Raw genomic sequence first — 70,689 nt, 5'->3', positions numbered from 1 at the left:
ACTAGTCACAATGGAACAGGTGAATAAGCCGCGGTATATCCACGGAAGGACGGCCACCCAGCCACGCAGGCAGACCACAGCACAACACGGGCCAGTTCCATGAAAGGACGAAGCAAAAGGAGCCCGGTCCACCAAGGTACACCCTCCATGACTCCACTGAGAAAAGTTCAACCAACCAGGCGGCACTAATCTTTGGGGCCGACAGGAAGGACAGCGCTCCCCTTGGCAGGGCTAATTCCTGGCAGGGGCTGGACAGCTTCTGGAATGCCAGGGGTCTCTTTCTGCTGACCGGGGAGCTGACCATATGACCCACTGACTTTGTGAAATTCACTGAGCTCTACACTCACGGTTTGCATATTTCTCTGTCTATGCGTCATACTTTAATTAAATGCAGTAAAATAAAAGGGAAAAGTCAACTTAGATGTTTGCTTACTCAAATTTCTCCATTTTTCATAATTAACTACAAATTTGGAGACAGAAAAGCGGGGAGGTGGGTGTGTGAGTCCAACAGAAAAAAAAAAGACAAAGAGAAAAAAAATAGAAATCAGTGTTTTTACGGAGAGTGGTAAAGCCACCCAAGACAAACGCACAAAGGAGGCAACTCAACACCCCCAATTGTTACTATGATAAAATGAAGCTTTTGCACTAGAGTTGGGGATGTCTCGTTCTCATTATGCTTTGTGTATAGGACAGGGAGCCCCCCTTCCAGGACATCAGATAGGAAGTAAATTGGAATTATTTCTTGTTCTTAAAGAGGCTCTAACTTCAAACAGCACAAAATGTCAAATTTAATGATTCCTTCCAACCACCAAGCCAGAAATCAATTTTTTACCTAATTCATTGTGCTACCACTCAGTCACCAGCAGACACTGTATTTTCACAAGAAATTGCACCTACCTACAGGGAGAGCTCAGGTTTTCTGTGCCAACGGCCCCAGTCTTCTTCCAGAGAAAAATAACTGCCTCATTAGAAGGAAAAAACTCTGCCCCTAGGAATAAATCAAGAAATTAAAGTGTAAGTAAATGGATTAAAATGGACTCACCTGGGAAACAGTGACACTGGGTCCCTGCCTGCCCTCCGTGTGAAGGTGCACCTCGGCCATCGAAGGGTGGGGCTCAAGTTCAGGGTGGAGAACTCAGGAGACTACCCCTGTGACCTCAAAGGTCGGGAAGGACTTCTTAAAACGTCTGAATGGAAAACCACGAGGCACGCACACGCACACAGAGAACGTGTGCTCGAGGACATAGAAGATACGGGTTTCTCTTCAGCGTGCACCACGGACACAAGCACAGAGCACAGGAGGAGCGGAGGAAGCTCTGGAGGAAGGTGTCGTGCCGTCCTGGGCTGGCAATTCAGAAGGAGTCTTGCAGCAACCAGAAGGCGACAACCACAACAGAGGACGAAGCATCCAACGGTCAGTTGACAGAAAGATCCAAAGAGGCATCGAGTAAATAAAGCCACATTGGACCCACGAGTCATCCCGGAAACACAGATGAAAACATCGTGCTTTCCCTTTACATGCACTGGATGGCAAAAGCTAGAGGTTTGGAAATGGCAGGCGCTGGGAGGCCAGGAGCAGGGTAGCTGGGGGGGAGGGGGGCGGCGACATGGGAGCCCTGGCTGGCACCCCTGAGCCCCACGGCTTGTGCACGGACCACACGGCCTGGCGGTGCCACTCAGGAGCGTCCCAGCGTGCCCTCTCCTGCCACGAACTCTCACGTCCACACCGGCTGCACCCAAGCTTGGTGCGCCTCCCCACCCCATCCAGGGGGTCTTGTCTGGGACTCTCCCCGGCCCTGCGGCCTGAAGGATGGAAGAAAAGCAGATACCACAACCGTGCTCCTGTGGTTTTGTCTTCACCTCTTGCGTACCCACCGTCGGAAGAGCAGGCCCTGGGTAGACGGGGTCCGCGGGACCCGAAGGGTGCTGTGGAGCCGCGCGGAGCCCAGCCTGCAGCCCGCAGCAGCCCCCGCCCCGGGCAGCCGCACCCGCGGTCTACGCCGGCTCCCACCTCGGGGTCATGGTCTCACCTGCAGCTTCCGCGTGGCTGGCCCTCGCCTGGGAGGCCGGCTCACCCCGACTTTCAGTACGGTGTTCTGTACACGCTGTGTCAAGGAAGGGGTGTGTCTTTTTACAGCTCGCCATCCTGGGCCCGGAGCAGAGAACAGAGCTGGGAGCACGCTTGTGTTTTTGAAAGTTCAGGGAAGGGCGTGGGCGGGTGGGGTTGGGGCGTGACACTGAGCACGGGGGGCCAGGAGGGGCTGGAGCCCGGCTGTGTTACAGCCGCGAGGAGCGTTTGCCATCCACACGTGCAGTCTCATTTATCGTTGAGTCCAGACCTCTCCTTTGGGAAAATCACTTTAATGGGCTTTTTTTTTTCCCTTCAGAAACAAAGATCTATGGAGGAATTGGCAAATAGCTGTGGATAATTAGTCAAGTTTGTACCGTGGGCTATTCCCACCTTTCCGAGACTCCACGACTATTTCCTTTAGGAAAGATTCTCATTTCCTGCAGACAAATGTTTCTTTATTTTAAAAAAGGGTTTAGAGTGCATTGTCCCTGAAACTTACTGGTTCTTGGGAGATGTGTGTTCATTCAATCAAGGAGCCTGGGGGGGGGGGGCGGGGACTGGCAGGAAAGTGTAGCACTAAAAAAAAAAAAGTCAGTGTGGAGCTGGGGTGCAGAAGTGGATTGGGGATCAGAGATGCTGGGCCCTAAGGCCAGACTGACCTCCCCGGCGAAGGCAGGGCCTGACCACCAAACATCTGGCAAAGGGGCCCCTCTGAAGGTGGGATGAGTCGGTACCTGAGCCCAGGGCGGGAAGGCCTGCTCCAAGCAACCACCTGTTACGTAGACCAACCCCCACCCCCCACAACATGGCGAAGCAAAGCAGCCGAGGGCACGTGGGATCCAGGAGGGCTCCTTGGAGGAGGGGAGCTCACAGCCATGCTGTCTTCTGGTCCTGGGTCTCCATCCCGTGATACCCGCAGACGAGCCCTCACTTAAAGCACATCAGCGAGGGGTGGGCATCTGGGGGCTCTGGGGAGCGTAACAGCAGACACGTCGGGACCCCCGGCAAGGCCCCCTGAGGCGGGAAGTGGGTGGTCTGCGGCCGCATCTTGTCTAGTGGAACAGAAACAGCCTGAGTGGTTTTCTGAAGCAGCAGAGAGTGCCACGCTGACACGGAGCGTGACTCATCCTGGCTTTGTCCTGCGTGCAGAGGGCTTGTCGCTATTTTGGGATTTCCTCAACGCTGGAGGCTGACGATCACCAAGCCAGCCGGAAACAGCACAACCATTCATGTCATCCTACATTTAACACATTCGAATTAAGGGTTGCTATTAATTCAAAATTCTCGAATACGCTTGACAACGTGGGTCAAAGGAAAGTCTAACTCTGTGAAGAGAGGGCTCGCAGGAAGGTTTAGGAAGAGCAAGGCAAGCGGCGTTTAAGGACCAGTGATACACCAGCACGGGCGTCCCGCAGAGCTGGGCTGTGGGATGCGAGGGGCAAAGCCCTTCCGCTTCTCAGGCCTTCTCTGCGGGGCTGCACAGCTCTCCCAGCTCACCGGCCGTACCGGGCTGTCAGCTCGGGGCACGGCTGCGGGTGCAGATCTTACGCAAACACTGCGGTCACAGAGTTACACTCCCCAGGGCTGTGGGACGAGCACTGACTGGGGAGCAGCAAGGCCCTGGGTTTGTTCACACGGGTGCTGGGGATGAAACAATGAAGCAATAGATTTCTCTGGAATTTGGGATGAATATTCCTCCTCCCTCCGTGGCACTGGGCCCTGTGGTAGGGTGTGGGTACCCGGGTGAGGAAGGGCCCCCTGTGCTTTCAGGGGTCCGGGGGAGAGACGTGGGAGCTCAAGAGCAGCCATGGCAGCAGTTTCTATGGGGGCGTGGGGGGAGGGGCTCGGGGGAAGGAAAGAGTCACCAGGAGGCGGACTTGAACTCTCCAGGTGTCAGGACAAGGAAGCAGACGTGCAAATCACACCCCGGGCGCAAGATGAAAACAGAGGCGTGCCCAGCACTCCCGGATGACCCGAGCTTTGGGCGGAACGGGTGGGGCGCGGCACGGTGGCTGACCCTCCAGTTCTGGGTCAGGCCTTGTCTCCAGCCCTCCGAGCTTCACCTTGCCCATCTCTGCTGTGGGTGCGGTGGGGACCTGTGATCTCAGCCAGACGAAGGGACAAGGCGGTGTGAAGCTCCTCGCTCTGCTCCCGCCCACGGGAGCGCCTAACGCACGTTAGCTATCGTGAGGGGTTAGCCCGTGAGGGGCTCGGCGCTGACACGGGGAGGCGAGGACTTCCTGTCCTGGAGGAGGGGAGGTCACCGAAGAGCTCGGAGCACGGGATGAAACAGTGAGGCTTGCCGCAGAGTGGCTGAGAGGCCGTGGCCAGGAGCCCAGGCTAGCCCCAGGCCAACAAGTAGAACTCCTATCCGTAGAACATTCCAGGGCCCAGAGGCTACATTTTCTACAGGGACTGTTTTTACTTGCACAATTCTTGTTGAGATAGTTAACAGCTGGGCCTCGGGAGCCTCCTGTCCATGCCTGGGTGTGTGGCCCCTGTGCCCACCACGGCTCACGTGGGCACGTGGCCCACAGGCCCACCTGGAATGGGGAGATGCAACACCATTTCTTCTGCTGCTGATTACAGCGGCCCGAGCCCCCGCCCCCTTTACCAGTGGCAGGTGGGGTCCTCCTGAGGCAGGCCCTTCCCCCAGGCTCTGAGAAGCCCACAGACGCTCACGTTCCTCCACGGGCGCACCTCAGCAGCCCACCCTCAGCTGCCCGGAGGGAGCCTGCAGGTGCACCCGGCCCTCCCCGGCGTCCTGCCCACCGCCACCCTGGCATAGGCCCCTCGTCTGGCCATGGTGGTGCCTCAGGCAGGGGCAGCGCTCAGAAGGGAAGGGGTGGGTGTCCAGGATGGGAACAGAAAATGGGAGGCTGCAGAGACCGGCTCCTGCAAGCCGCATCCAAGGGGTCTGGGGCCTGGGCTAATCGGACCCAAAGAATTTGAGCCCCGTCGGGCCAACCCTGCCTAATGGGTCTGAGGGCTGGGGAGGGCCCGCTGGGCTGGCCCAGGCGCTGTAGACCCGAGGGAGCCTCAGATTCCCCAGCATCTCAGGGAGTCTGGGTGTGAACGTGGACTGTGTCCACCGGCCACACTGCGCCCCCTGCCTCTCTCTGTCTCGTCGGTCCACAATGCAGGGCTGATGTAGAGTGGGGCCTGGAAGAGGGGCCCCCAGCACCTTCGCAGACCAGCCTCCACACAGGGTGTGGCCTTCATTCAGCATCCAGAGAGTCTGGGGGACCCCAGTTCATACGTGCCCCCCACACTGGGTGTCTGGGGAGCCCCAGGATCTCACCTCTCTCTCTTGCCCATTGGACATGGGGTCCTTCTCTGCTAGGCGTCCTGGCCCCCGACTTCATTCTGGAGTGTTGGGAGGACTGGATTTATTAAAGGAGGGTCCGTGCTGGGTCCTGGCGTCCATCCAGAATGGGCATTCACAAAGCGGGGTGCCATAAATGACAGTGTCCATTGAGGTGTTCATTTACTTCATGGAAAATCAGTTACAGTATTTTCTAGAAAAAGAAATCTGACTTCATCTTAGAGTTTAAGTCTCTGAAAAGGATAAAATGGTCGCACATAGAATCAACCCTCGTCCTCAAGCCCCAGCCTTCCTCTCCTCTGGCTGCTCCCTGACCCTGAGCCCACACACCTGACGCCACTAGACACTCAGCTCCCATCGTTCTCAGTTGACTCCAATCGCCCTCAACCACTTCAGAATGATGGGCTGCACCTGCCTTAGGGCGGGCTGGCGTTTACAGGGGCTTGGAGTATTTCGTATTCCTGGGTTTGAGGAACGCATTCACTGGAGTCTGGTCTTGCCTATCTGTCTGGTGGGCTTGGCTCCCGTGTGTCTGAGAGACAGCACGTCGCCAGCGTCGACATAACCGCATTTCTGGGCATGAAAGGCCCCAGGTCTGACCTGAAAGGAACAGTTTCCCAAGGAGTCAAGGGCCCGCCAGGGGGCCGCATGTGGGCTCTGCTGTGCAGACCCTGCCGCGCTGTGGCCCGAGACAGGAGGCCACACGACTGCCCTGGGGAATTCCTCACCGGCTTGTCCACCCACCCACCCAGAGAGACTCTGGCTGGGGGAATGGTTTGATCTCCAGGGAGCAGTTTGTAAAGGTCAGAGGGTTGTTGGGGGTGGGGTCTAGAGGAGAGAGGCGGAGGAACCCCCCACCCCGGACAACTCAGCTCAGCCTGACCCGAGTCCTAGCTCTTGAGCAGGTCATAACCTCCGTCACTTAGCTGCAACATGGGGGGACTGCCACTGTTATGGACGGAACCGTATCTCCAAAACCTCATCTACTGAAGCCCTAACCCCCAGGGCAGCTGCATTTGGGGACTTTAAGGGAGGCGGTCAAGGTTAAATGGGGGCCCAGGGGGCAGGGGGCTCCTAATCCCATAATCCCATAGACCTACAGGAAGAGACACCAGTGCTGGCTTTCTGAATGCCCTGTGAGCACACGGCCAGAAAGGTCACCTGCAAGCCAGGAAGAGAGGTCCTAGGGGGTCCGGCCCTGACGGCACCCTGAGCTGGGACCGCCGGCCCCCAAACAAGGGCACTTCTATTGTGGAAGCCTCGGGTGTGCTCTCTCGCTGTGGCCGCCCAAGCAGACTGAGACGGTCACCAGCTCTGCTGTCCTGCTGTCAGGCTCGGGGACAGCTTGGAAAGGCCCCTCGCCTTCTCGGGGCTCTGCAGACCGGTTTCTACAGGCAGGTGGCTGAGGGTACAAGACGGCCTTGCAGAGACTTCACACCCCCACAGTGATCCTGAGATCCAGAGCTGAAGGGAGCACCCTTCTTCCCCACTCTCCTCTACGCATCCCTCCTCCCTCCCCCCAGGAATGTTTAAGGAATGTCAGGCCAGCATCACACCCTGGCTTCTGGGAGGCCCCAAATCCCGGCAGGACCCTGCACTACCAGGCGCGGCCGCTGGGTGGCACACCCACATGCGGTTCAGGGCTTGGGTTTGCGGGACCAGCGCGGGGACCCTGGCCAGCAAGTCTGCGCCGATCCTTCAGTTTAATCAAATCCAGCTTGAAAGAGGGAGGCTGTGTAAGTTATTTCTGCTTTGAACACAGCTTTGTTGTTCTGGTGCAACTGTATTTCCTTTAATGGTTGAAAATGTAGCATCCCAATTGAGATGTGCTGTTAACTGTGAATTAAGTACGCACCCAGTTTTGAAGACTTCTGCCCCAAAAACGTAAACCAGTCATTAACACATTCTTCTGTCAAGTAGACATTGAAACGATTTTTGGTGACATTGGATGAAATAAGACATTATAGTATAAATTTCCCCTGTTGCTGGTTACTTCTCTATTTCAGCTCTAGCACATTTAAATTATGTACAAGCTCGAACTGCATTTCTGTGGGACCCTGGGCTCCGCCTCCCTCCTTCCTGTGGACATGGGGAGGGCATGGCCAGGCTGTAGTGGGGGGGGCACCTGGAGTCGGGGCTGCACTGGGCGTTGCAGGAGGAAACAGGTCCGAGGGGGCTGGGTGGGCAGGCTCAGAGCACAGGTCAGGGTCAGAGACCTGCCGGCATATGAAAGCTGCTTCTTGGGCGTCTTGTTCCAGGTTGGGTCCTTCATCAGTTCAACACCATTAACTGAGCAGTGATGCGCTGGGCCCTGTGTGGGAGCTGGTGCCAGAGTGAAAGGCCCTGCTTGGGGCAGGGGACCCAGAGGGAGAGGGAGCGAGGGGAGCAGAGGGCTGATCCCCAGGAGAGATTCAAAAGTTGAGGTGGATGCAGGCCCACAGCATCGGAAGGCGTCTGGTCCTGTGGCTGCGAGAGGGAGCCTTGTCTGGGCTCTGTGTGTATATACACATGTACACACATGCACACGTATGCACGCATACACGTGCCTGACATGTATACAAACACATGCACATGCATATACACACATATGCACACACTTATCCAACACACATGTGCACGAACACACACGTGTGCACACACATACACATATATGCACACATGTATCTGACACACGTGTGCAAACATACACACATGCACGTACATGTGTGCACATGTGCACGCGTTTACATATACATGCATGTATATACATGTATGCATACATACACGTGCCCAACATACACTATACAAACATATAAATATATACGCGTATGCACATATGCACACATACACGTATCCGATACACATATACACATATGCACACATACACGTATCCGACACACATACACATATACACATATGCACACATACACGTATCTGACACACATGCACACGTACACATATGCACGCATACATGTATCCGACACACATGCACACATACACATATGCACACATACACGTATCCGACGCACATACACGCGTACACATATGCACACATACACGTATCCGACACACCCGTATATGAACACACGTATACCCATATACACACATACATGTATACATGCATGCATAGAGATAGACTGTTGAGCACACTGCACACAACGCTCCTCGACGGATCCACCCAACGTCCCTGACTCCTGACGCTGTTTGAAGAAGAGCCCTTCTCTCTCCTCTCCAGCAGACTCTTCTCACCCGCAAGGGGTTTATACTTCTTGAATTCGAGGACAAGCTTAGGTTCCTCTCTCAGATGCGTTGTGTGGTCCTGTGGACGTTACCCGCTTCTCCTTACGTCATCATCTTTCTGGATGAAAACGACCGGGCTTTCGTCCTCCCTCATCAGCATGATGCCGTGGGGCAGGTTACCCTCTCCCTGTGATACTGAGTCAGAATTCCCCGGAGGTTCACGTCAGGCTCGTCCCAGGGATCAGCTTTCTCGGTGGAGTCACTGAACCCCCCAAGCCCATCTGTAGGGCCACCTACAATCTTAAAAAGTTAAAAGGAAGACTCCTGTGCAAATATGGAGCAAGCACATCACACATTTGTTGATCGGATTAGCCGGGGAGCCAGCAAAACGGCAAGGCTGATTCCAGGAGCAGTGGAAGGCAGACTGCTCCGTCATGAGGCCAGGCTCACGTTCGAGCGTCTTCTGAGTGAGCCACAGGCGATCACTGCCCTACGGGGAAATAGATCCGCAGGCTTTGGGGTCACTGCCACCAGACAGGAATCATTTGCATCTCCCCCAACAAAAAACCCACACATTAACATACAACTTGGCAAAGCACAGGCCCTAATCAACAGTAAGTAGCAAGTCAGATCCTGGCGCATTCCCCCGGAAAATTAAGCAAGGCGGAGGGGCTGGGCTTGGCGGTAAGGCAAACGAGGACCACACCTCCTCCAGCATCCACTGGAGCCTTGTGTGTAGCAGCTTGTTCCAGAGGCCACAGGACATGAATGTGCTCACCCACGTGCCTGGGGCTTCAGCAGGTGGCCTGGACCCATGGGGCCGGCTGGACACCCCCCTGCCCTGTAGTGAGCTCAGGCTCCCTCCCAGCATGGCATTTGCAGGTGGTCAGACTTCACACAGGTGCTGGCCTCCAAGCGGGGCACCCGGCTCTGATCAATGATGGAGGAAGTTGCACAGTGTCCCTTCCACCCCAGAGCAGGTTACAGGGCCACCTGCATGCAAGGGGGGGACATCGCTCTGGCTGTCCATGGGAAGAGGGCAGAGAACGTCCCAGAAGTGGGCAATGACGCCACCCCGTCGGCCCACGGACCCCATTCTCAGCTCTAGACTGTGGGCTGTGTTCTAAGTGTCCAGGAGCCTTAAGCACATGGGTGCAAGGAACAAGCTGTAAGCCTAGAGGACAGATTAACAAAGACCTAAAATTACACGCTTTCAGGGAATCTTTTCTTTTAATATATAAATTTTATTAATTTCCAGAGAAGGAAATAGAAGAAGATGCTGTGATGATACTGTGCCCACAGGCAAGCTCCCAGCGAACAAAAGCAGACTAATAAAGGTGAGGTTTGGAGCCCCAACACCCCGCGGGGAGCCTGAGCGGCGGGGTGTGGGCTGCGGGAGCCCGTCGCCTCACCCCTGCTCACTCCCTGGGCCCCTGCCACCCACCCGCACAGCCCCAAGGTCCTGGCCATTCCACAGCGGGTTGAAGAGTTCACCATGGCCCCCGCGTCAACCTGCCATCCTCGGCTCATAAAGAATCTGGTCCTGGGAAACCCAGTCTGGGCACGCCCCACACAGTGAGGTGCGACTGGGGAGCCACCGGACAGCATTTTAACACTCCAACTCACTTGTCTAAGCAGGAAGTTCTCCCTGGAGCAATGCTGTTCGTGGTCAGGCCGCCTGCGGATCCTCTTGGCGCACTTGCCCCAGAGCCCCAGAGTTGAGAGCCCCCCCCCCCCGCCCCACCAGCTCATGTTTGCAAGTTCAGTGAGCAGCTGCGTGCCTGGTTTGCTCCCAGCGCCTGGCAGGAGGCTGGGCCGAAGCGGTGCATCTCCAAAACAGTTTGAGGGGCCGTTTCCACTTTTTCTGGAGAAACAAACATGGCCCAGAGGGAGAAGAGCAAGACCCAAGGGATTTTCTTTGCTTCCGAGTCCATCCTGCACATCCCAGGGCCAAGGACAGCACCAGTGCGTGGACAGTGCGTCTGCGTTGGGCCAGGTTCACACCCAGTGTCTCACCTGCAGCCCGCGGTCCTCATTTCTCCTCTGACGGGTCAGTGCTGGGGGGGCCGGGCAGCGTGCGGAGGCAGCCACTTGAACTTAGCAAGGTGTTTGACGAGTCACCAAGGCCTGGTGGGAAGTGTGGGAACACAGGCATCACAATAACATTAACGATCCATGGAGGGGGAGACGAGACCGCGCGGACGGGGAGATGAGACCACACGCCCATCACCACGCGGGGGTTTCACAACAGAAAGAGCAACGCGCACGCTGGCCAGTGTTGTTCGGGTCCGTGGTTCCAAACCAGAGCGATTGTGCCACTCTGGGACATGTGGCCCCATCAGGAGACATTTTGGGTCGTCACAGCAGGAGGGACCAGGGAGCCAGCGAATGTGCCAGTGCCCGTGCCGGCCCCAAGTGTCTGTGGCGCTGAGGCTGAGAAAGCGGATGGCAGCGCCTTACCTCTTACTGACGCGTTTCTTCACACACCCCGGTGAGAGTAGACACTGTCATCACACCTTAATAACCTCCGGGCCACACACTTAGTGAGAGTCACGGTTACGGGAGTGACCGGGCAAGGCAGGCGGGCAGGGGAGCGCGGAAGGAACTGGAATCAACGAGGCTGGCTCTCAATGGGTCGAATCGTTGCCACCCCAGTGAGAATCATCCCCTGAGGTAAGTGACGGCCGTCAACCCAGAGGGAAGCCTCTGCGGCTCAGAACTCCGCCCTGGGCCCTGGAGGGGCCAGAATTGGAGCAATAACCTGGGCAAGGACTTGGTAGCCAAGCTAAGGAAATCTTCAAGTTGAGCAAATCCTGAAGAGATCCTAAAGTCAGACTGAGACCAACAAGGTGGGAATTTACAGGGACAAATGTGAAGTTCTGATTTGGGGGCAGAGCACCTTAGCCTGCCTTGACAAAGCTCGCAGGGCAGACTTCCTGCCTCCTTCTCACTCATGAAACGCTCCAGTTAGTGGGAAGACAGGTGAGAATCGCAGACGTGGCCGAGCGCACGCAGCTTCGCCTACCGACTATGGCCTGGCCCTTTGTGGCACGTTTCCGCATCCGGTAGCTGCTCTGACCAGGCTCCAGTCTATGGGAGAGGGGTGCCAGGGATACTATTAAACCCATTTTCTAGATGCGGCTCTGAGAAGCCACATTCTAGGATTACAAAGAGGTGGATTTGGAAACTGGGTGTTTTATTCCAAATCCCACAATCTTCTAGCTCTGCCAGAGCCCCAGGGGGGCAGTGGAGGACAGTTGAGGGAGCTCTCGCAGGGCCCAGTCCCGCCGGTGTGGACTATGAGTCCCGTGGAGTTCAGATATGGGGGAAGATCCCTTAGGCATCCGGACAAGATAGAGAAAAGGAATCAGGCTTCGTCGCTTCACTAGCAGAGTATGGTGGGGCGACGGGTTTTATGTGTCCAGGAAACAGATCGTTTGAATGTGAAGAGCTTCAGGGAATATGTTTCACATGATTCTTGGGGAATCTGCTAGAGGATGAGCTATAATCGACCACGAGGTAACTGAGAAAATTTGGGCAGAGGGTCCCCCACAAGTACGTTTGCGCACATTGGCCAGAAGTAGGGGTGTTGGTGAAAGAATAGAATGTAATTACCTTCTGCTTCAACAATGCAGGAGCCGTAGGGCCACCAACCGTCAAAGAGAGGAAGGAACATCAACTAACGTGGACATAAAATAACTTTAATTCTTCATCAGAATCGCTGGAAGGCAAGAGAGAACATTTGAGCTGATGGATCAATTGAGGAAGCACAGACGCAGCTACGATAACTCACAAGGAGCAAGTACTACGAAAGGTAATTTTTTATTAATGCTGGGGTGAGGAGGAGCAGAAAGGAAAGAAAGAGCAGAAGGAGGAGAAGGAGGAGGAGGGGAGCCACTTTGTTGTCGCTCAGAGTAGGGAACCCACAGACCCTGCCTAAGGGCAGAGGGAAGCACAGCCTTATATGAAGGGTGGTTACAAAGGACACGACTGGAAAGCAAGTACAACCTCCCTAAATCTCAAATAATTAACATTCAAGAAGTTTATAGGAACAGACCACATAGTATAAGACGGTTTCAGTACATGTGTGTGTCTGAGGAAACTGCTTCATATACAGATATAGATACACACATATGTATACAGATGCATGCACACACACATATATAGTATATATGTATTAGGAATCTCCCCGAGAGAGAGAGGTACGTATAGACATACTCATATAATCTGTATCTATACATAGATAGATACATCTAGATATCACAGCACAAAACAACAGATTAGGATCAAATGCATTCATCATACCAACAAACGTAAAAGAAGTTACCTCATCGATCAAAATAAAAAATATTTTCAAATTGGATTATTGCATTAAATATGTACTGGTGTGTAACAAGTCACCTCCACATTTAGTGGCTGAAAACAACAGTAACTATGTATTGAGTCTCACAGTTTTGGTGGATCAGGTGTTCAGGGGAGGACTTGTCTGCTCAGTGTACCGGCAGGGGCTGTGGGCTTATCTGAAGGCTCAGCCGGGCCAGGAGAATCATGTCCAAGATGGCGCCTTCACATGGCTGGCCACGGGGGTTCTCTCCACATGAGCCTCTCCACAGCTTGACTCGAGTATCCTCACCGACGTGGCATCTCCCTTTTCCCAGAACAAGCAATCCAGAGCCCAGGGCAGAAGCTGGGAGTCACACACCGTCACCCCTGCCATCCTCTGTTGGTTACGCAGACCAGCTCTGGTTGATGTGACAGGAGCCCCCCCAGGGGGCAGAAGACCGAGAGATGAGATTCGCTGGGTGCCATCTTGGAGTCTGGCTGCTATCCCAGCTCCGTGGTTGTATTCAAGAGAGCCACCCAAAACAGTTATTTAAAAAGGTTAAAAAAATCAAAGTATAAGCAAAGGCATACCAAAAAAAAAAAAAAAAAGGCAGTCCTCAGTCTTAATATGAGACTGGTATTTTTCTCAACCAAAAAACATTAAATGAGATAAAACAAAGGCACTTTGAATCCTTTAGCATTATAGTTTATGACAAAGACGTCACAGTTATAAATATTAGTACACTAAATACTATAAAAGAAATTTTCAAAAAGCAGAAATTATAGAAAATACAGGAAAATAGGCAGACACACATGATTTATAGGAGATTTTGGTTGTTCGATCTGGTTGTGTTACCCTGATCCCCTGAGACTGCTTTCTTTTGGATTATTTGAATACATTTTTAGTATTCCATTTTAAATGATCTCTTGGCTTTTTGGCTATATCTTTTTGCGTTATTCTGTTAGCAGTTTTCTAGGGATTATGATAAACTCACCTAACATCTTGCAGTCTATTTAGAGTGAGCACTTGACCATTTCAAGAGTGCTGGAGAAGGCTTACCCACACCGGTCCCTTACCCTCCGCTGCTCATGTTATAGTGGTGACGTTACTAAATACACATAATCAATATACCAGAAAATGCTAGAATATTTGCTCTCAATAGTATTTCACAGAATCGCAGAGGAGCAAAGGGTGTATCACATTTCCCCAACTATCTCCCGTTTCTGCTGCTCTCACGTCATTCATGGAAATTGGCCAAGTTATAAATCACAAAATAACTTCAATTCATTTCGGAAAGGAGAAATAATATAGAAAAGATTTTCTAACCATAGGCTAGCAAAACTAGAGGTTGCTACAATCACGAAACCAAAAACGGGCCTAGAAATTTTACAATTCCCTATTGATCAATTTTCGAGGCAGAGGGAAATTAAAGCAAAATTACAGAATTTCTGGGAAATCATAATAACTAAAATACTAGATAGAATATGTGGAATACAAACAAAGCATATCATAAACGTGAATATTTATAACCATAAAAAAAGAAATTAAATTAATTCACCATCTTGCTCAAAAAGTTGGGGAAAGTATCCTGTAAGACACTCAAGTAAAGCAGAAAAAAGACTCAGTAAATAGAAAAAATGTCCTGAAATAGGTAACAGCTGAACTTATGAATAAACCAAAAGGCTGGTTAATTTCTAATCAAAGAAAAAGTGAGAAAAATGTAAAACACAAAACAAGGCATGACAGGTGACATGCTCCCCAAGCCCTGGGCTCAGTGTTCCCCACACGCACTAACACACTGGCTCTTACAGAACTCCCAGACCAGTAGCTGTCACTAGCGTTATTATTATTTTTGTCCCCAGTTTGCACGTGAGATAATGAGGCCCCAGGAGGTCCTGTGACTCCTGTGGGTCTCCCAGCTCCTGTGAAAGGTGGACCCGGAGCACAGCCTGAAGCCGAGAGGCAGTGGGGCTGCTCTGTCCCGTCCTGGGGAGCATGGGACCTCATCCGGAGAAGCCACCACACCCTTTCGGTCTGGGGTTGGCCCTGCCTTTTAGTGAGATCAGCTCGGCGCTTCCCACTCGCTGGGACCAGGACCGCCTGGGTCTGAACGTGTTTACAAGCATCTGGCAGAAGACGACTCCTCCCCCTTCGCCAGGCAAAGTACAGGGTCCCGCTTCTGTCTCAGGCAGCAACGGGCTTGCAACAGGGAGGCTGGAAAGGAGGACGTGATATACTCTAGTCTTAGGCTGTTTTCCACGTAGTTGATCAAGATGGAGAAGAGGAAACTGTTCTACAAAAAATGAAATACACGAATGCCCTTTGACTCCTGCTGCCGGCGGCCCGGCGAGATGACGATAGGCCGTTCGGTAGGCAGACTTGCAGACGCCGGCTCTCCATTCGGGAAATAAAATAGCCAGCTACCTCACACCACACCCCCAAATCCGTTCCAGACCGATTGAAGCTAAACACAAAATACGAACTGCAAAGGTTAAAATCCTATAGAGGAAAATACACTAGAATGTTGGAGTGAGGATAAATACGTAATCAGTGTCTGCAAATTAATAAATGACCCCAAAAGAAAAATGGACAAATCTGAAGAGGCAATTTCCAAAAGAAGGTAATGAAGTCTTTGTCCAATAAGCTCAGGAAAAGCTGCTCAACCCTGCTAAGAGCGCAAATTCTCTCAGTAAAGGTTTCCACGTGCTGCTGGCTGGCGCTGGCGGGAAGCCCGGGGGGTCACTGGGCTGGCTTTGGGAAGGACAGCCTATCAGCTTCGTAGGGCTGCTGTGACCCAGCGGCACAACGTCTCCCATTCTGGAGGCCAGAAGTCCAAGCTCAGCATGTTGCAACGTCAGGCTCCGACTGAAGGCTCTGGGAAGGGTTCCTCGCTCCCTGGCCCAGCTTCCGGTGGCTGGCAGTGGTGTTCTCCCTGCGTCTCTCCGCGTCTCTCCGTGTCTCTCTCCCCTTAGAAGAACACCAGTCATTGGATTTAGGGCCCACCCTAATCCAGTGTGACCTCATTTTAACTTCGTTACATCTGCAAAAACCCCATTTCTAAATAAGGTCGCGTTCAGAGGCCTCGGGTGGAGGTGAATTTTGAGGGGACACTGGGGAGCCCAGTATAGCCACATAGCGACAGCTTTCTATTTTAATGTGCCCTCTCTCGTCCTACAATCTTCCTATAAATCTGTCTGTGACCTACAACACACTAAGCCTAGCGGACCCCCGTCCGAGACTGTAGGAACAGGTATGCTGCAGCCGGCGTGTGAGAGCGTCACCCTTCGACCAGCGTCCAGGGCCAAACCCAGGAGCCGCTGCGGTCTTGCCTCTCTCTTCGGAGCTCCCGGTCCTAAGGCATTAGCACTCCTCTCACCCACTGACTTCCCTCCCTCCACTGTCACCTCCCAGGCCGCAGGCCAACACCTCTGGCACCATCTACACCTAAAGCTTCCTCGCTGGCCTCCTGCTTCCCGAAGGTTCCCACAAACAGGGGAGCGTAGTTCTTCCTGCAAATCAGATGACATCAGTCCCAGCCTGAAACCCTTCTTTGACTTCTGTTATGGACCGAATATACGTGTCCCCTTACAATTCCTCTGTTGAAGCCCTAATCCCCAGCGTGGCTGTATTTGGAGCAAGGAAGTAGCTAAGGTTCCAGGAGGCCGACAGGTGGGGCTGATCCCGTGGCAGTTCTTCCTCATTGGAGACACTGCAGAGAGCCCGCTCCATGCACGCACACTGACGTGCACGCACACCGACATGCACGGACACCGACAGGTTAGGGGAGTGCCGGTGGGAAGGTGGCCGCCTGGCCGGGAGGCGTCCCCACAGACCCTAACCAGCCAGCACTTTGACCTAGGACCTCCCACCTCCAGAACTAACCCAAGATGTGAGAATTTCTGTGGTTGGGACCCCCGTCCGTAGTATTTGGTCACGCAGTCTCAGCTGACTGAAACAGCTCTGTCTCCCGCGGAGTAAAACCCAGAGGCTTTGCCCTGGTCGCCTCTCTGCTACGTGGTCCCCACGCAGCCCCGGTCCCCACGCGGGCCAGGCTTGCTCCTGCCCCAGGCACCCACTCTGGGCTCTGCCCTCTGCCCCGGGCTCCTCCCCACTGACCTCACATCAGCAGGCAGGGCTTCCTTGAACACTGAGTTTAAAATAAGGGCACACAGCCCTCAATTTCTGCTTATCTGCTTGTATTTCTCCCCCACAGGATTTATCACCACCTAAAATTAGCTCTCTGTTCCCTTCGTTGGCCTGTTTCATGTGTGGCCCCCCTGAGGGAAGCTTGGGGGACAGGCCCTGGCCTCACCAGCAATGCCCCCTGTGCCGTGGTGCCTGGGACGTAGCTGGAGCTCAGAGATAGGAGTCAGGAATGTTCATCCAGAGAGGCAAATACCACACACAGAAGCTTTTCCTCAACACACGGGACATCCTTCTGTAGAAAGCAGCCATCACGGTAAGGTCCAGGGCCCTGGGGGCTTCGAGGCCCTCTCAGGGAGCTGTGAGCTCAAAGCTATTTTCATAACGGGAACACGGTATTTGCCCTTTTCTGCCTCGTTTCCAGCGGCTCCAGGATCTTGCTACAGAGAGAAGACAGAAGCAGACGTGAGAATCCAGCCGTCTGTGACCGTATAAAACAACGCCAGTCTTCCTAATAACAATTTTTGTTTTGGAATAGTCATTTCTCCTACAACATATTACATATATTAACATGTAATGGGTTTATTTTTCTTTTAAAATGAGTTAATTTTAATTTCTCAGTTCTAGTTTCTATTATGTGAAGCGTCAGCAGATGTAATCCACAACAACAAGTCTTCGGGGTCCCCAACGATTCTTTTTTTTTTTTTTTTAAAGATTTTATTTATTTATTTGACAGAGATAGAGACAGCCAGCGAGAGAGGGAACACAAGCAGGGGGAGTGGGAGAGGAAGAAGCAGGCTCACAACGGAGGAGCCTGACGTGGGGCTCGATCCCGCAACGCCGGAATCACGCCCTGAGCCGAAGGCAGACGCTCAACCGCTGTGCCACCCAGGCGCCACCCCCAACGATTCTTAAGAGTGTGTGCGGGGGTCCTGGGACCACAGAGCTTGAGAGCTGCAGCCACAGGCCCCGTCCAGCCGTCGACGAGATCCCAGCTGGTCTGTTTTACCCGTGTCCTCTCGTCACATTAAACAGACAAGCTGTAGACCAGTGTGTATAACACAACCCTTTCATGTAAAGTCGAAGAAACTATAATAATCATTTGTTTAGTGGTAATTCTGCATACGCAGAATTGGCCATGGTTTCTGGGGGTACTTCCAGGAGGGGAGCAGACAGAAGGTGGGGAAGGACTTATTTCTTCCTATGTGTACCCGTAGTGTGTGCATTTTTGTACAATGGGATTTATTCCTTTATTACACAGACTTTTTTAATTTTTATTTATTTATTTATTTATTTATTTATTTATTTATTTATTTATTTAAGTAGGCTCCATGCTCGGCATGAACTCAAGCTCCAGCGCGGGACTTGAACTCATGACCCTGAGATCAAGACCTGAGCTGAGATCAGGAGTCAGACGTTCAACTGACTGAGCCACGCAGGTGCCCCCAGACTCCTTTTCTAAAGAATGGAGGGGAAATGAAAGCCTGAGGAGGCTGGGCTAATTGGCAGGGGAGGCTCTCGGGAGGCGGAGGCCCGCACACCAGGCAGGAGTCCGAGGCCAGCGGGCGGGCAGCCCGGGCTTTGGAAGGCCTCGTGGACACGGGAGAATGGGGAGTGGTACCAAGGCCGGGCTGCGTGCTGGAGGATTGGTCTGCTGAGCTCAGAGCATGGCAGGGGACTCGGGGGGGGGGTTCAGTCGTGGAGGATTCAGAAATGAGCCCTCACGGTCCTGTGGGGAAAGCCCGCTGCCGCCGGGACGACGGAGCAGCCGCAGTGCATGGAGCGCCGACTCTGAGCAAGCCTGTACCAGGGGCCTCAAACACGTCACTCATGTACTCTGTCATGGCTCCTGGAGGCTTGCACCCAGGGGGCTGGCGCCCTCAGCATTTTTTGGCGGTGCCCAGGGGACTGATGCCCAGCTCTGGTGGTCGATGTGCTGCCCTTACAGCTGGAAACCGCCCGTGACCTTGAGAGCCGCTTCGCGCGCTCAGGCTCGCTAGCTGGCCCATGTGGTGGGAGTGGGGCGGGCTGGCAGATACACTCCCAGGGGCACTGCAGACAGGCGAGGGGCCCTGCAAACGTCCACCTTTTCCCCAGTCGCGGTGGGGGAGGTCCCAGATGGGGCTGCGAGTCTCACTTTTGCTCTGTTTTCCCCCAGCGTCCTTTCTTAACCTCCACCCCTTCTGCAGCTTGTCTTTCTGAGCAGACTTCAGCATCGCCGAGGTCCCACTGACGGCACTAGCCTTGGGGGTGGGGGGGAGTGACACGCGCAGAGTCTCGGTCCCCCACGCACCCCCCACCGTGAGAGCCACGTCTGCGGAGGTCGGGAGCAGCGCTTTGCGTGCCCCACAGTGCCCAGCACGGGCAACCCGCTGTGGCCGACAGGACCGGGCTGGCGGGCACGTCCTTGGCGCGTTTCTGCTACGGTTCGACCTTCTCTCAGGTGAACTCTCAGCCGAAAGCGTAAGCAATCAGTGTCCTGGCTTGCTGTGTGCTGGTCCCGCAGTTTCCAGCTGACTCTGCGGCTTCACGCTGGTGGTCTCCCTTGGCGATTTGCAGCCTGCTGCCAGCACTCCGTCCTGGCGCCTCTAGAAGTCCAGTCCCACCACATCTTCCCGTTTCACACACCACTTGTGATGAAGACATCCGGAATCTGCAGATAAAGAGCTTGAAGAGCACACATATCCCAACTTCAATTTCAGGCTGCATCGTCCCTTGAGTTAAATATTGATTTGGTATTTAAGTTCCATCAATATTTACCTCTTAAGTCAATAAAGCTTGATGTGTATCTCCACCGACTTGGGTATCTGCTTAGACTTTCCTCCACTCCAGCCTGTACTCCAGCAGTCTGGGGAGCAGAACGGGTCTCGTGGGCAGCAAGGACTTCCGGGTCCACTGGTTCCTCCTTGGGCCGCGGTGCCCTGCGTGGTTTCCAGGTCCCTTGCCCTGAGGTTGCCCCTACCTCCACCTTCACGGAGTTAGGAGGGGCCGCAGGTCTGTTGCTTCAGGTCGGCAAATGGCAGCATCTGCAAAACTAAACATGGTTTTTCCATTTGGACAGAAAAAAATATTCGCACTGATTTTGGCTAGTACTTCTGGGAAGCAAATTTCTGGAGAGAGTTACAAAAACAATCAGATGGCCTTAAAACTGGGACCAAGGAGATATGGGCTCTGGTTTCCACGGGTGGGGCCCTGCAGAGGGGACAGGAGGGCCCCTGCAATGCCTCTCAGCCTGAAGGAGTCTGTGGGTCCCTCAAACCACCCTGGGGGGCCAGCACCAATGCCACCAGCTGCAACCGGACCCTGGGAGGTGTTCTGGGGTCGCATTGTGGGAGGGGAGAGTTGGGAGGTCAGCTGAGCCAAGCCTCTCCACTTACGGAGGACAGAGGTGGGGCTGGGATGGGCTCTCCTGCCTCCCAGGGCAGCAGCCCTTCCTTAGTGCGGCGCCTAACCAGCCCGCAGCGGCTCTGCACGCTCTGCCCTGGGCGCGGGCAAGGGACAGACCTTCACCAGGTATGACGGTCAAGTTCACGTGTCAACGTGGCTGAGTCCCGGGTGCCCAGACGTTGGGTCTGACAGCACTCCGGGTGTCCTCAGCGAGGGTATTTCCAGATGAGATTAGCGTCTGAATGTGCACACTGGGAAAAGCAGATTGCCCTCCCCAGGGTGGGAGGTCTGGATAGGAGAGAGGGCCGGGGGAGTATTTGCCCTGGGCCTGTTTTCAAACTGTGACGTGGGTCTTCAGCTGCACTCGACGGGTGTGACCCCACTGCCCTCCCAGCTCTCCAGCTTGCACGTGGCAGCTCATGGGACTTGCCAGCCTCTGCAGTCACGTGAGCCCACTCCTCACGTGCACACGTGTCTGGATCTCCTCCGGGTTCTGATTCTCTGGAGCAGGCCGGCTGGTGCTCCAGGAGGCCCTGGGGTGAGTGTGCTGCACTCACGGATCTGAAGCCTGGGGCTTCCACGGCCTCTGACCCCACAGAGATGCGACACTGATATCCTGGCCACCAAAGGACGGATCGGGGCGAGCCCCGGGGCTCTCAGACGTTGGACGGCATCTAGGGGTGACGAAACAGTCAGCTCTCCACAGCACGTGGTTTTCAGCCACGAGCACCATATGTCTACGCAGGATTCAACACTGCAGGCAGCACGGCTCGGGTCGGTGCGCACCGGGGGTCGGGCACAGGAAGCTGTCACTGCTGCCGCCAGGGCGCCCAAGGGACCTGGTCAGGGGCGCAGGTTTGCAGGCAGGTGGGCGTGGGGGTGAAAGGGTCCCGAGCACCTCCCTGGAGCCCCGAGACCTCCCAGGGGCCCCACAAGCTCCTTCCTGCCCAGCCACATGTGCGTGACAACAAGAGCTTCTTCACCTCCTTCAAACAAAACAGCAGAAGGACGACAGACGCAGACAGGAAACCCAGCATCTTCGGCTCGGCCAGACAGCGAAGAGATGGACAGAACTATAAGTACAGCTGCTTGCCATGAAATACGTCCGTCAGAATATAAAGGATTTATCATTATTTTTAAATGAATTATTTTTATCATCATTATTTTTAAATGAATTAATATTGTTAAATGTTCTTGGTTTCCAATTTTCCGATACAGAAAATTTCTAATTGGTGATTTCTAACGTGGCAAATATCAACAGACGTAATTCACAGGAACAAATGCTCTTTGGGTCCTCCCAGCTCCTGAGAGTGTGAAGAGGTCCTGGCATGCTCCGGATTGCGGCTCTGCTCCCCTCCCCCACAACAAACCACCACCTCCTGTTCCTTGTCACCTGTCACACAGGCCTCCCAGGTGAGGGAGAGAAAAGCAAACACATCGGGCCTCTCAGGTGAAGGAGAGAACAGCAAACACATCGGGCTTTCCATTTCCCAGGCTCTGTTCTAAGCCCTTTGCAAATATTAACTCACTTGATCCTCATGTAATGTCATAAGGTGAGCGTTATTTACTAACTCCCATAGACAGGGGAAGCACAGAGAGGTTAAGGTACTGGCCCTTGGTCACACCTCTGGGAAGGAGCAGAGCCGGGATCCACAGGCAGCCAGGCTCCAGGCTCTGAGTCGCTGGGCTGTGCTGTCTCCCACGCCAAATTATGAGTCACTGATGCTCACTGGTCTGCTTCCTCGCAAGCTGCACCTGCGTTTTACTAGCAGTCTTTGATGTCCTGCTCTGTGGTTTGCAGTTGCAGGTGGTCCGGCCTCCTGTGGCCGACGCGCGTGCGGTGCGTGCCGCGTGTTCTACGTGGCTAGGGCTCGGCCCAACAAATCCGCAGCCAGGGGGTGAGCAGCAGAATCTTACTTCCTCCCAGTCTGGAGTCTGCAAGGCCGAGGTCAGGAGGGGGCAGGGCGGGCTCCTCCTGACACCTCCCTCCTCGCCGACGTCTGTGTCCAAACCTGCATGTCAGCGCGCCAGACCTGGGCCGCCCTAACCCACCGTGCCTCGTCTCGACTACTTGCCTGCAGAGATCCCGTGTCCAAAGAAGGTCCCCTGCAGGGCGCTGGGGGCTAGGACGTCCACGTGTGAACGTGGGGCGGGGGTGCATAATCCAGCCCCCGACTATCTACACCACAGCCGTGCTCCTGCTGTCGTTCTGTAACGCGAGCACCGCGGGGGTGTGGGGAAAGCGTCCCCCTCGGGCCGGCCTGCCGACCAGCCTTCGGCAGGGGAACAAGCCCGCGTGGGGGGCCGATCGAGAGGGCGCTCCGAGCTGAGTGAGCCCAGGGTTCGCTCTGCGTCTCCCTCTCTTCTCGCTCTTTCCCAGCCCGGCTGGCCACAGCGGGGACTTGAAGCTCAGTCCTGGAAGAGGCCCCCGGACTGAGGCTGCCGTGGCAGCAGGGAGGGGACGTGAAGGCTGTTCCTGCGGTGGGCGCTCGTCCTGCCCTCCTGGACACAGGCACAGTGACTTCCCTGGCACCAACACGGCTTCTCCAGGGCACCCCGCAGGCCAGGTGCTGCTGGGGGAGGTCTGGCTCTCACCGAGTGCTCCCTACAGCTGTTTGTGGCAGGGCAGTGCTCATATCCCAGTTACCGGGAGTAAACTGAGGCAACATGCGGTGACTCAGCAGAGGCCACATCATGGTTTCCTGGGAGGACAGCTTCTGTGTTCTTGGCCCACACACAGCAAGGTCGCCAGCGGAGCCTGGCACCTTCCACAAAAGCTGTTTTGTAAGATTAAGATAAAATAACGTGCAGATTTACAGAAGTGAGAGGCTGGGGGCTGATTATCGGCTACTCAAAAGGCCTCCCCAGAGGATCATGTTCAGCTGGAGGCCGTGGGGCCGGCGCGTCCTTCCCCTGCTCCTGACACGCCTCCCGGCCATGTTTGTTCCTAAAACTTATCACAACCTGCAATTTGATTAAACAATACATCAACTGTGGCCCCTGGAGTTCTGTTTCTCCGAAAACTGAGTCAAACGACTTTAGAAAGATTCCATAACGAGTTTGCCTTTAAAAATTGCCATTGTATTAGCTGTGGACAGGACACTTGTAGAAAATAGAGAAAATCATAACTAAAATATTTTTTAAAAATCTTTTTTAAAAAGAGGCTCAGTCCGTGAAGCATCTGCCTTCGGCTCAGGTCATGACCCAGGGGTTAGGATCGAGTCCCTCGTCCGGCTCCCTGCTCAGCCGAGAGTCTGCTTCGCCCTCTGCCTCTCCCCCAGCTTGTGTGCACTCTCTCTCTCTCAAATAATTAATAAAATCTTTTTAAAAAATCTTCAAAAAAAGAAAAAGAAAATAGGGAAAGTCATAAAAATGTAGAACTCTACGCTAAGATTACATTATGTCTTTAGTTCTCAATCCATCTTATTTATAAAATTTTCTTGTCGAGGTAAAAAATCCATGAAGCTAATCTTATTTGTACAGCTTGTGTAACTACCATGTCATTAAGGATAAGAGAACATTCCGGAACCCCAGAAAGTTCCCCAGTGCTTTTATCAGTGAGTATGTCCCCTTTAGTTATTACCTCCTATGCATCCTGCTTTAGGGAGACCCAACCCAGAAATCCCAGACTGTAACCCCAGGTGTGGTTTGCACCAGAAAAGACCAACAGTTCCCGGCAGCGACTCCAAGGAAAGGCCATGACTCCACACTAAAAAGAGAAAAGTGAAAGTGTGCATTGGTATGTCCGAAATTCAAGATATTTCTATACCTTTTTTAAAAAGCATTCCTTGCTTTCAGGACTCTTTCAATTAATCAACCAGCTGAAAAATCACTGCGAAGAGGATTTCTACTGTAGTTGAAGTAGTAAAATGCACTTACTTTGCAAAATTTTGATTTATCAGAACCTTGTCTAGCTATTCCATTCCAGAATTATCTTCAGTCTACTTGTTCAGTGCACAACACACTCTACAGGTCTCGCCCCCACTGAGCACAGCATAAGGCAGCTTGTGACGCTCTTCTGTGTGAATTCTGTTCCTTGACTGAACATAGTCACTGAGGCCGGTGAAACCCTTAACTCCCCGCGCACATAGTAGGTTCTCAATGACAAGTGTTAGCCTGAAGCCAACTTGCCATTTGTTTCTAATTTCGAGGAGTCGGCACAGATGCAGGCACCTGGACGTGCTCCTTCCTCTCTCCGTGCACACTGGACATGCCCTCCCCTGACACTCGGGGTCACGAGGACATGGGGTAGAAAGACCACAAGCCCCTTGAGCGCAGGACTGTGTCTTTTCATCCCTGAACCGAAGAGTGGATTCAGCGCCCTCTGTCTACCAAAGCACTGGGTGTTTAAGACTGTGGGCCCAGGGCCCAGGGTGGTGGATGGAATCCTGCCCCCCCAAAAGCTATGCCCAAGTCCCCAATACCTGTGAATGTGACCTTATTTGAAACTAGGTTCTTTGCAGATGTGATCAAGTGATGGCTGTGGATGAAGGGTGGGCCCCAACCCAACAGCTAGGCCAGAGAGGAGCTGGCCCCCGTGAAGAAGACAGAGGGGGCCATGCAGCCCCACGCCACGGAGCGCCACGGAGTGCCACGGAGCGCCACGGCTGGAAGCATAGCTGGGAGCCAGCAGTGAGTCCTGGAACCTCTCCGGTCTCCTGCAAAGCCTCCAGGAGGAGATTTCTAATGCTTTGAGCCCCCCAGTGGGTGTCTTACAGGTAACTTGAGGAGGACTGAAGACCCGGGCCCTGAGGACCGCTGTGGAACCGAGTCAGAGTGCCCACGTGCCCTGGGTCCGCCGTGGCTTCTTCTATCTGTTGTGCTCATCCCATGTGACGGGCCAGTTCTGCCCGCGTGGCTGAAGCTCTCAGAGCCCCGGCTCAGGGGAAAAATGCCCGAGGTCCCTGATGATGCCCACCACCCTCGCCCCTCCCTCTCTGCTCCTTGGTGACCCAGCTTTGCCAGCTGCTGTTTGTCTGCTGGGGTAGTGGGGATACCGGGGCCACCCACCCGTGGCTGACCAAGGCCTGTCAGGAGACGCCTGGGCCCAGAGCCCGCTGTCCCACGTGAGGGCGTGGATGGCTGGGCTGAGTTACAGGATGGTCCTAGGGGGTGAACCAGGATAACTGAATTAAATCTGGTTTCTTTTCCCAACGTACCCTGTATTTCACTCGGAGCCACGAATCTGAAACCCAGAAGATACCCTAAGCGTCTATAAGGCTGTTTCTTTTGCCAAGCCCCTCCCCGCCATGACCTGCTCCGGGGTCAGCAAGCTGGTGTCTTTAACCCCTTCTGACAGCTGAGGAGCCTCGGCGGCCCAGGGTGGCCGGGTCAGGTGGCTTGCCCAGGGGCTCCCAGGCCGCCAGTGGCAGGGCTGGCTCGAGTCCCCCACACCTAGTCCTGGGAGATCACAGGCAGCTTTCAGAGCAGCTGCACCCCAACCCCATCCTCCACCCAAAAGTCAGACCCCATAGCCGCCCTCCTCTCTCTGAAACTGCTCAGCAGAGAAGCTTCCGTGCAGATCTCAGGGGTGTGAAATCTTGTTATGCTGCTGACCTGAAGTCTGTCTGTGGCATTAAATGTCAGCATGCCCAAGGGCTGGGATGCTTTCCAAGGCTTGTGGGTTCAAAGCCTGGGAGGCTAGGAGATGATGACACCATTTACCTGGATCCCGAGGTTACTGGAGAAAGTGCTTATGAGTCAGGTGACATGAGCTCAGCATGGGAAAATAGGACAGAAACAAGAGCCATCGTTTCAGACCTGATATAACACACAGTCTGCTTGCAAAGCTGAAATATACACAAACGAAGCCTCTGAAATGCATTCTAAAGGGATTTATCTATAAGCACAAAATGACATCCAGGCTAACGTATAAGCACTGGCAGAAACGATGAGCTCACCCAAAGGTGAAGGGAGTAATCCTGGAGGCCTTCCTGTAGGAGAGGAGGCGTCTCCAGTCAGGTTTTACAGGCCAGGGATTGGTGACCAGGACATTCCAAAACGAGGAGTAGCACTAGCCAATACTCAGCAACAGAGCCTTTTATTCAGAAGTTTTGAGAGAGCACAGAGAGGAGAGAGAGAGGGAAGGAGGAAGACAGAGACAGAGACAGCAGAGACAGAGAGAGGCTTCTCATTTTGCTTGGGAACCAAGCACTCAGGAAAACAATTTGGAATCTTTTCAGGAAGCGTGCCTTCCTGCTTTCTTTCCGCTTCTCCCAGAGTCAATGGTCTAAACCCTCCTGTCGTGATGTTTGCGTAATTCCAGCGGTTCAGGTTGGTTTATTTAATTAGAGCGACGATCTCGGCCTGCCAGCCAGAGTCCATGAGACCTCAGCCCTGCTGCCCTCCGACCCCGCACGGGGGACTCGCTCACCCTCCGACCCTGGAGGCTATTTTTATCCGCTTGATCTCAGCGTGATTAGTAAAGGCAATTAAGCAGCCAGATCAAAGCTCAGGGCCGGCGCCTCTCACACACTCTTTAACAACCCTTCCAGGGTTTACAGAAATGAGCCTAGAAGGAATCAAGCATGGCCATGAATAAACATCACCCGAAAAAACATTAGGACGACCTCAGTCCACCTCTGGAAGAATGTTCCAGAAACCAGGGACAGAAGCGCCTGTGGGGTGGGGACCGGCTGGCTGGGAGGGAAGGGGCTTCATTTCACTGCATTCTCGGCTCCTTTCCCGTGTTGTCCACATGCTTATCCCACCACGGAGAAATAAATCCCTCAATGTCTGATGAAACCCTCACGCTCCTGCCTCGATTCAGTGCGAGGTTTTCTGAGACATTAAACTGAAGCCCCGGACCCCCCTATATTTTGTCGTGGCCTTTTTTTTTTTTTAATAAAAAAGTGTTATGTGTTTCTTTTTTTCTTTTTTTAGTTTCTGAAACAGAAGGACCAGCCAATATTTAGAGGCTACAAAACAAATCAGACTAATGTAATCTGGGGCGGGGCGCCTAAAGGGTTTCAGGGTTGACCACTGCTTCCAGAAGCAGGGCCCTCCCAGGAGGAAAGAAAGGGCACATCCCGGCCTCAGGCATCACCGCAGGAAAGACGCTGGGCCGAGAGGCCAGTGGCCGGGCGGGGGGTGGGGGGGGGAGGAGGTCCAGGACTGAACCCCAGCCCCATGCTTTTTGGCACTCGGGCTGCTGAGTGCCCTGCCCACGGCTAAGGCAGAGGGAGAAGAGGAAGGTGCTGGGGGTCCAGAAGCAGAGGTGCTTTCTCGCTGAACGCGTCATGGGGAGCAGCTCAGACTGTCCTCGAGGATGACAAAGAGAGGCCACATGTGCCGAGTAGGTACTGGTGCGGCTCTGGACAGCCTGGCCGATCTGGCCCAGTGTAGACGCCTGCCACATGCCAGGCACTGCCTGGAACATCGTGGGCGGGGGCGGGGGGCTCTGGCTCTGACGACCCCATCCTGGGCAGCCACCCTGCAGCAGGTCGCAGCCAAGCAGGAGCGGGTCTGCTCGGAGGGAGTCAGACAAAGACACAGAAGAGAGCAGAGACAGAGAGACCCAGAAAGAGAACACAGAGAAAGACACAGACGGAGACGGCTTCATGGCCTAGGTTTCTAAGGAATTCCCTTCCTTACGCCCGACTGTCTGCTTACACCACCCAGGGAGAGCATCGGTTCTTTTTAAACAAAGGCACCTCGATTAAACCCTAAATTAGAACTGAGGAATCTGACCAGTGACGTGGAGTCAGGGTGGGGGTCACTGGGGCATCCCCGTGTGGTGGGAAGCCTGGGCACTCGGGGCGGCGGGGGGTGGGGGGGCGCTGGGGTTTGTTCCGAAGAGCGAGTATGAGGTTTCACACACCTCCAACTACAGGAGCCTAATCACGGGTCCCCGGGCCGCACTCTGGAGCCATCTCTCCCCCCACCCCCGCCAGGCCAGTCCAGGCGTCCCTCGCTGCTCCCAGCCAGTGACCAAGCACAGAGGGGACACTGAGGGAGGGGGATGGGTGCAGGGGCTCAAAAGGTTAGACGATAAAGCTCCCGGTTTGAAGATAAATGAAAGTCCTGGGGATGCCACGTACAGCACGGAACCGTAGTTAACAATACTGTATTGTACCCTTGAAAGTGGCTGGAAGAGATCTGTGACCATGTATGGTAAAGAATGTTAACTCACTGTGGTGACCATTTTCCAAAAGATACACGTACCACATATTATGCTGTTACACGTCAATTACATCTCCATTTAAAGAATTAGAAATAAAGCACTACTATTACTACTAGAGAACAGTGAGGTGCGACCCCCGGCGGTGGACCGCTGACCTCTCGCAGGAGGTGAAGCTGGGCTGAACCAGCAGGCCCCAGGCGGCCCTGAGGCTCTGATCCTGTCCTGGTAAGAAATCAAAAAAAGCCTTGAGCTCTGGCCCTTCGCAGAAGTGTGCCCCCCCACCCCCACCCCAAACCATCCGAACCGCGGCTCTCAGTCCACAGAGCCGCCTCCCCAGGAGTCAGGCTGGCCGGACGCCCCGTCCATTCCCCTCCTCCCCTCAGTAAGTCTTGCGGTGATTGGACATGGGAATGTCGTCCAACCACTAAGCCGTGTGTCTCGCCCACACACTGTCTTACCACCTACTCATGGAGGAATCCTTTGTCAAGACCAGCATCCCTGATCTTCATAAAAACAGTTAAATTCTGGTTATCTCAGCAATACTCCGGTGACCTACGTCATAAACAATGTGAGCCTAGAATGTTTTCCCACGGACGACACAGAAGGTACCACTCGTCAGATAACTCAGCACAGCCTGCTCTGGACCATCGTGTCCACGTGTGGCCACCGAACAGCCTTGCTCACGGAGAATACGTAATTCCACCCAAAGACCCCACGAGAGGGAGGAGCTCAGGTCAAGCATGGCACAGTCATACGACGGTGTACCGCACGGGCGTCATGATTATGTGGAGGACAGGTTTTTATTGACAGGGGAAATGCCCAGGTCACTCTCCCTTAAGTGGGAAGGTTAGGAAAAATCCCGTCTCTTAACAAAAGAACACATGCGGACTCTGTAAGGGTATTGGGGTGAGAGGAGGGACTCCTTGCATCTGGTCAACCCTCTAAGGGCTCCAAAAACAGCTAAGTCCACCCTAAACCCTCAGTATAAACACCGCGCGGAGGGCCCATTGCTTACCACCCAGCAGTGTTTCCCAGCCTGGCTCCTGATAAGCTTCAGCCCGAGGCTCAGGAACTGGGAGGCCCACCCTCATACCCCCTCATCCCGGGTCCATGCTGTGGCGGGAGGAGGAGACATGACTGTGTAACTGGAGTCGCCTTTCGAAGGAGTGGGACCAACACGGCTTCCGTGTTTCCCTGGCTGGGCTGGGAAGCTGGGATCTGCCCGTTGACCACGCACCCCCGGGGTTCCGATGCTACTGGCCTAGCACACACCCCACCAGCAGTGTGGGAGAACCCAGATGGCCCCCCGCCACGGCTCGCCGGCTTCAGGACAGGTGACCGAGCAGAGAAGTGTCCGTGAGGGGCGGGGGCGTCCATGGCGGGTTTCTTCTCCTGTAACGCCCCATGTTTGGGTGTTCCCTCTTTATTCCGATTCCTGGCCAACTATTTGTTTCTTGCCAGGTTTGTATCAACTCAGCACAATAAACACCAGTAATCTCACTGATGGCATAAATTAGGAATGTCCTTCCATGCCGCCTCCCCAGAGCAGACAGACAATTCTGGGGGGGAGTGGGCGCCGAGGCAGCATCTGTAAACATTTACGGGGCACCTCTGTGCAGTTCAGTCCTGAGAAGCGTGTGAGCTGACGCCCCCGCCCCTGCAGGTGCGTAAACAGCTCCAGGCAGCCGCGAGAGGCATCCCGGCATGGCAAACTCCGGCACTGCCCACGGCTCTCAGGCTTTGTCACCTTTAACAATTAACATCTCATTTCGGACACTTAACATTCGCCTTTCAAGGGCTGGAAAACGTGTTATCTGCCAGATGATTTAGGTAGTCGCCTGGCAAACTTGACGTCTTCAAAAGTGATAAAGTCCGCGTCAGATCAAGTGGTGTCTGAATTATCGCAAATTCTGAAACTAGCCCAGCATCAGGAGATTGGCCTGGCAAGAATCATCCCCGATGTGTAACCCAGAAGCCGTGTCTAGGAGATTCTGGTAGGAGGACTTGGCTGCTCCTGGACACATTATGCCCTTCTGGCAACCAAACGTTTTCCTGATGTTTCACCCAACGGAAAGCAAAAGGGCATTCTCCAAGTAGCTTTCAACTTTACACCAGACAGATCCAAGTTCCTTCGCTTCTACGGCCAAAACCGGCTCAGAGGGGCGCCTGGGGCTCAGTCCGTTAAGTGTCTGCCTTCGGCTCAGGTCATGACTCCGGGTCCTGGGATCGAGCCCCGCATCGGGCTCCCTGCTCAGAGGGGAGCCTGCTTCTCCCTCTCCCACTCCCTCTGCTTGAGTTCTCTCTCTGTCAAATAAATAAATAAAATATTTTTTAAAGAGAAAAAATAAAACAGGCTCAGGAATGCCGCCGCCGTTTACATGCAGAGACTGAACCGCCAATAGCATTTATGCTCGTTCCGTGACCAAGGAATTAGGAGAGGTTAGCAGGGACTTCACTGGGGCAGGCAAGCAGGCAGGTTTCAAGCCAAGGTCACAAAACAACAGGCTTGGGTGGGCCTCTGAGATGTGGGCCCGTGCGTCCAGATTGGCTCCTGCGAAGAGTCTGGGTGGTGTCAGGTCGGGATAATTAGAGGGAATGTCCAACCCAGTCTCGAGGCCAGGAAAGGCAGGTGTCGGCAGACTGGTTTCCCAGCCGCCTCGGCCTTTCGGCCTGTTATTTGGCCCGGAGTCATCGGCCCCCACCTGCACCACGTGCTCAACCTCTTACTCATCACAGAAACGCACAGGAAGCCAAACAGCAGCACCTGGACACACCCGCCGGGACGCCCATGAAAGAGCACTTCACATGGGCGAACACACACGGAAGCGGCAGGCACGGGGGTGAGCCCTCACCGGAGACGGCCCCTACCTGAGCGAGTCCTTTTGCAGTTCACACCCCATCTCATTCCACGGGGGCTCCGAGGAGGAGCGTCTTCAGCTCTGAGGGGCCTGGGCCGCAACGCTCCTGCACTCGAGCCTAGGTCTTTCCGGCAACGCCGCTGCACGGAGAAAACACCAGGATAAGTGGCAGGAAAACGGCCGTTCTCTCCCTGAACCCCTGGACTTCACTTCTCTTTGTAAAATACTTGTGTGATCTCTAGTTGTGTCTGTGCCCCCTCCCCAGACGTGGCCGTCTGGAACACTGCTATTTCGTTAAAATGTAACATCCCAGGGGCGCCTGGGTGTCTCAGTCTGTGAAGCAGCCGGCTCTTGGTCTCGGCTCAGGTCATGGTCTCGGGGTCGTGGGATCAAACCCCCGCCTTGGGTTCTGTGCTCAGCATGAGATGAGATGCAGCACAGAGATGCATGTTTTCAGAGACTCCCAGACACTTCCGAAGCAGGTCATCATCACGCCAGGACAATCTGGGGAGTGAAGGCATGGGATTAAGGGTTAAGCCGGGACACAGCTCACGGAGGGACCAACGTGCCCAAGCTGAGATGTCGGGTCACCCTGTGGCAGATCACACTGCTGGAGACACTCGGGAGAAGCGTCAGAGGACCGGCCTCGGCTGACCCCCAGCATGGTGACTCACACCCATCGTAAACATCGGGAGACAGTTTATGGCAGGCTGAGCATGAAGACGCGAAGACCAGACATCAGAGTACCGTCCTCGCTCCCATGCACGCAGTCATCACCCGGTGCACAAGCCGCCTCCTCCCACAGCCTTATTCTCTGAAGGGTCAGCATCTGTCACCATCCTTTTTGTCATAAAACTGTTTCTACAAAGAATCGGAAGCAGCCACAAATGTTAGTCATCTTTCATCCCTGTAAGCTGGCACTCTTCCGGGCCCTCTTGTCGGCCACGTGTCTACTCTCCATTCTGCCTGTCTTCCTCCGTAAGGGGGGGCCTGGTGTGGCCCACCTGGAATAAAGCCCCTCCCAGCCTCTACGTCCAGGTTCAGGTCAATGCGATGAAGGCAGAGCTCCTGTGCTCCTGCCAGGAGATGTTCTTCGAGGCCTAGTTTTCCTCGTGGCTGGAACGTGAACCTCAGAGCCAGCCCTCCAGGAGCCCTCACGGGCGTGAAGTGGCCTTGGGCATGGAAGCCACGCCTGGCCAACAGTGGGCTAAGAAGGAACCGAGTTCCCCGAACTGAGAGGCGCCATTTCTCCGTGGACGTGAGCTTTCCAGGCTTCTTGACTCTGAGGGAGAGAACCGTGCTGCTGAGTTGGAGCTCTTCTCCTGCGGGGAAGGTAGTTCTAACAGACTTGGAAGTTTGCCTTCCCCCCTCCTCTCTCAGCCGACGTTGGGGAGAAATACAGAAGATCAGGGGGTGGTCAGGGGAGGAGATCGGGGAGGGTGACGTGCCTTAGGAAGTCTTCCTGTATTTCCTTTTGGTTGGAGGCATCCGTCATTTATCATTTTTTGGGCATCTTTTATGCAAGAGTGACAACTAGAGACGGAAGCACTTGACAACCGTAAGGCTTTCCCAAATACGCCTCACTCGTTTTTCTTCACGGCTTAGCAAATTCCCTGTGCAGGGCAGTTACCATTAGCATGCAAATGGGGAAGGGAACACAGGCCAGAGACGCAACTCGTCCAACCTCACTGGGGTCGGCATGCGTGGCAACCCCCCCGCCATCCACCCTGGAGCACACGAGACGCCCCTGTTTGAAGGAGACAGTGTCCAGCGTCTCCTTCTCCCCCATCTCCAGCGATGCCCGCCCATGGCCATGTCCCCCAGGGGGTGGCTGGCGTGGTCACACCAAGCGTGTCATCCCCTTAGACGACCCCACCCCTGAAGCTGCAACTCTGACTGCACATTGTCGGAATGGCCTCTCTGGGCACAGGCTCCCAGCGGGCCCCTCCCCACGCTCACTCAACAGTGTGGCAGTTCCTCAAAATATTGCAGATGGAACCGCCGTTCGACCCGCCTCTGGGTGCATAGCCGAGAGCATGGAAAGCGAGGTCCCAAGGAGTGACGTGGCCACCTGTGCTCACATGGCATCACTGACAGCCGCCAAGGGGGGAGCAAGTGAGTGTCCGCTGCTGGACGAGGGGACCTGCACAACGTGGTCAGGCACAACTTCCAAAGAAGGCCGTCCTGCCGCCTCCGACATGAATGAATCTTGAGAGCATTGCACGATGCGAAAGAGTCCAGACACAAAGTGGCAAAGGGTCCAGGAGTCCACTTACAGGAATTTGTCCCATTTAGAGACAGAGGGTACAGGGTGGGCAACGGGGGCCGAGGGACGGAGAAGGGAAGTTAGTGTCTCCTGGGGAAACTTAGGGAGTTTCAGTTTGGGAAGTTGAGAAAGTTCTGGAGAGGGTGCTGGTGATGGCTGCACACGGTGTGAACGTCCTTGCTGTGCTGAATTGCACACTTAAAAGTGGCTAAGTTGGTAAATTTTATATTACATGTATTTTACCGCAATAAAAAACAACAACCCTAAACTCATGTCTTCCCCGTCCAGTCTTGCTCCGTGCTGACATTTCTGATGCTGCTGGAGGGCACCGCCGTGCTCCTGGTGGCTCAGGCCAGAGGTCAGCTATCCCAGACTCGCCCTCACTCTCCCGTATCAAGCGGGTCACCAGGCCCCCACGTGGCACCTTGCCACGCCGTGGCCACCATCACTATCCGTCTGTCCTGGGTCCGGCTTCCGTTGCTCCTCACCCAGACCACACGAGACCCTCCTCTGGTCTCCGGCCCCTGTGTGGCTCCAGCCCATCGGCCACACGCACGTCTGTGAGGAGCTCCCCAACGCTGACCGTATTCTCCCAGCTCACAGTCCCCCGCAGCTGGGGGGTGCCCTGGGGCTCCGGCCCCCGCAGCTCTCCCTCTCAATGCACCGCCCTCGGCCATCTCCACGCCCAGCACCTGCTCTGCCTTCTTCCAGAATGTCATTTCTCTCCCATCGTCTCCCTACCTCCTGAAAGCATCATTGATCCAGAGACCGTCCCGGGGGCTCCGTGTTACCCTCCCTAATGGGAGAGCCCGCTGAGCCATCCTGCCCGCCTCCCTCGGCGTGTGATCTCCACTGCCCTCTGCGGAGCGAGGCTTCCGGGGTGGGGGCTGAGTCTTGCCCCTCGGGTCCCCCCACCTGGAACATAAGCTGTTGAAGAAGCAGGGGGTGGAGACCGGAGGGCAGCCGACCCTCGTTGCTATTCTCTTGCTTGTAGGTTATAGACCAACTCTGCAAACCTAAGGGCCACAGCATGGGCCGGAGTTCCCTCACAAGGATGACTCTCTCTTGTGTGACTTTAAAGAAATTTACTAGCTTCAGAGACCTAACATCTTAAAACTTAAAAGCCAATCTTGATAATAGTGTTAAGAAAGCACATTAATTTATAAGCCACGGGTGGTGGTTGGACGACAAGAATCAAACTTAAAAGACCTCTGGGCCGTGCTCGTCTGGAAAAGTTAAAAGTGGATGATGTCGTCGGTATATTCGCGAGCATTTAAGAAGCCTCTGTTGAGCGGCTGGTGAGGGCAGCGGCCCAGGCTGCAGAGCACAGGCTCCTCACTCGTGCGCGGAAGGCCCCAGGGAAGGAAAACGGCCTTTGCTCTTCCTGCAAGTGTCTGCTGGGTCCCCAGCGTCCTTCTAGGAGTCTGGGCGTCACTTGCCGGCGGGGAAGGGGAGGTCCTTGCTCACCAGCAAGGTGTTCATGGAGGCAGTAGGACAGTTAGAATGAGGTTCCTTAAACCTCTGGGGATGAGCACAGGGGGTACTGGTGACGTGAAGGACAACCGAAGCCAGGGGAGCGCGTAGAGGGGCAGGGAGGAGGCCCCGCGGAGGGCAGACGGGGGCGCTGGAAGGAGCAGCGAGGGAGGCTGCGGCAGAACGGCGGGACGGTGTTGGGACACAACCCAGGGCAGGACAGCGTGGGGTCTGACCAGTGCTTCCAAAGCCCCCCCTGCCTGCTTTGTGCAAAATAGAGGGTCAAGGAGAGCTCAGGAGGGCTGACGGTGACCAGGGAGAATCTGGAAGAAAGAGCCGGCCTTGTTGACTGGTTTGACCGGCGTGGTGAGGGAAATGCGCCATGAAGGCTGGTCTCCAGGCAAGCCACTGCGCACAGGGGTGTGGAAACCTACGGAAGGTACGGATCTGGGGAGAACTGCAGCCTGGGAAGAGGTCTGGGCGCTTGAGGTGCAGACGGCCCGGCCTAGTGAGGGGAGGCTGGAGTCCAGGCCGGGTGCGGGCGACACGACCGGGCCACAGGGGAGAGCAGACCCTGCGCAGGAAGGGAGTGTGGCCGTGCTGGTGGTCCTGCTGGTGAGGCGCTCCTCCAGGGACTGGGGCAAAGGGGCGGGACGCCAGCTCGAGTCACAAAGGCCACAGGGAAGATGAGGCATTCCAGGGGACGGGAGCCGGCCCACACGGTGAGGCGGGAAGACCCTCCGTGGCACGAACAAGAGGAATTCTGGCAGGGCCAGCGGAGGGCAGGGTGGGGAGCAAGGTCGCAGAGACCCAGGCAGCCGGAGCCCCCGCTGCACCCAAGTCCTTGCTGCTTGTTTTTTATGTGACCATAGAAAATGGTGCATCTGTTTCCTTCTTATTTAAAGATCTCTCCTCCTCTGTTCGACTCCTAAAGGACTCAAGGCGACGGCACACAGACACGCAGACACGCACCCCCAGGAGCTCCGGTGCGTGTGAGGCTGGAGAGCTCCGTGAGGACGCCTGCCCGTGCTGGGGGGACGGCCGAGGCCCGGCTCTGCGCTTGGAGCTCCCACTTCTGGTCCCGGCTCCGCCACACGCCGTGGGCCCGTGCTTCAGAGTCCCCTCTGTGGATGGGGGAACGGTGGCCTACACCCCAGACTCCAGATGGAGTGAAAGGGTCCACAGAAGCATGCGACACTGCCGGGAGCACAGCGTGGAACTCATTTCAGCGATTTTCATGACCCTGAGGAATCACTTCTTTTCTAACCAATAATCTATGTTCTCTCTTTGTGCACTTTCCACCACCTGCACACGTCGGTGGGTGTGACATTAAGATTCTGAAAGGAACCAGAACCGGGTGTCTCCCCGGTTCCGGAAGACAGGCCGTGTCCCTGCGCGCCCCACACCGCCGGGCATGAGTCCAGGGACCCGACGCGGGCAGCCGGTGCGGGACGGTGAAGGCCTGGTCTCCCTCAGCTTCCAGCTGGGGCCTCCCATCCACACACCGCCCCCAAGACGGGCAAGCCCTTGCCTTCCTCCTCCCTAGAGTCTGATCCCCGAGAGCTGCTCCTTTCAGGCAGAGCAAGAACAATGGGATGAAGAGTGAAGGACCCTTCCAGCCACCGCAGCCGGCTTTCGCTCTGCAGAGGGCTCCCATCCCTCCGCCAGCCCGTCATGCTCTGTCGCTGCCGTCCACACAGCGCAGGAAGACTGTGTGGTTCTCGGTCTGGAAGGGTATGCGGTCCCTTGGCGATACTTTGCGGGAACGAGGCCACTGCCGCTGTGAAGGTTGTGAGCTGTTCTCACTCAGGACTCCTCACCATGTGCCAAGTCAACTTATACCAACGGTTTCATCAAGAAGCAGGCAGGAGAGTTCAGGGGCCTCGGGGGCTCTGCAAAGCCCAATGCGGACCCTTTTGCATGTCCAGGCGACCCCTCCACCAGGGACTCAATTACCCCAGAGACAGGTGAGGAAACAGAGGGGTCCTGGAAGCTCTGTCCCACCCTCTGGCTTCTGAGCCCTGGGCTCTCTCTGCCTCTCTCCCTCCTCAACTCAAGATGGAAAATGATGAATTTCCTCCTGAGATGCTGCGTCTGTCCCAGCCACCTGGGACCAGCCTCCCTGGGCAACTGTGCCCCCGTGGCTTGGATCACTTCCTCCCAACCGAGGCCAAGCACGCCCTGTGTCCTCGGGCCTCGTGCTTACCGACCTGAGGGACAAGCCCAGGTGGGTGGTGAGGAGGAAGGCCTGGCTTCCGTCCCTGTGCAGCAAAAGCCATTTCTGTCCTCTAGCCTGTCTCCCCATCTGCAGAGTGTCTCTTCCAAATGTTGTGTTCTGGGCTGTCATGATCTGAACGACAGTAACGCCAGGCCCCAGGAGAGGCTGATGGGGACAGTCCCTGTGGCCCAGCGATGACTCAGCTGGACACTGGTCGACGGCTCAATGCCCATCCTACTCTCACTGCTGTCTTTTCACATTTGGGGATGGACCCCACGTCTAGGGTTGAGTCCCTTCTTTGTCACTCATGATTGGTCAGGGATTCCAGATTAGACCCGTAGGCACGGGTATTGTCTAACAGCGATCCCGGCCGAGTCACTGAACGCATGAGAAGCTTGCGGAGGCCTCTAAGGACAGAAGGTGACGGAGAGACCCTGACAGGTATCCTCCAACGACAGGGATCCAGGCTGCGGGAGATGCCGCACTGGACGGCCAGTGGGGAGCAGACAGACTGGGTTCTGGGTGACAAGATGTGGCTTAGCTGCTTGAGAAGCCAACCCTGGACCCACTTGTGTCTGAACCCCGAGTTCTGCAGGCCCCCAAACTTCTGCCTGTTTAAGCCCGTCAAGCTCCTGTTCTGATGGGGCCTATAGTTTTATCTTCCTTCGAACTTCCCCCAGAGCTCGGCGCAGACGCCGCGGGATGCTCACACGCGAGGACGCTGAGCGTGCTCTTGCCACGTGAGTGGGCCCCCGTCAGCGCCCGTGGCGTGCCCGACGTGAGGCTGAGGCCTTCCGCCGCTGCTTCAGTTTGCCAGCGCGCCGTCCCCAAGCACCGCAGACCAAGGGGCCTTAAACCACAGAAATTCATCCTCTCACGTCTCACAGGAAGGGAGTCCGAGATCCAGGCGTGGGCAGGGCCGGCTCCTCCCGGGGCCGCTCTCCCCGGTGGGTGGACGCCATCTTCTCCCCGTGTCCTCACACGAGCGTCTCCCTGTGTGTCTGTGTCCCAATCTCTTCTTACAAGAACACCCGTCAGATTGGAACAGGCCCACCCTCCTGACCTCACTTTACCTGCATTACCTCTCTAAAGGCCCTGTCCCAACACGGTCAGTCTGAGGTCCTGGGTTAGGACTCAATATGTTCGGTTTGGAGGGACACATTCTGGCCCAGAGCAAGTGCTATGTCGTTTCAACCTGCCCAGAAACCCTGCAGAACCTTCAAGTTGGACTCCACAGGACTCCAAGGGGATGCCTCTTGCCCAAATTCCCACAGCCAGGAGTGGCCAAGCCAGGATTCCCAGACGCACCTCTTCCCTCCAAGTCCACAGCTGCCAAAGGCCACGTCCCAGAAGAACCCCAAAACCCGCCGAGTAAAGCGCTCTATGAGTTCTGTGTGCTCTGCCCCTTTTAAGGCGCAAAGGAAAACACGGCGAAACCTGGGAGTGGCCCTTCCCCCCGGACGGTCACAGTGCTGTTGGGGTGTTGATCTAATGCTCAGGGAATCACAGAAGCGTTCCTGGTCCTGTCCTGAAGCACATGCCTCTTCGTCGGGGAGATAATCCAACTGCTTCCCTCAAGAGAGCTTACGGACCCCACTCCACCTCTGGTGACAGCTGCTTGGCCAGGGCTGGACCTCTGTCCCAACTGCCACCTGCTGCCCCTCATGCTCTGGGAATAAGTCCCTGGCCTGACACCCGCTGGACACACCAGAGCCCTCCCCCAGCGTGAAACTTCATCATAGGGAGAGCCAGTTGTGACTACTCCCTCATGGCAAGGCAGGGACGTGGGAGGGGCAGGGGCAGCCAGTGGCCTCGTTTCCTGCCCCCACTTAAAGCAGGCAGTCTGAGTCAGGCCGAGCATAGGGAGAGGCGTAGTGAAGCCAGAGATGTGGGTGGAGAGAGAGCTCTTGCAATTCTGGACTTTACTCCTGTTGTCCCTGAAGGCACCTGTCCTCTACCTTTCTCGGAGTCGCACTTCCACAAACTCATCAAAAGTGCGGATCCTGACAGTGACGATGTTCTCCAGCAAGGGGACTGCCGTCTGCGGGATGCAGGACCTGGGTACCCAGCCCACGCTCAGAGGGGTTCATTCCAGGCTACCCGCTGGGCCGGGCCGTGGGCTGTCACGGTTAGAGACGGTGGGGCTCCCGGTACCAGGTCTTTCCCCGAGTATGGTCTTTGCTCCTGTTAAGGGGTTAGCTTGTGTCCCCCACAAAAAAAAAAAAAATTCATATGTCAAAGTCCAAACTCCCAAAACCTCAGAGTGTGACCTTATTTGGAAATGGGGCCATTGAAGACATGATTAGTCACCATGAGGTCATACCAGAGTGGGGGATTCCTAATGCAAAGTGACTGGTTGCTTACAAAAAGAATGCCGTATGAAGAGAAAGGGTCCACACAGAGGGAAGGCCATATGAAGACGTAGGGAGAACGCCATCTACGAGCCCAGGAGCGCCGGGAGCCGGGAGCGAAGCCTGCCACCACCTGCTCACGGACTTCCAGCTTCCAGAACTGGGAGGCCGTTTTAGGGTTTAGGGTTGATTTAGGGTGTTTCAGGCACTCTGCCTGTGGCAGTTTCTTAAGGTGGCCCTGGCAGACGTATGGCGCCCGTGCCCGGCCTCCCAGGTCTGGGGCCTGGGGTCTCGTTTAGGCTATGCCCTAAGAGGCCGGGGAGAATCTCTCCCACCGCTGCAGCGGGCGTCGGGGGGGAAGTAGCGCAGGACAGATAGATTTGAAGGAGCAGCAGGGGGGATGCTCCCAGGAAAGGAGGGAGCGTGAGTATCAACACAGGTGGGATGTCACAGACTGAGGCCCGAGGCTCTGGACACCTCAGGGGAAGGACAGCAGAAGTCACAAAAAGTATCAAAGAGGACAAAGTGAGGGAGTCCAGGCGGCTCAGCGAACTCTGCCCGTGTCATTCCCCTGCCTCCCGCGGCCTTGAGGCAGCGCCGGGGCAAAGCCTTCGAGTTCATAGCCAACAGTTGCAAGAAGGTCCCCCCGGCAGCCGACGCCCTCCCCCCACCCCCTGCACTCACTGTCGACTTGCAGGGCGGGGAGAGCAGAGCCGACTGTTTCTTTTCTCAGGGTCAGCCAAGTCTCATGACAAAAGGTGGTGTGACTTAGCAGGCTTTCCAGAGTGGCACAACCTTCCAGAGGGGGTGTTCCTGCTGTGCACCGGGTGACAGCCACGTTTCCAAAAACATTCTGTTTCCACACTTGGCTCACCAGAGGGGGGAGCATTGCACAACGGAAGCAGATAAGAACAAGCCGGTCTCTCTGAACACAGGGGCCACTGTGCCCACGAGGACTAACGACAGGGCAGTACCGGGAGATGTGGGCACGGGACACGCATTTTTTTTTTTTTAAGATTTTATTTATTTGACAGACAGAGAGACAGCCAGCAGGAGAGGGAACACAAGCAGGGGGAGTGGGACAGGAAGAAGCAGGCTCCCAGCAGAGCAGGGAGCCCAATGCGGGGCTCGATCCCAGGACTCTGGCATCACGCCCTGAGCCGAAGGCAGATGCTTAACGACTGAGCCACCCAGGCGCCCAGGGCACGCTTTTAAATTATCTGTACGTGTCCGGCGTCATGAAGACAGACGCCCACAGCCTGCAAGTCTTGCGGCACCCACCCTGTGCTTCGCAAGCAGTCACGAGAAGGGGCACTTGCTGAGGAAGAATGATTCACTGTTAGCTCTGCAAATAGCACTCAGAAAACAAGAAGCCTGGGACTCAGGAATCGCAGAGGGCCAGCACACCAGTGCGCTGGGCTGGCGTTTGTGGGCTTCGCGAGGAGACACTGGGAGACGGAGAAACTGCCACAGTGGGAAGAAAGGGGAATTTTGCAATATGGTCCAAAAAGGGTGCGCTCTCAAATAAATAACGTGCTTTCAACACCAACCCTGAGGAGGAAAGCTGCCTCCGTGCTTCGGTCCCCAACCTTTACCCCGCATGTAATGTGTCAATTTGCAGCAGCCGCGAGGAGTCACTGGCGCTATTAGCAAGGAATGGGCATTAACAAAGCTGTCACAGCAAACCCAGAAGCAGTAGCAGAATTAATTTTTCCTTTATTAATAATACCCTAATTTGCATGATTAATATGTCATGGTCGATAAACACAGGCAGCTACGAATAAAGTCACTGAACACAAATGCCACCTTCTGAGCAAAAAGAAAAAGACAAATAAATGAGTTGACACAGCTAGATGAGCAGGAGACTGTCGTTCCCCCCAAACAATGTTCGAAATGCTTGAAATGTCACCATTATGGGAGAACTGGTTGAGGAACACAGAGACAATCATTCCAGATGCTTCCGTGGAAGGATGAGCTCCAGGGTATTCTTGACTCTGGCAGGTTGCCACAGGACAAGGCTGATCCCTGCCAGCTCACTGGGCTCCTGCCTCACCTTGCCCTGCTTCCTGTGCCAGCCTCAGGCCATGGGGCAGAACATTCCAGGCCAAAGTGGTGCCACCATCAGCCCAGATCCACGTCTTCCTCCAGCTGCAAGCCTCAGCAATTTTTGGCCAGAACTGGGGAGCAGGGCTGTTGCCAAGGGCTGGAGTGGCTGCAGGGAGCAGAAGGGAAAGAGAAACCGAAATGACCCTAAAAGGGCCTCAGATGGGTTAGCCAGACCCTTTGTAGACACTGTCCCAGTGCCGGATGCACTGCGGGGAACTCGGGAGAAAGTCAGACGTGGGTGCAGACGATGCGCTGAAATCCTGGAGGGCAGAGCAGCCTCAGTGGGGAGCAGCCTGTGCAACAGAACTTTCTGCAACGATGGGAATGTTCTAGATCCGCAGTGTCCAGCCACTGACCACCCCACACGGACTGAGCACCCGAGCAGTGGCTAGGGCGATTCAGGGTCCATGGGGGCTGCACTGTCCATTTCACTCCATTTCAACGAACGTAAATCCAAAGTCACGTGTGGCCGATTGCCCCCATTCCCAACAGGGTCTGGACGGGCGCTCCTGAGCCAGGAATGAAGGCAGCCAGGGTCCCACAGCCCTTTCCCGGCCGCGACCTTGAGAGCGCGGTTCAGCTCTGGCCTTTGTCTGTGGCACGAGGGGAGGGGCTTAGCTGATCCCCGGCATCCACGTTCTGCACCCTCACTTCAACGGCTGAATGGACTGATCTGTTCGTATTCTGGCATTGCTCAAAATCTTCGAGGGGCCTCCACTACTCACCAGAAACTGCCCCCCGTGGGACTTGGGTCTTCGCAACCTGCCCCCCTTTTCCCCTGCGTCCCCTGCATCCACCACGAGATGCTGGCCACACCGGTGCCTCCTCTCACACCACATCCCCGTTGCCTCTCGTCACCCCCCCGTCCTGCTGGGAGACCCACCTGGAGTTGCAGCCGTGGCCTCCTCTAACCCACAGCGAGCCTGGCTCAGCCCCTGGCAGCGGCCTGTAACCCTGGCTTAGTTGTCCCTCGTTACTATTTATATGCCGTCCTGTTGCCACATCATGGCAGCGGTGAGATGGCGTGGCCGGGCTCCGGTGCGGGGGCGACCACAGGCAGCAACGGGAGACAGGGTTCGGGGGACCTGTCCTCCCCTCCGAGCAGACGTGGGGCCTCAGGAAGCTACCGGACCTCTTCGGCTCTGGGCTCCTCATCGGGACCTGAGGGTAGCCATGCCTTCCACTTGGGTTTGACGGGGGCCTCCTGCAAGCGGGGCCGGAGCTCCTTGCGCGGGCCAGTGCTCCGCAGATCCTCAGCCCGGGGGGCCTCCGCCTCACCCCCAAAGGATGGTCCCGCTCCTCTGCTCTCTGCCGGCTCACAGCAGAGGATGAAAAACTATTGCTGATTATGGGGGCGGGGACCCACAAGAAATAATACCACACACGGTTTTTATCTCAGCCGTATTTAGTGAACGGGAACGGGAACGAGCTCTGTGTGGAATGGCCTCTGCCTAACCAACTTCCTTTGCTCTTGTCAGCTTCCTCCTCAAAGAAAGAGGACAAGGAGGAGGAGGAAGAGAAGACGCACGGTGGAGTGAGACGTGCTGGAATCGTTCACATGTGCTCAAACCCACAGGACAGTGATGGGACAAGTGTGGTCCCCGATCCCTTCCCCAGCCCCCAGGCTCAAAACAGGGGTGTAATTTCTGCCACCTGTCGGAGCGAGCCGGCCACGGTCACAGCTCAGATACTGGCTGTCCGTAGCATCAGCACTGCACCCCACAAGGGTCCCGTCCCTCTTTGAGTTCTCTTGCTTCGTTTCTGTGAGCTGACCTGCAGGTGGCTTCCACTGACTCAGGGAGAGAAGTCCGCTCCTAGAGGGACTGAATCTACCATCACCGCGCGTCTCACTTCAACGGTGTCTGCTGCTGTCTCGCACAGCCCCGCGCGCCCCGCACCTGGGATCTGGGGCACACGATGCTGACTGAGGACCTTCACACGCGTCCTGCAGAAACCGGGGAGAGGCGGGTCCAGGTCGCTCGTTCTCTGCCTACATCGGAAGACATGAAGTCCAGAAACGAAACATAATGAGATGAAATTCTCCTATTTTCCTTATACCTCTCACAGGCTGGGTTTCTTTCTCATCGACGGCAGCTTTTCTTTGCCTTCACGATTCAGCCATGGGCTTGGTGTGCTGGCCATGGAGACGCCCACAGCCTCGCCCCAGCCCCATCTCCCGCTCCCCCGCCTCTCCCTTTTCCCAGCACCATCTTATAGAAACACATCACCAGCCACATATATGAGCTTATATTTGCTCATAGACATGTTTCATGAAGTTTTTTAAAAAAATAAGTGAAATCAATTTTATGTGTTATTTAACCCAGTATTTTCCAAAATAGTATCCTCTCAACATATAATAAGAAATCATATATTTGGATTACTTACAGGGTATTTTACATTATTTTTTTTCATGCTAAGTTTTTGAGATTCAGTGTGCACACTGGTTTGGGCTGGCCACATTTCAAGTGCCCAAAAGCCATGTATGGCTCCTGGCTACCATATTAGACACACAGCTCTAGTCCATTCGACTTGTTATGGACTGAATGTGTGTGTACCCCCAGCACCAAATTCATATGTTGAAGCCCTAACCCCAGTGTGATGCTACTAGAAGGTGGGGCCATTGGGAGGCAGCCACGTTTAGGTGAGGTCATGAGGGTGGGGCCTCATGATGGCATCAGTGTCCTTTTAACAAGAGCCACCAGAGAGCCCCCATGCTCTCCCTCTCTCCCTCCTCCCTCTCTTTTCCACATGAGGACACAGCAAGAAGGCAGCTGTCTGCAGGCCAGGAGAGAGCCCTCGCCAGAACCCCAGTGTGCTGGCACCGTAATCTCAGGCCTCCAGTCCCCAGAACTGGGAGGAACAAACACGTGTCCTGTAAGCAGCCCCATCGATGCTGTTCTGTGAGGGAGCCTGAGCTGACTGGGACACGGACACGGGGTCTGCAGGACCAATGCCCCCAGATGATGGGCAAAACAGAGATCTCCGTGGGGGGCCGGGGCAAGAGTGGCAAGAACGAGCACCGTGGGGAGCGTGCTACTCGTCATCGGGGCTCACGGCGCTCCTGAGTGAGTTCCCACATGTGTGTGGGGCATCGTGGGCAGAGAATAACATTCCCGGCTTCTATCATGCTCGAGGCTCACTGTTTAGGGGGGAAGACAGGACAATAACTCTACTTCACATCCTGCGTACTGTTTCACCCACTATGATTTGGGTGAAAAGTGACCAGAGGTCAACCAAGGACTACGTGAGTCACAGAGATGGCGATGGGCCCAGGGAAACCCAGTGGAAATGGAATGATCAAGGGACCCGGCAGAAGGAGCCCATTGCTTCTCTCCCCTACTATCGACAACCTAGGAGGCTGGATGTGGTGTTGCCCTTGGAAGGATTTACTGAGTCTGTGGTCACAGGTCATTCTGGGATCTGACGCTTCCTCCGACGGACGACCTCTACCACTGTCTCAGGCTGTCCCCGAGCCACATATTAATTCCTTCCCTGTATCTTCTGATGCCATGTGTTCCCCCTAATAAAACATAAAATAATTAAAGAAAAAATAAAGATGCAAGGCCCTGGAACCATCAAAAAATTAATTGCTCGGTTTTGACCTACGTGACAGAAAAGCCCCAAACTTCCTCAAGGTCAGCTTTAAGTGTGAAAAGGAAATCTAGAGAATTTAGAGAACATTTGCCTCAAATTATCATCAACAGCCGTCACAGCAGTGGCTCCTACAGACCAGGTTAAGTCACGTCAAGGGACTCCCATGCTTCCAGATTCATAAAAATATAAGAAAATTATTAACCAGAATAATTAGAAATGCCTGGCAGGGTCAAGGGCACCAGGAAACATCCTTGAGTAAAAAAATAGGACCCTGGGATTAATCTGAACATGATCTGAAATATCTGGTATCCAGTGTCTGTGTTTTTATTGGCTCGAGCACATGCACCCCCCCGGGAACAAGAGGAGTGAAATCGAGACACCCGGGCTAACCCTTACCTCCCTGGCAGGACTGGAAACCGTTCCTGACACTGCGGAGGAAGCAGGCCTAAGCCCGTTTGAGCACCAACACAAGAGTAAGTTGAGAGGAGGAAAAATATTGTCAATTGTGCAAAAGGTCTCCTGGAGACTCAGCCGACTACGACAGAGAAACGGCACTGAGGGTGTGAAACCAGCCAGGAGTGCCAGCCAAGAGGCTAAGCACAGAGGAATAATCTGGCACAGGACCGGGTGGGGCTGGAAGGACAAGCCAGGGTGTCCAGGGACGGCGCAGTCCCAGAAAACGCCAGCTGTGCTTGTCCGAGCAAAGCCCCCGCTGTCCCCAGCTGACAGCTGGACTGAGCTCCAGGGTCCAGCTCCAGCGCTTGGCCCGCGGCTGTGGGGCGGGCCATCTGCCTGCAGGTGGTGGGAAGCGTGTCCTGTGCCCTCATCGCCTGTTTCCGGATGTGAAGTGTCCTCTCCCTGCCCGAACCGCACGGTCTGTGGCTGTCTGTCTCCACAGCCCCTGGAGATTGACGCCCACCACGGGGCTCTGTGTGTGGTGCAGCTGCTCGCAGCTCGCAGCTCACGGAACCTCCCTTCAGCAGCACGGTGACGTGGGGAAGCCGGTGGGAAGGGCTTCGCTGGACCGTTGCTCTGCTCAGACCGCTCCCTGGCTGCATACTCCAGGGTCACTTCCAGGAACACGGGGAAAACCTCTCATTCCTGACTTGACCGAGCGCCTGCACACCAGTGAGTCCGCAGCGCCTCCCGGACGACGGGAGAGTGTCACTGCTATCACGCACATTTGTCCTTCTCTGTTTGGCCACCCGACACGTGAAACCCTCCTCAGCGTCTGGGAAATCCCCGGACTTGTGAGACCGTCTCTAAAGGCAGCCACAGGGGGTGGGGGTGTCCCACGCTCCCTTCCCAGCCCCCGTGCTGACAGGACGCACAACGCCAGCCAAGATGCATGCCCCCCTACTCGAAAGCCAGCGACTGCCAAGAGTGGGGACAGCTCAGACCCTTGGGGATGGACAGCAACACCCACTCCCTGTGGGCAGAGGGGGCGGCGGTGCTGTTGGTGGCCCCTGCTGTGGTTGGTGGTCCAGGCAGTGGGTGTGGGTCAGCTGCATGGGTGGTGGAGACCTCCTGGGGTCCATCCAAAGGTGCCCTGTCCCCTTGCATCATTCCCTCCAGGAAGCCCCGTGCCACCTGCGTTCTGTGAACTGGACATAGGTCTTTAAGAAGTTCCTTCTCTGCTTTGATGAACCAGAGTTGTTTTCTGTTGCTTACAGCGGGGAACCGTAATTGGTAAATCTGTCCTCCGTCGGCTCCAACACACGCTGTTTGCACATGACCATTGTTCTGTGCCGCCTAAAGGATGGGGGCCGTCCCTACACAAATGAGGGCACACGCTCACTTTACGTCTTCCCATTCGGGGGTGAGAGCAGAGCTGACCATCTGACATGTGATCAGTTACCATGAAGGCAGCATGTCACCGTCACCGTTGTGCTCTCATTCAAGATCCTCTTTTCTCCCAAAGGGGAAAGTGTTAGATACAAACGTCTCCTTGTAACCCCAGATACCCCAATGTTGCCGTCACGTCTGTGACCGTTGGACAGACACTGGGAGGCCCCCGAAGCCACCTGCCAGCACCATTTTGTCCATGGCTGTGTCCCTCCTTTCCCTTCCTGTTAACCTTAGCCCAGACCACCTCCAAAACCAGTGACGTCTCGGGGCACCTGGGTGGCTCAGTCGTTAAGCGTCTGCCTTTGGCTCAGGACGTGATCCCGGAGTTCTGGGATCGAGCCCCATGTCGGGCTCTTCCGCTGGGAGCCTGTTTCTTCCTCTCCCACTCCCCCTGCTTGTGTTCCCTCTCTCGCTGGCTGTCTCTCTCTGTCAAATAAATAAATAAAATCTTAAAAAAAAAGTGACTTCTCAAACTTAAACAAATGTCCTTATATTTAAAATATTTTACTCTTGGCCTCCCTTCTCTGCAGACTTCCAGATGAAGGAAATGATAAATCCCATGGTGCCCCGTGTAAGGCGTCCTGGCACCAACCCCGCGCTCTGCTGCCTTCCACCGGCTGTGGGCACAGGCGCGAGCAGCCACCCAGCCTCCTTACCCTTTGCAGGCTGCCTCGTCTTTCCCAAGCTCACCTGCCTGTGTGTGGGAGCACACTCTTCGGGGCTCAGGCACCCGTCACCCGCCAACGTCCTCCAGTTTGTCTTGTGCATTGAAGTGAGCTCAGGACAGAGACAGGGGAGGGGGTTGGATGGCCCCATCACCAACCGAGCCCATTCTTGGGATTGAAGCCAAACTGACAGAGGGAAGAAGATGAACCTTGCAAGGGGACCAAGACCCCATTCAAGTCCAGAAAGCTGACGATGTGGACTGGCTTGCCCGCCGGGAAGCAGAGCCGGTATCAGCGTCGGAGTGCTCCAGACACATGCACAGAAGTCTCTTTGGCCTCTCCTGGCAAAGGTGGGCTCTCCCACAACCCCTTGAACGTACTGATGTAGCCTTCCTCCCCACTGGACCATGAGCTGTTTGCTGTGAATCAGTCCTCTCGGCTGAAAGTCTGAGTAAGCATTGTAGCTGCTCCTTGTGGACCCTGGAACAGGGGTTTGCAGGTGGGGTGCACCTGGGGTCTTGGAAGAGTCACCGCGTTCCCCCTGCTCAGTGCTGTTCCATCGCAGTCCTCAACCACATGCCGACCAGCCCACATACCCTAAGTAAGACTAGATGCAGCCCCAGGGAGCTTCTCGGGGCGAGAGGAGCCCATGGAACAAGCATTGTGGAAACTTCCCAGATCTTGAAACAATGCCAAAGGTGGTTTAAAAACAGAAGGAAGGTGCTTTTTTCTAAAAATATGATGTTGAGGAAGACACAAAGCTTGTAAAATGATGAAATCTGTAAATAGGGCAGGCCCGGGGCTCCAGGAAACAGAGAACTGGACGATGGGAACCACAGGAGGTCCACCCGCACTCCCAGCCCGTGGACCCTAACGAGTCACCCTGCGTGCCTGTGGGTCACTCCCCAGCTTCTGGAATGGACATCGTGGAGGGCAAGCAAAGTCTCCTGGAGTCCTGCTCGGCATCGTGACCGGCAAAACCAGCAAAGTAATAGAACGAGCCCCAAAGCAGGGTGGGAAAATCTTGATTCAAGTCCTGCTGCGCAGCCTTGGGCAAATCCCTCCGCCTGTATCTTCAGCTCCATGTGCCTGTTTCCCAAGGTCAGTGTGTGGTTTAGCCAAGGAAGCTAAGGGGCCGAGCACCCTGCTGGGGGCGCTCGAGTAAAGCCGGGTGTGAGCCATCGCCCGTGCCTCACGCCAACGTGAGCGGCGCAGCTGATGCGGCCTGAGGACCGGCCGGGTGGAGCGGCCGGTCGGGTGAGAATGCGGTGTGTGCACGGGTGGGAGGACAGGAAGCGGCGGGCAGTGCGCTGGGGGTGCTGCTTGCTGAGCTCCCGGGACGGAGCGGGTTAGTGTCTGCGTCGTGGGAACATCAGAAGTCAGCCGCCTCAAGTCCCTCTGCACACAGGTGCGGTTCTTGCCCAGGCCAGAGAGTCTCGGTCCAGGAACGTGTGCACTCACATGCGTGTTGTGTGTGCGCACACATCCATGTGTGCCCTCGCACACAAACACTCGTGTGTGCGACGCATTCATACCTGTGCACACACGTTTGCATCTCCATGTGTGGACACATGTGTACCTGTGCACTTGTGTACGCATACACACTCGTGTGCATGTGTGACGTGCGTGTATTCCCACGTGCAATGATGCACCTGTGTGGACACACAATACACACGCACATGCATACACACATGTGCACAGACACGTGTCTTAGGACTCGCTGCAGATGGGAGACATCGCTGGTTTGGGGAGTAACACTGTGCATGCAAGTGGGGCAGAGAAAGAGAGTCACGGGCCCCCTGCCTGACCTGGAGTCAGTGGCCGGCCGGGAGAAGGTATTTCGAGATCGGTAACGGAGAGTCAGTACTGACTGAGGTGGCGTGATTCACCCAGCACTCGGGCCCGTCGCTCACAAGTCCTCGTCCAAGCGCAAGGCAGCCTGAGCCCGGCTGCCGTCCTGTTGTCCTGGCTACCTGCCCGCCCTGCGCCCTTTGCTCTCCGCTGACCCCGCAGGAGGCTGTAGGCACAGCTCCTCTTCCGGGGCCTGACCCCAGCTCCACCCCGCCGAGCAAGTGCTGGTTTCCTGCTGCTCCTCACACTCGGTCGTGGAGGCTAGCTCAGCCATTCGTGTGAACAGGTTGTGAGCTCCCTGCAGGCCAAGGCAACAGCTTGTCTCGTGAGCCTCTCCCCCAGGGCACGGGGCCGAAGGAGCATAGGGCAAACCCATGCTAACTCAATTAACGAAGAAAAGCAAAAGGTCGCACACAGGTTTCGCTCCAAGTCCTTCTGTATTAGAGTAAAACCTTTGTTTCGTGCCACTTCAAGTGTTGCTTTTTAAAAAATTGTCCTTTTGATAGATCTGAATGCAAATAGTGTCCCCCGCAGATGATACAGGATAAGGATAGGATCGACCCCGGACCACCTCCGTGTGGACCTCCTGTCCGGTGATCAGTAAATTTGCTGCACGGATTCCACCTCTGGAGTGTGGTTTGCTCGCACCTCTCACTGAACTCAGTCCCCTCGGAGCCACCCCCACCCACACATTAATAAAATGGAATTCGCGTCCTCAAAGGGACAGCCTATCGGGCGTGGAGATATTGACAAGAAATGCGCTACTAGAGAGTCAACGAGGGAGCTGAGGACAGAAATGCCGTAAAGAGATGCCAGCTCAGGGGCGGGTTCCGCGAGGGGCGTTCTGGGCAGGCCGGAGGGGGCGCAGGAAGACCCGGGTAGGCACACCTGAGCACCTGCAGGGAGAAGCGGTGGGCAGGCGGGATTCCCGTGAATCTCCAGTACAAATGTCCTTGGTCGCTGGTGTTGGGGGGCACCGGGGAGGGTGGGTGTCACAGCAGCAGAGGGTGTGGCTAGCACCAGAGCCTCTCTCAAGGACACATCCCGCCGGCAGGGGTCTCAGTGCAGGTGTGTCCTCTCGGCGGTGGGGCCCAAGGAAAGGCTGCACCTGCTGCCTTCTGGAGACATCTGGCATAGGTCATCTGACAGCTGAACACAGTGGTACCAGCTGGGAGACGCTGGATATTTGGTGACTCAGGTAACAGGCCTGGGTGTGGTATTTCACTGAAGAAAGGCTGCCTACATTTACTTTAAAAAGCGTAACTCCTCGGCTAAGGTATTTCTTAAGGGTAAATAATGGATCGGAACCTATGAAGGAGCACGAGGAAGTCTGAGGGATATTGTTGTCTTTCCCTCCCAAACAGACCGCTTCAAGTTCAAAGGTGTTTTCCACCGGTTTCCCCTCCTCTCCTCAAAGCGAGACCGGACTTTAAATCTGTGAATGTCAGTGAGGGCGGGGACGCCACCGTCGGTCCGGTGCCAAGACACAGGTCCCCAAGCAGAGCTTTCGGGAATCAATCAGTATTTTGTTTTCCTCAGTTAGGAAGAGAGTGTGCCTCTTTAAAACATGGGTGTTGCAACTCAGTCCCTGGCCTCTGGCGACACCCCAGCGGTCCCCACACATCGGCCCAAGTCTGCGCCCCCTCCAGCCAGGCGGCATTGAAGGTAAAGGCGTCTATTCGCTAATACATCCCTGGGCTTGAGCCCTGGGCCTGCAGACCATGGGGAAACAGAAGGAGGGAAACTCTCTCCCCGTTTTGTGGTCGAGCCGGTCCCACCTGACGCGTTGGGGGCGACACACCTCCAGGCTCCAGGGCCTAGTGGCCGTGTGCAGCCGGACGCATTGAGCACCTGCTTGTGCCAAGCACTGTGGGGAAGCCAGCGATGGTTACGACACACACTCCGCTTTCAAAGGGTTTCCAGTTTGCTGGTGCCCATTAATGAGCGCACGAGAATGAGGATGTGTGGCGGGACATCAGGAGAGGACCAGGCCATCTTCTTCCGAGCATCGCAGGAGGACCGCAGAGCTGAGGCTGGGCTCTCGCCTCGATTCTAGAAACATACCTCGCATCCACACAAACTAAATCTGAAATGTTTGCTGACAGCACTTGGTAACCTGGCCATACTTAATACCTCATGATGATTTTTTGATTCTTCACATGATTCCATGAAGGGCTCAGTAGGAGTGGGACCTGAGATGTTTCTGCACCCCTAAACACCTAACACAGTCTAGCCTGAAGAGGGCGCCCCAAACATTGGACGACCTCCATTACATAGGCATGGGCGCCCCTAAGGTCCAGGAAAAGGGAAGGCTGGGAGCAGGCAGCAAAATATATATTTTTGGATGAACATTTATATTTTCTTTAAAGATTTATTTGTTTGAGAGAGAGAGTGCAAGCACATGGTGGGGAGCAGAGACAGAATGTCAAGCAGACCCCCCACTCAGCGTGGATCCAGAGGCGGGGCTCGACCTGCCCACCCTGAGATCATGACCTGGGTGGAAACCAGGAGTCAGATGCCCAAGTGACTGAGCCCCCAGGCGCGCCAACGAACATTTTCACCCAAGGGTCTATGCTTCCCAAAACAGCGCTCAAGTTCACATGGCCCAAGACAACTGAAAAGGCAAAGGATGGGGAGTTCTTCCTAAAGGCCTACTACTCCGCATGTGCCCCCAGACCCGCAGCGCCAGCTCCGCCTGGGAATGGGCTGCAGGGCCGACTCTGGGCCTCCCAGGCCTGCGGGTTGGGCGTCTGCAGGTGGACGAGATCCCCGGGGGGCCAGAAGGGACGCTGAGGTTTGAACAGCCCCACTTTAAAGGACTTCAACTTACAGACCAGCCACCTTATCTTTAGGAAAAGAGGGGTGAGCACCTCCCCCGCATGTAGTGCCACCCCCCCCCCCAAAGTGCAATGGTGCAGAGCCCTCTCAGCAGTGCCCTGGAGTCACCGATAAGAGGGCTCTGGGCCCAGGTTCCTGGAAGCTGTCCTCTCTTTACCTTGATGTGTCAAAGGTCTCTCAGGTTGGACAAGGCCCCTGGGATCAATCAATAACACTGAGCCAAACACACGGGCTGACGCAGCAGCCGCAGGTCATGACCAGGGTGTGCAGGAAAGGTGACACCTGTGGGACACACACACACACACACACCCGGCCTCCAGCCGCGAGCTGAACCACGGAGAGCCTACGGAGCAGTCACCCCGGAGTAAAGCAGTTTCATGGTGCTCGCAGAGCCACGGTTTGCGCAGCAAACAGCTCTTCAGAGAGAGGGCAGCATGGTGGGGGGGGCTGCAGGGGCAGGCAGGGAGGCACTTGGGGTTTGGGGAGCAGTGAGCTTGCACCTGGGCTCCCCGCGCTGTCCGCACATTCTGCACCCCCCTCCCTGAGGCAGAGACGGGTTCTCACGAGGGCTCGGAAGCCTGCCAGACGGGCTCACCCGCCCAAAGGTGCACAGCGGTGGGAGCAGGGGCCCCGTCTGCCCCAAACAGTCCCACCAAGAGAGGGCAGAGGGGAAGTCAGCCCGCGAACCCCTGCCACGGACATCAGCCTCAGGACGTGCGGACTTACAGTGCGGTTCTTGCTCCAGCAGAAGCTCAACAAATATTTCTCACCTTCTTTACAATTTCTCAATATTTTGGTTTTATAGAGCGTCATACATATCTTTTTTCATTACATGTCTCTACCTTCTTTTTTCCAGGGGTTTATGCAAAAATGCTTGAAACAGCCCGAGCCAAGAACGGGAGGAGGAAGGGAATCCTGGAGCTGGGAGTGGTCTTCAACTGCACCCGAGGATGACTTGATCACCTCCTGCTGTTTGAGGAAACTCAAGTACAAAGAAGCAGTTGATGACTTACTCCCGCTCACATGAGTGGCTGAGTCAGAACTGGGTCTCAGAAGCTCTGACTCGGAGGCTGACCCGTCCCGACACCGCACCGCCTTCACATTTTACCGTGTGCACACACACGCACGCAGCTCCTTAGCTGTGCTTGCATAGAATGTTCTAGTAAGAAGAGTAACACGGTAGAGATGACTCTTGGACATATTCAAGGGAGCAGCTGAGTAGATCAGTCTTGCTCTTGGGTGTCTTGCTCCGTTAAAAGGGCAAAGTGAGGAGTGTTTTGAGTCAAACACATTATCCCATTTCCTCTGCAAGAACCTCACATCTGAAACCCACTAATAAAAATGCAGGCTCTGCCTCGCCCCCCGCACCCAGAGCAATGGCATGGAAATAGGAGTATTTTAAATAAAGTAGCAAGCTGTGTAAGCTGTCGTACACTTTTCACTCTCCAAAACAGCGCCCAGAGCGTACGAGCAGGGGGTTACAGGAGAGTTCCAGGCGGCCCCGTAACAACCCTGAGGAATGGTCTAAGACAGGGGCTCTCCGGGTGTGGTCCCGAGCAGGCCTGGCAGCGTCTTCGGGGACTTTTCCGGAGTGCAGATCCAGGGTCCCAGCACAAACCCCGGCTGGACAGGCTGGGTGCGGGGGGCGAGGCAGAGCCTGCATTGCCCCCCTTCTCTCCAGAGGGCTGCAGCACAGACCCGCCCACTAGAAATGAGGTTTCTGGCTTTCCGTCCGTGTCAGGTCTAGGATAAACATTGCTCCTGTCAAACCTCTTTTCATGCGCCCGTGGCTTATGCCCTGCATTTCACTGGCTTTTATGATCAACCGTGTTCACCCCCATTAAAACCACGGCTCCTCTGTTAGGGTCTTTGTGTGGATCGGTGACAGAACCGTTAGCGACAAGGTCAAGCTAAAATAGTGTTCTTTGAACATGATTATTATCATCAGTGCTATGTATTGTAAAACCAAGTAAGCGTATGACAAATACAATGACAACATGTGCTTCACTCCATACAAAGAGTTGAAAATTAAGGCTCGAATAATAAAAAGCACTTGGAAGATTCTCAGTGTTCTGCATGGGGGGAGGGGGTTCGTTGGATGTGCCAGTAACTGGACACCGGCTCCCAGGTCATGCAAGGTAGGCCCGGGGCTGTGGTCAACATCCCCCGGGAGCATGCAAGGAATGCAGAGTCCTGGGCCCCGCCCCAGACCCAGGCATCAGGATCGGCACTTGATCAGGATCCCGTGGGACTCTGGATTCACGTTAAAGTTTGAGAATAATGCATTGGATGGGATTTGATAAATATTTGGTGAAAATGCTCTCCTTCCTACTCTTTTCCCCTTTTCACACAACAAAAAACCAACTGCTGGCCAAAGAGGTCTATTATCCACAAGAGCACTATTAAGCAATTATTAAACGCCTTCTGTAAGTACGGCCTTGAAGCAGGCTTTTTTTTTTTAAGAGGACCTCGTTTTATCCTTTGTAAGTAGACATTTTTTTTTTAAAGATCTTATTTATTTATTTGACAGAGATAGAGACAGCCAGCGAGAGAGGGAACACAAGCAGGGGGAGTGGGAGAGGAAGAAGCAGGCTCATAGCAGAGGAGCCTGATGTGGGGCTCGATCCCATAGCGCCGGGATCACGCCCTGAGCCGAGGGCAGACGCTTAACCGCTGTGCCACCCAGGCGCCCCTGTAAGTAGACATTTAAATTAAGTAACAATGAGGGCCCTTGTTCACATGGGAAAGAAATGTTGAAGTTTCTTGAAGAAGCCTTCACCAAATTTCTTTATATTGAAGGGAATTTGAAATTTAGGAACAAGCAGAAGGGAAGATTTTGAAGGTACGAGGAAAGGGGGTCTTGGAGAAACAGAGCATCTCAGGAGAGGTGGGACGGTCACCACAGCCGCTCCCCCGACACCGACCCCCAGACTCTCGAGTGTGAAGAAAGGCTGAGTGGGGAAGTAGGAAAATGGAGATGGTATTGTGTGGCCGATGACAGCCAGGGGACAGCAGAACCCTTGCCTGCTTGGGACTGGGAAGCCAACCACTGTGGTTAATTCAGCAGACGCTGGGAGTTGGGGGGGGGGGCGGTGAGGCGGGGTGGAGGGCCAGCTGGCCCTGGGGGCTGAGCTGCCCCCGGAAGCAGGAGTCGGGAGAAAACCCTTGATGTGGCTGTGCTTCCCGAAGATGCAAATCCATGTTCAACCCAGTTGTGCTGCGCGGCCCTGCGTTCTCGGCTGGGAGGGGTCGTACCTACCCAGAGGAAGCACATCCATGATGCCATCTTCACCGTCTGCTGCATTATTAATCGCTTTCCTAGGGGTTGGCCTGTTATTCCGACGCCTCTAATACTTTCATCTTTTCATTGGCTTGTAGCTGCTGGTTTTCGTTTTTGGCGTAAGTCCTACAGCATGAGCCGTATCCTTAGCACCCCGCTGGTGGATCAGAGACGTGCGTACCCCTGGTTTAAGAATAAAATTTATCACCTATATTTATTTACAAACTTGTATTTCCACAGTTGGAAACAGAAATTATCAAGGTCAAAACCGATTCTCAAAAGTGCAATCACTGCCCTCGAGTTTCGTTTGTCCAAATACCTTCAGCAGCAAAGCATCAACCGTCTCACACACTTGAGTGTTTGTTTAAAAAAAAAACAGTAAAAACCTCTTTGCTGTTATTTTAAAAACCTCTTTTCATTATTATAATATCAAAATTAATATATTTCCCTGGTTTCTTTGTTAGAAGTAACAAACCCACCATTGGGGAGTATGAATTGTTGCCCAAAGGATACAAAAGCACGAATTCGAAGAGATACACGCACCCCGATGTTCACTGCAGTGTTAGCTGCAAAAGCCAAGTGACGGAAACACCCAAATGTCCATCTGCTGGTCAGTGGATGAAGAAGATGTGGGAGGGAGGTTATATACATAATGAAATACTACTCAGCCATGAAAAAGAATGAAATCTTTCCATTTGCAATGATGTGGATGGAGCTCAAATGTATCATGCCAAGTGACATAAGTCAGTCAGAGAAAGACAAACACCATATGATTTCACTCATATGTGGAATTTAAGAAACACAACAAATGAGCAAAGGGAAAAAGAGACAGACAAAAAACCAGAGTCTGAACTACAGAGAACACACTGATGGTCACCAGAGCGGGGGGAGGGGGGGAACAGGTGATGGGGATGAAGGATGAGGTGATGTACAGAAATGTTGAATCACGCTATTGCACACTGTACATTAACTAACTGGAATTAAAATAAAAGAATAAGATCTACTGACTACAAGAATATAAAATCATTCTCCATCTTTACAAGTAAAACGTCCTGTTTCAATGCTCTTCCTGCAGCACGTATATTTCAGAACGAGCTTGGGTCGAGCACATCTCTCTCGGACACAAGCTTCCCAGACGCTGTGTGATGGGGAAGCAGAGCCCCTGTTTGCAGGCGCTGCTGACCACGCCCTGACCTTGCGGCCATCACGGTCACCGTCAGGGATCGGACCCATCAGCCGTGATGACAGCCTTCAGGGCACCAGTGAGAAAGCACTGTAGCCGACTCCAGGTGACCAGCTGACAGGGGCTGAGAGGCCACAGGGCGAGGCAGCCTGGGAAAGACCTCTGTGCAGCTCATGGGTTGCTGTGCCTGCTTTTCTCTATAACATGACAGCTGCTTACATTTAAAAACTGTAACATTATAGGGTTCATATCGATGGACGACAATGTGGCATAAATAGGGTTGTGAAATGATACGTATAAGTTTAAAGAGACCGTGAAGGATGTATGTTGCAATCCCTATAGCAACCACCAAAAAAATGCAAAAAAAAAAAAAAAAAAAGAAAGAAAGAAAGAAAGATATACCTTCAAGAGATAATAGATACACTAACATGGAATTCCAAAAATCAAGCAAGTCTGAAGAAAAGGAAGGAAGAAGACAGGAACAGTACCGCCAAAAAGGAGGAGGAGGAGGAGGAAGAGAAGGGGAAGAGGAAGGAGAAAAGAAGAAAAACAAACAGTAGATAAACAGCAAAATGACAGACTTCAAGTCATATCGATAATTACAATAAATTACAATAAATATAGAGGATTAAATTCGCCAAAGAAAAGGCAGAGACACATAAAGTGGATTTTAAAAAGGGAGACCCAACCATAGGCTGTGTACGAAAGATACGCTTTAAATGCAAACACACAGGCTGAAAACAAAAAGGTGGAGAAGGCCCAGCCACAACGGGTGGGGTGAGGCCACAGTCGCTGTACTGACAGTAGACGTGGAGGGAGCAGAGGATCACCAGAGATAGGAGAACATTTCATGATAATAGAAGGGTCCATGTATCACCAAGGCCTAACAATCATAAATGTGTATGCACCTAATAACAGAGCTTCAAAATACATGTGGCAGGGCTCAGGACCTTTGCAATTCTCGCCACGTGCCTGCAGTTGGCGTGCAAATACACAGCCCCTGCAGCAGCCCTAGCACACATTCTCTATTGAATCATGAACAGATCAGGAGAAAAACCGGAGATCCCGAGTAGACCTGGCCAACTCAGGAAATCAGACAAAGTTTTCCATCCCACTCTGTTCTTGCCAGCAGTAAGACCTTGCAGGGAGCTTAGTCATCTATGTTTGGTTGCAAAAGGCTTTATTGTTTTCAGCTGAGTAGGCCTGGAAGGTAAGCAGACACCAACCCCAGGCATAGTACAGGTTGCTCTGAAGGCAGTCCAGTCTCCCTTAGAGGTAGGGGTCATTTGTGGTAACGTCACAGGTCACCCAAACACCTAGTGGCTCTGTCCTCATTGGGTGTGACCCTGAGTGAGGGGAAGGAGGAGGCTTATCTCTTTTCTCAACTCTTAAATACACAGAAATTGTATATCCCAGCATCCCCCCCTTGAGAAGGAAATTAGTCCAATACTTAATTATAATTAATAAATTACAATTCAAAAAATTTTCCTTATTGCAAAAAGGAGAAAGGATTCCATTAGTGAGATTCAATTGTTTGTTATTCAGCAAAATTACATACAGAGCAACAGAAACTAAATCTTACAGCAATGAAGCATAGCTATCTTGCTCATTAATGAGCTCTATACAGTTTTCATACTGCCGCTGAATATTTAAGATTACAAGCAATTTAAGGGTTTCTTGTTCAACCACAGATTTAAACGCAGCTCTGATTTCTTTAAAAAAATAGGGAACAAGAAATGGTTATGAATGGAAAGCAGGAGAGCCACGTGTCCCGGGAGAGTCTGACAGGTGCACTTCAGTGGTGAAATGATCACTGTGACACCCTGCGCACGGCTGCGCCCGAGACACAGACTGATAAGGAATATTAATTCCAGAGCTGGAAACCAGACTGAATACTTACAATCAAGAATTGCACATATATTTAGCTGAGTGTGCAAAAGATAGCACTAGGGGCGCCTGGGTGGCTCAGTCGGTTAAGCATCCGACTCTTGGTTTCAGCTCAGGTCATGATCTCATGGATCTTGAGATCCAGCCCCGTGTCGGGCTCCGTGCTCAGCAGGGCGTCTGCTTGAAATTCTCTCCCTCTAACCCCTTCCCTACTCTCTCTCACACACATGCTCCTCTCTCTCAAATAAATGGATCAGTCTTAAAAAAAAGTGCCGAAATGTATCCTAAGGAAAAAGAATAAGGATATGCATAAGTATGTAGCTATGAGGTTCTTTGTTGAAGCTTCATTTATGATCATGAAAAATAGTAGGCTGTCTGTGAATGTCCAGTGATTGGACAGGCTGAGAAACTTGTCACACACACCCACACCCCATGTGGCCAGTAAACATGAATGTGACCGGTAAATATTGATGTGACCGGGATGAGGTTGACCCTGAGTTATCAGATTGTCAGTGGCAGGAGTAAACAGAAACAAGGTAACAAAATACTATGTACAGGATAATCCTAAGTAAAAACTCACCCGTAAGTTTACAAGTGTAATCACACAGGTGAAAGATCTGGTCATACTCATACCAGAGGACTCACCATGACCGTCTCTGAGTCTGGGGATTATAAGTCATTTTTATTTTCTTGTTTTTACTTCTTCTGACTTCCCTATGTGAACAGGAGTTATTTATGTATTTAAAGACATACATGCAGATTTTTTTTAGGGGGGACAGAGGGAGAGAGAGAGAGAGAGAGACTCTTAAGCAGGCTCTGTGCCCAGCACAGAGCCCAATGAGGGGCTCGATCTCATGACCCTGAGATCATGACCTGAGCTGAAACCAAGAGTCCGACGCTTAACCGACTGAGCCCCCCAGGAGCCCTGACATACACGCAAAATTTTAAGCAACACACCAGGGCATGTCCTACTTCTAAAGTCCTTAAATTCTTTATTCCAATGAAATTTCCATAGTGTTTTTAAGACTATTAGTAAATATTTTCTCTAAATTGGGTAAAGTCAAGCCCAATCACTTGCCATGTCCTCAGAGCATGACCGAGACTTCTTGCTCTGGACAAACCCACCATCTGGCTTCAGCAGAGCTGCCCCGCAGATGGCAGCCGGCGTCAGTGCCCGTCCTCTGGCCTTTGAGCTACAGCGGGGCCGACCTGAGGTCCCCGCTTTCAAGGGAGTAGGTGCTGTCATGAGTTCACTTGTGTCTCCCAGTGCTAACCCCCGGAACCTGTGAAGGCGACCTTACCTGGAAATAGGGTTGTTTGCAGATGAAGTTATTAAAGATGAGTTCCTGCTGCAGTGGGAAGAGGGGAGAAACATGGAGAGAACACACCCAGACAGGACACAGCCACGCGGCGACAGGGGCGGGCAGAGATGGGAGAGATGTGGCTGCCGGCGCAGGGGGCCAGCCATCTTTAGAAGCGGGAGACGCAAGGAAGGATTCTCCACTAAAATCTTCGGAGGTCGCGTGCCCTGCTGACACCTCGATTCTATTAACCCTGCTTTCCGTAATCCCCTCCTACCTACTAATACAGGCCCGGTACCAAGACGAATGCAGCTCTTATCGGACCTCGAGCGTTCCCACTATTCTGGGTGGCTCGGCTCGTGCGCACCCTTACCCCGGACTCACGGTAACGAACCACTAGCAACACTGAACGCAGCAGCCACTTTGCATGCTTCTCCTGGAAAGCCTGCTTGCCCACTGCAGCTGCTACTAGGCCTTGGGGCATTTTCAGAAGCTTCAATGTCTCCCCACTAACCTGCACTGATGGCAACCAGGCTTGCTGTCCTCAGAAGTTTCTGGAAGCCTGTTGCTGGGAGAAGGACAAGAAGAAGAGGAGGGGGTGGTGATTCCACCAGGCCCAAGAAGGAAACAGAGGAGCCTGGGAATTGGGGGCTCTACCTGGTGGCCCGGAGGCCAGCCAAAAATCAGCCATCCTGTTAGCAATTTCTCTTCCTTGTGTATCTTAACACGTCTCTAAGATATTAGTACAGCGATGCCCATATACTTTCTAAATACACCATATACTTCGGGGTGCACGCTGAGCTTGTTGTAACCAATAGGAACACACGGCTAAAAAAGATTTGGAGACATGAACCCACAGGATCAAGGCTAAACTTCTGAGCAAATCCTTCTTCAGGATCTGGCCCAACTTGCTCCCACTTCTCCAGACAGCGTCCCGACACATCCAGCCACGCTCTGAATGCTCTGAGCACCCCGCGCTGCTGTGCCTTGCTCGCTCAGCCTCCCTCCACGTTCCCCCTTCTCCCCACCCCAGGCTGGCCCTTCAAGCCCCAGGGGAGCCGTGCCACCGTCCAAGGAGCATTTTCTCATTGTTGGACTTGAGCATTCCACGAGCCCCTGGAGGAAACCAGCCCCGGGGCGTGGAAACAATGTCCTCGCCTCTCTTGCAGGAAGAACGGACTCGACCCTTACGTGCCCATGCCAATCCCTGGGACCTGTGGACGTGTCACCCTCCGTGGCAGTGGGCCTTTGCACATGGGACTGAGGATCCTGAGACGGGACCACTGTCCGGTGGGTCCTGTGTGAGCACCAGGGTCCTGAGAAGAGTCGGAGAAAGAGGTGTTGGGGCACAGGTGGAGGCTGGGCTGACACTTGGAAGGGGCCACGAGCCAAGGAGTGGGGGTCGTCTCCAGAAGTGGGGAAGGCAGAGAAGTGGATTTCCCATGGAGCCTCCAGCAGGAGCGAAGCCTGCCGACACCGTGATTTCTGCTCACTGAAACCCAAGCTCGAAGACAATGAAGGTCTGCTGTTCTAAGCCACTGCTTGTGTGACAGCCTGCCTCCAGCAGCCCTAGGAGGCTCACACAAGCCCTCGTCCACAAGCCTGGGGCTCCTCCCGTCACGGCTGGAAGCCTGAGCCGCCTGTGTGTCCAGCGCCGTGCATACGGCAGATGCTCAGTGAGGGTTTGGGAGGGGGAGAGGGTAGCAGCCTCAGACTCCAACAGCCCTGGACTGGAATCCCTGCTCGGCCTCTCCTTGTGCACAACAGCTCTGAGTAGACTTCTTAGTTCGGGACTCGGTGCCCTCCCTCGACAGAACAGCTAAGTCATTTCAGGAGTTTGCAAGGATTAAACAGGAGGTGGTACCTGGCCTTTGCGTTTTGGATGATAACGAAGGGAAACAGGGCCCTGGGGCACAAGTGCTCACCTGGGGAAATGCACCACCCACTCCGCCTACTCCCCACCCCCACCCCTGCTCCTAGTGTCCCAGCTATGTATCCTCAGGCAGAGGACTCCCCTCCCAAAAGTCCACCCATGCACGCCCGCCTTCAACCTCCCCTGGAGCCCGGACCGTGGTGACCAGCCCCCTGGGGACCCTTGCCCTGTGGCCGCCCGCCGTGGGGGTGCCTCACATCCGCGTCAGGGGGCTTAACACAGCATTTTAGCCTCTCCCGGCCCCATAGCCCAGGGGCAGGGGCCGGATGGCAGAATCTTCCCTGCGCTGAAGGAGAGCTGGAAAGCAGGCGGGGACGAGGGCCCCGCCCGCGAGGAAACCACCCCTAGGCAGATTTTACTGCACCCCAGAAGGAGGCCTCCACCCTTTCCCAAGTGATAGGCAGGTGACAAAAATCTGATTGGATGACAGGTACAGGGAAGGTTAATCAGATTAAAGCAGCTGCCCACAAGCCCGTAAAAATCCCTAGACTCAGACCCTCCCGTGGCAACCCTCTCGGGTCCCCTCCTCCCTTGGGAGCTTTGGACTATCACTTTGCTATCGCTCAGTGAAGCTTGCCTTGCTGCCCACCACTCTGTCTGGTCTGCCTCCTCATTCTTCGAAGCCGCGTGACCAAGAGCCTCGGACACCGACGGAGAAAAGTCCTGCAAGACTAGCCCCTTCCGGGGCGCCTGGGTGGCACAGCGGTTAAGCGTCTGCCTTCGGCTCAGGGCGTGATCCCAGCATTATGGGATCGAGCCCCGCATCAGGCTCCTCCGCTATGAGCCTGCTTCTTCCTCTCCCACTCCCCCTGCTTGTGTTCCCTCTCTCGCTGGCTGTCTCTATCTCTGTCAAATAAATAAATAAAATCTTAAAAAAAAAAAAAAAAGACTAGCCCCTTCCTCTCCTGGCAGCGCCTGGCTGTCCTGGGCCTCCGGGCTGGCAGCTGCTTCGCTGTGACCTCTGCCCCTGTGCCGCCTTCTCCCGTCTCCTCTGCATCTCCTCTCTTCTTATAAGGACATCAGGCATGTTGGATTGGAGCCAAACCTATGACCTTATCTTGACCCATCACATCCACAAGAACCAAATTTCCAAATAAGGTTGTATTCTGAGGTCCCAGAAAGGACATGATCCAGGGGGACACTAGCCAACGCAGTCAGTACACCCATTGTGCCACGGCCATCTCCCACCCTCCTAGGCGCTACCTTCACCCCCCAGGAACTCAGGCACCGGCCCACCCTCACATCCCAAATGTGTCATTTTGTCCTCCACGGGCATGACCCATTCCAGCCCTGGCCTCTGTGCCCTGACCTCCCCGGGACCGGTGACTCACTCCACACCACTTCCACTGCCCAATCCTAGGGCCACTCCGTGGACCTTGTCATCACCTACAGCTGCTGTCTCCTGAAATCATGCATTCATGAAAGTTCCTGTGACCTCTTCTCCAGATGCCAAATCCAGTAACAAATGTGTTGGTGCTTGGTTTCTTTTCTGTCAATGACAAAGCAAAACCCCTCATGGCAGAACGACATCCAGAGCTCACTCACACGGTGCTCCCAGCACACCGGTCCTTCCTCCCTGGGGGGCCAACAGGAGAGGCTGGCTCCCCCTCCCAGTCCATCCCCCCCCATACTTCCTTCCACCCTCCTTGGGCTCCATGACCCCCTTACCACTAGTCAAATTCCTGGACTTCCTTGCCCTGTTATCCCAGAAAAACTCGGTTCTGGATGCCCCAGAGGGCAGGCCTTCTCGACCCAGCCTGTCCCGGGCGGGGCCCAAGGAATAATCACACCACCCTGAGGCCCCTGTGAGATCCCTCCGGAAGCCTCAGCCCGAGGCGGGCACTTGGAATCAGTCCCTCCCCCTCATCTCCTCCTCCACCGCAAAAACTGGAAGTACCTGAGGGCTCCGCTCTACAGTCCACGCCCCACGCCCATCCCGACTCCAGGCCTTTTCTCACAAAGGTGGCTTCCGGGCTATGCTAGGACTCCTCAGGGAATTACTCACACGTCCTTCCCCTTTATCAGCCTCTCTACTGGAATCTGTCATCAGCATTTAAATTGGCTCACATCTTCCTCATTTGTAAAACAGAAGAAAACTCCTCTGCCCTACTGTCTACGGCTAGCTGCCTCACTTCCCGTCTCCACCTCGCCCCAGGGGCCCCACAGACACCACCTCACTGCACACTTGCAGAGGGAGTCAGGAGTGGGTGTTTGTCTTTGCCACTTCCCACCCTCCTTCCCCAGCACAAGCACGCTTCCCGACACTTTTTGTGCTCTTATCTTCTTCCTATCCTCTGGGCTTTGCAGCCTCTTCTCCTCCTCTTTATTCACAGGTCTGTGGGAGGCTCACAGGTTTCTCATCCCTGCCTTGGCCCACCCTCCAGTGGCTTCGGCCGCCATTTGCAATGGTCACTGACGGAGGCACCAACAACCTTCCACATCTGTGGGTTGGCCTGGAAGGGAAGGACAAATTCTTCTCTATCTTTCAAGGTCTCCCTGCTGGACTAAGAATTAAATTTATGGGAGACAATTGACAGGAGAGAAAACCAAAGTTTTATTATGTGCTCAGAGTGGCCCAATAATGAAATTGAGACCTAAAGATATGACCAACTCAGGCAGTTTTTATACTTTTTTAGACAAAGAGACAATACATCTGTGAGGAATTGACAGGAGAAAGAAGACTTTACTCTGGGAGCTTCAATTCGTAAGGAATTCTAAACAGAACTGGGGCTATGGCAGTAAATGAGTAAGAAGTAACAAGGCTTTGCTTCAACAGCCTTCCCGTCCCTAAGTCTCCCATCTCTGGTCATCAGGGTGTCTCCTTACCTCCTGGTCCCGGGAGGGAACTTTCACGTGGGAGATCTGTTTCCTGCTTTTAGGGGACAGAGGAGGGTCTGAGTGTCCTTCTGCCCACGTTGCCTCTTCAGTAACTTTTATTTTAAATAATCACTATGCCAAAGTGGCACCCTTGGGGACAGCCCTTGGCCCTGCGGTCTCTTGGCTAATCATGTCTCTTGTTTTCCCTTTCGAGTGATGGAAGGAAAATCTGACCTAACCAGACCGACAGACGCAGTCTGGGCTCTTCCGGCCACGCCGGCTATGGAATCTGCTGTCTTCAGCGGCATGGAGGGGCGAATATCAGAACAAGGAGAGCAGAGGGGTTAACAACCACAGGGCAAACCTGGACCCACTGGAGACAGGAGCAGAGAGCTGACCAATACACGTCTTTCCCCCAAAGGACTGTTGCATCTGCAAAGTGGACGATGTCTGAGCGACCAGGCGCTGGACGTGTCTCGCCCGCCGCGGCAGCCGGCTCAGTACGGCACTACCTTGTATCTGCTCGTCCTCCTTTGCTGCCTACTCGCCTCTTCCCTCACTCTCGTTGGGATGACACTGGCCAATAAAGTCTCAGCAAGGAAGTCAAGAGGCTCCTCGGCCTACAGAACGCCGTCTCGCTACCTGACCGCCTCGTGGCCATGAGGACGGTGCGGATCGTCAAGTGCAGGAGGAACAGGTGTGGACAAGGATGTGCGGAAGTCAGAATCCTCACCCCCTCTGGCGGGGATGTGCAGCGGGCAGCGGCTTCAGAGAAGCACCAGTCGCAGCACCGCGCGCCGGCAGCCCGGCCGGGAGAAGTGAAACACGCTCCCACAGAGACGCGCACCGATGTGCACGGAAGCATCGATCCTCCGAGCCCCACTATCCGTCAGTTGGTGAATGGGTAATACGATGTGCATTTCCGTATAATGGGGTATTTATTCAGCCATAAAAAGTAAGCAGTGCACATGATACAACACAGGTGAACCTTAAATATTGTGCTAAGGGAAGCAACCAGTGAGCCTGGGTGGCCCAGTCGGTGAAGCGTCTGCCTTCGGCTCAGGTCAGGATCCTGGAGTTCCAGGATGGGGCCCCGCATCGGGCTCCCTGCTCACTGGGGAGTCTGCGTCTCCCTCTGCCCCTCACCTCACTCACGCTCTCTCGCGCTCTCTCTCTCAAATAAATAAATAAAATCTTAAAAGAGGAAAGAAAGAAACCAAAGAACACATATTATATAATACCATTCATATAAACCTCCAGAACAGGAAAACCTAGAGACAAAGTAGATTGCAGGCTGCCCCCTGGGATTATGGGTTTTTTAAAACATACTTCTGGGGTGCTGGGTGGCTGAGTCAGTTGTGCCTCTGACTCTTGATTTCAGCTCAGGTCCTGATCTCAGGGTCATGTTGGGCTCCAGGTCGGGCTCCCTGCTCAGTGGGGAGTCTGCCTGTCCCTCTCCCTCTGTTCCTCCTCTCTCTCTCTCTAAAATAAATAAATAAAATCTTTAAATAAAAAAATAATAAAAATATATTCTTTCATATTTTCTGAATGTTTAACAGTGAGGATGTGATATTTTTCTTTTAAAAATAACATACTTAGCCATCTACCCTATTCTAAAAGCAATATTTATTATAAGTGATTATTAATGTTTAAAAAAAAAAGCTGGAATACAGAGTGCGGGAAGTAGATTGCTCACTGCATGACCTCGCAAAGATCTTTGACACCCCGCCCTTCCCTTCACGCCCTGAGTCTTCTGTGTCCAGAGGACTGACAGAGGTCTTGTGTCCCGAGTTAGTGATTTGAGGAGATAGTATGGTGCTGCGTCTAGTCCATAAGCAATAGTAAGTTTTCCCTGCATGATGGCACACCTACAATGATTAACATAGAGTGATATAATTAAGAACGGAATGGTGCTCTCGCGAACACATTTCCCTAAATACTTAACTCAGAGTCAGTGACTGGGGCTGGGGAGAACAGATCGCACCATGCTCAACAGAGAGCCCTCACGTGTTAGAGAAACTACCGCAAGAAAAACAAAATATTTGAATATGATTTCTGGAGCCAAGCCCGTGGTTTGCAAGACCGTACATCACGTCCACCATTGCCGTTCCCCTGCACTAACTGCATGCGTGGGACCAGACTCTACCGGCACTGGGGCAAACCACAGACCCTGGGGGTGCAGGGACAAACCCTACCAACACTGAGGCCACACCGATGGCCCTCAGCAGGAACCCAACAGGACACAGCCCCCCGGCAGCCCTGCCAAATTCCCACAGGTCTCCCGGGCCTCGAGGTGGCTCCAGGAGGCTTCTGATTCACAACGTCCCCGTACGGATGTGGCGGAGTGCAGAGTCAGGGGCTGGGCTGTGTGGACAGCAGCTCGGTGGGGACAAAAAGTAGCCACCTGAACAGACCTTAACACACTAATAAGCTCATGCAATGGGGAGTCCCTTTCCACACAGGAGACAGACAACAGAGGAACCCATAAAACATTTTCATAAGGGGCGCCAGGGGGGCCCAGTTGGTTAAGCCTCTGACTCTCGGTTTCAGTTCAGGTCATGATCTCAGGGTCGTGAGATCGAGCGCCACATGGGGCTCTGTGCTGAGTGTGGAGTCTGCTGAGATTCTCTCTCTCCCTCACCCCCCAATTGCACACTCTTTCCCTCTCTCTCTGAAATAAATAAGTAAATCTTAAAAAAAAAATGTCTTCATAAGGTTTGTACTGGTACATAAGGGGGTTGCAACTGAGTGGGACACTGGGATAGTCCGCGTGGCCAGACAGAATGGCAAGAGAAAAAACAGAAAGAGAACCCAGGACCTCTGAGATCCCAGGAGACAGACTGATTTCAGGGCTGTAAGAAATCCACAGGCAAGTGAACAGCTGTGGCCTCCGCTTACTGGGCGTTATATACTTGAATGAACTGGGTTTTGAAAGCTGGTGAGAAGCTCCCTGCGTCTACGGGGGTTTCCTAATTGAGTCCATGATATGCCTGTATTTCAGGGCCAAGACTGTGATGTAGATTCGCGTCCACGAGGTTCACATCTTCACTGATGGCAGTGCTTCCCAGGGCGTGCGTACGACACTTACTTGAAGCTGACGGCAGGGCAGGGGAGAGGCGGCACGGGCTCCTGACGGCTGATCAAGCAACCCCTCCCTCTACAGCATCCCTTGGATAGGTGGGCCGCCATCCATCCAAGCGATTTCCTGTTGGTGAACAGGGGGTCAGCCTTTAATTTTTTTGCTTTTACAAAGTTCCGGTGTTACTGCAACAGTCTGCACTTGCACAAGGTGCGCGGAGAAAATGGCCAAGACCCAGAAGACAACATGCCATGAAGTCAAGAGTGCTTTGAACCTCTAGGAACAAAGTTGATAGTGGTGACTGGGGCTTAGAGCGGAATATACAGAGAGAGCGTGAAAGCCTGCTTCTGCCCTTCCCGCAGAGAGAGGTGAAGATGGAACCCCTCTATTCCACCCGCCCCCACTTTGGGTCATGTTCAAGAAATGAAAACAAGTCACATTATGAGCAAATGCTATGTCTTGATTATGCATGAGGGTTTGAAAACAATTTTGTCCTAACCCATTATGATGACACTTTTTAAAAACACATGCTGTCATAGAAGTAGAAAAGATGAGGTTAAACTCACACCAGGTTTGGCACGACGGACTGGATATAGGGTATCTACACCGTAACCAGGCCGTGTCTGGCCTTTAAGTTAGCAGAGGCAGAAAACTCATTACTGACGCTGGGGCAATAGTAACAAGCTAACGAATGACAAGCATCTTCACGCAGCGCTTCTCAAAACTTTCCTAATGAAACACCCCTTAAATCCTGAAGTGTGAACATAGCCACTGTAAGCATTACTTTTCCCTGAAGTTTCCCGTTTTATCTTTATAAATCATGTAAATCCTCCCTCTGCCACCCCCCCCCACCAAAAAAAGGAACTTTGAGAAATAATGACTATCTCAAGAGGATGTTTCTGTTTTTTTAAAGCTTCTGGCATAGAGCGCAGACCCTGATATTGAAGATGCCTCACAGAATGGAATTTCACGCTCCCTCAGCCCCAGGGTCTCTTGGCCACCAGGGGATTGGCTCTTAAGGCACAGCTTCCTCCAGTCTCTGTTCACCCGCAGACCCTACAGAAGACCAGACTCTTCCTGCTGCCATTGAGGAACCTCTAAACTAGAACGCGCTTGCTCAACAGGACATGGAGTTTTGACTAGAGTGGGGCATATGGTGTGACACATGTGGCAACCAGGATATAAGCACATTACCATCAACGAGATAGGGATCAACTTTTTGAGAGTAAAGTTTAATGAGTTTACATTTTGTGTTTTTCTTGAGTAGTTGTGATGGTTTGCTTTCCGTACGTAAGGGAAGCCAGGGTCAAAGTGTTAGAAATTATTGTATGAATGAAATTTGCATCATCTGCATTTTCATAAAAGACTTCCTGTCCAAGAAAGGTTTTTGGACCCCTCTGCACCGCCGGGAAACACACACACACACACACACACACACACCCCAAACAGCTCCGATCTCCACGCCCTCGCTACGAGCCAGGCATCAATCAACACGCGGTAAATGAGCAGGTGTGGTGACCATCAGGCGCCTCAGAAGCGGGCCATAGACTAGAGGTCGGGGCACCGTCAGGTGACGCGGCAGGTGCAGCGCGGATCACCTGTTGACCGCCCGGTGGAGGGGGCCAGGTTGGCAGAGGAGGCTCATCCGTGCGTCACGTTCGGGCGAGGACCTGGGGCCCAGGTCGTCCGACCGAGAGACGCCACCCACCCGCTCCCGCCAGCCCCACTCTCCCCCCCCCAGGCCCACCCGGCCGGTCCCCGAAGCCCCTCCGGCCGTCCGCCCGGCGGCCGTCCGCGCTCCCGAGCCAGCGCCGGGCGCGAGGCGGTGGTGGCGTGTGCTGACGTCATATGGGCCGCCCGTCCCGGATTGGCCACGGCCGCCTCACCAGACCGCGAGCGGACGGGCGCGCGGGCGGGGCGGGGCGCGCAGAGGCCACGCCCCAAGCGCGGACCGGGGAGGGTCACGTGACCCGGGCCCCAGCCGCCCGCCTTAAAAGCTGCAACGCGCGCCCCGCGCCACGGGCCCAACTCCAGGCGGTCCGGGCCTTGACCTCCTTTTTCGGTGAGCCCGCGCGCGGGCGCCCCTCGGACAGGTACGCGGGGCGCGTTGGCGGCTCCGAGGTGGGCGCGGGCCGGGGCCGAGCTCGAGTCGAGAGACTGGGCGGGGGCGTGGGTGGGGAGGTCCGGGCGCCCCCCCCACCCCCCGGGAGCGGGACGGACCCCAGCCCGTCCCCGGGGCGGGGCTGCATCCCTGACCCCGGTGGGCCGGCTCAGCGCCCCTTCCGTGCGGGGCCCCTGGTAACTTGCGCTGCGCGCGGACGAGGTGTGGGAAACTTTGGGACTGGACGGGCCAGCACTAGAGGTGCGTGCGGAGGGCACTCGCGGGCCCGCTCCCGTGCGGGGCAGCGAGCCGGCGCGCCGTACACCCGGCCGCAGCCGCCCCCAGCCCATGCGCCGCCCAGGTGGGCCCTCCCCGTGGGACCTGCGGCGCGGGCCGCGCAGTCTGCGGGCGCCCCAGGGGCCCGGGCTTTCCCGGATGAGCCGCGGTGA

The 70,689-nt window shown here is 54.4% G+C and overlaps 1 protein-coding gene and 3 long non-coding RNA genes across 4 annotated transcripts in view; 1 reads left to right on the top strand and 3 right to left on the bottom strand.

Moving 5' to 3' along the window:
* Nucleotides 1-2,187, bottom strand: part of LOC148110320 (uncharacterized) — a 5,097-nt gene extending 2,910 nt beyond the window's left edge. The window contains exons 1-2 of the long non-coding RNA XR_015723740.1: nucleotides 2,031-2,187; nucleotides 898-988 (exon numbers count right to left, since the gene is read on the bottom strand). This is a non-coding gene — a long non-coding RNA (uncharacterized LOC148110320). The remainder of the gene's footprint in view (nucleotides 1-897; nucleotides 989-2,030) is intronic.
* A 15,586-nt stretch (nucleotides 2,188-17,773) lies between these two features.
* LOC148110319 (uncharacterized) lies at nucleotides 17,774-20,126 on the bottom strand. The gene is made up of 2 exons (XR_015723739.1): nucleotides 19,843-20,126; nucleotides 17,774-19,735 (listed from the first exon to the last, which is right to left on the bottom strand). It is a non-coding gene; the product is annotated as an uncharacterized LOC148110319 (long non-coding RNA).
* A 9,255-nt stretch (nucleotides 20,127-29,381) lies between these two features.
* LOC148110318 (uncharacterized) lies at nucleotides 29,382-40,507 on the bottom strand. The gene is made up of 3 exons (XR_015723738.1): nucleotides 40,442-40,507; nucleotides 31,460-31,589; nucleotides 29,382-30,895 (listed from the first exon to the last, which is right to left on the bottom strand). It is a non-coding gene; the product is annotated as an uncharacterized LOC148110318 (long non-coding RNA).
* Nucleotides 40,508-70,099: 29,592 nt separating this feature from the next.
* Nucleotides 70,100-70,689, top strand: part of INSIG1 (insulin induced gene 1) — an 11,223-nt gene continuing 10,633 nt past the window's right edge. The window contains exon 1 of the mRNA XM_045792240.2: nucleotides 70,100-70,232. The gene's annotated coding sequence lies outside the window, so the exon portion shown is untranslated. The remainder of the gene's footprint in view (nucleotides 70,233-70,689) is intronic.

This window comes from Ursus americanus, chromosome 3 (assembly GCF_024610735.1).
Source record: "Ursus americanus isolate L20-20 chromosome 3, mUrsAme1.1.p, whole genome shotgun sequence".
NCBI classification, from domain to species: Eukaryota; Metazoa; Chordata; class Mammalia; order Carnivora; family Ursidae; genus Ursus; species Ursus americanus.
This window is presented reverse-complemented; position numbering and strand designations above follow the sequence as displayed.